Here is a 72089-nt window from a genome sequence, read left to right on the forward strand (position 1 = left end):
TGTGAGCTTTTTAATGCGAGCTTTTTTGGAAATTTATCTAAGTTTGTGAGCTTTTTTAGAGTCCCATAAAAAAAGACCTACTAATCAAAAAATAACAAAGTAATTACTTATCCTGTATCTATGGATTTATCCTAGGAAATACCAAAGCAATTAGCAATTCTAAGGACTAAAAAAGACAAAGCTATTAATCCAAGTAATTTATATTGCAAGTCAGTAATAAATGATATTGTTGAGATATCAAGCTCTATCCCCGACATATCTCCTCGATGACTATCATTTATGTCACCGCCTATGTTAGTTGTACTCGTGGTGTAGTTAGACTACCACGTATGTTTTTGGTTTGGGTTCACATATGAACCACGTATTCTAGGTTTTGACATATAGGGTATTTCCCTCTTCTATTGTATTGTTGTTGTGTGCAAAAGTGAAGAAAGGCTTCACCCTCCAACCTTGTGTCCTCTCTCTTTTGTGTGTTGTGAAGAAAACTGAACTTGAGTCTCCTATCTCTCTCCCTTATTCTTTACATGGTATCAGAGCCTTGTTCGTGGTAAGGAGCTCAAGAAAGCTAGCCAAGTTTGTGGTGTCCTGGTAAGAGGACCAGTGTAGCTTTCCTATTTCGAGTTTGGGAGCAAATCTCTGCAGGTAGCACATCCAGAAGTGCAGGAGTGCACTGCTTCAGATTGAGAGGCCCTTCGCGGTGCGGCGAGAGCGCAGTATATGCTGCGGGTAAGGGCAAAGCCCTCGGCGACTTTATTTTTCTGATTTGAGGCCGTTTCGGGGCCCGTTTTGAAGGCGGAAGTTCTTCGCAGGCACTCAGAAAAAGGCCCTGTTTTTGCTGTGCGACCACCGCGCGGCTAGTCGGTGGAAAGGTGCCATAGAAATTGCATCGTATGCCTATGTGCAGAGATATTGGGAGTTGCAGATTCATGCCTGTTGCCTGTTGATGCAAAATCGTCACGAGGAAGTGACTGTGTGGTGAAATACCACTTTCGTCAGTGTTGCAGATCTGCCCCTGTGAGGCTCTTTGCAGAAGTTTTGCTATTTGCCCTTCTGAGGCATTTGCTGTGTTTACAGGTTGCTGTTGCAATTCGTGATTTGTAAAATGTCTGAGAATCTGTCTACCATTGTCAGTGAGAAGCTTGACAAGAACAACTTCCAAGCAAGGAAGTTCAGGATGACAAACTTCTTTATGGGATAGGGAGTTTGGGATTACATCAGTGGTGAAACTGCAGAACCAGTTTTGGGTGCTGCTCCCACTCCTGCTGAATTGAAGGCCTTTAAAGAATGGCATGAAAAAGCCAAAAAATGCCTGTATTGGCTGTCCGTTAGCATTTCAGATTCTATGATTGTGCATATACAGGATCTAGAGACGCCTAAGGAGGCATGGGATACATTGGTGAAGCTGTATAGCACAAATACCAAAGCACGAAAGATGCAGCTAAAGCAGGAGTTGCACAATGTGCAAAGGAAAAATCTGAATATAAATGAGTATTCCTTGAAGGTGAAAGGTCTTGCAGATTCTCTTGCCTCCATTGGAGCACCTGTTGATGATGAGGACTTAGTGTCCGTGACCTTGAATGGTCTTGGGAAAGATTATGCACAATTTCGGACATCCATTGGAGTCCGTGAAACATTTCCTGATTTTCCGGAACTTATTGCTCTCTTGCTGAGTGAAGAGCAAAGGAATGGTGGTTCAGCCACCTCAACTTCTCAAGAGACTGCTTTCTACTCGAATACAGGTAGAGGCAGGGGTAGAGGAAGAGGCCGTTCTGGTGGCCGTGCAAGAAATCAGAACCAACAGCAACAACAGGAAAACCAGTCCTATGGAGGAGGACGTGGTAGTTCTAGAGGCAGGGGGAGCCAAAGAGGCCGTGGTTCATGGCAAAGGAACCAGCAAGTAAATAGCAGCATAGAATGCTATTATTGTGGAAAGCCTGGACACAAGGAGAATACATGCTATAAAAAGCAGAATGACATCAAAAGTGGAAAGTTGCAGCAAAGCAACTATGCATCATCAAGTGGGCATGGTGACAACAGAAATGAGCACCTTTTTGTGATGCAGCATATGGTTAACTCCATGTCAGGAGATGCTGCAGCTTGCAATGATGTTTGGTATGTTGATTCAGGTGCCTCTAACCACATGACCAGTCATGGTGAGTGGTTTCATGATGTCAGAAATTTGGATAAGCCAGGTTATGTTGAAACAGGTGATGATACTGCGCACCCAATTACGCAGGTTGGTAAAGTGCCATTGGCTATGCAGGATGGCAAAACAAAGTACTTGGCAGATGTACTTCATGTTCCAAAAATCACTAAGAACCTGGTTTCAGTTGGCCAGATGGTTGAGCAAGGTCTGCAGGTTAGATTTAATCCTGATGGATGCTTTGTTGAGGACTTGAAAAATAAATGCCGCTTGGTTGCGAAAGGCAACAAAAATGGAAGAATGTTCACCTTGGATGTTGATATGCCTGAGGTGAAAGCTGCTATGTTTGCGCATGGGAGAGGTGTCATTGCAGATATTGAGATATGGCACAAGCGCATTGGGCACGTGAATATACAAAGGCTGAAATCTATGCAAACGAAAAACATTGTTGCAGGTTTGCCTAAATTCAGAGTTGAGGGAATGCAAAAGGTATGTGAAGCATGCCAAATGGGTAAGCAGGCCAGACATGCATTTCCTAAAAATGCTAAGGTGAGCAGAAGACCTTTGGAAGTGATCCATTTAGATGTTTGGACAACCAAAGCTGCTTCTATTGGTGGATGCCATTATTATGTGACGTTTATTGATGACTACACTAGGAAGGTGTGGATTTATTTTATGAAGCACAAAAGTGAAGTGTTCAGCCATTTCAAGGCTTTTAAGGCCATGGTTGAAAAAGAGAAAGGTGTGCATATTAAAGTGCTAAGATCTGATGGAGGGGGAGAGTACTTTTCAGAAGAATTTTGTGAATATCTGAAAGAACAGGGAATTCAAAGGAAGTACTCATGCAGGTCTACCCCTCAGCAGAATGGGGTTGCAGAAAGGAAGAACAGGCATATTGCAGAAGTAGGACGGGCGATCCTAAATGAGAAAAACATGCCTGATTATTTTTGGGCTGAAGCAGTAGCAACTGCTGTTTATATTATGAACAGAACCCCCACTGCAGCTGTCCATGGCATGACGCCTGAAGAAATGTATACAGGCCAAAAACCAGATATTTCTCACTTGAAGGTATTTGGTTGCATAGCTTATGTTCATGTTCCTGATGAGAAGAGAACAAAGCTGGATCCAAAGGCAGAAAAATGCATCTTTATTGGATATGCTCAGCACCAGAAAGGGTATCGCTGTTATAACCCTTCCACCCGCAAAATGCAAGTGAGCAGAGATGTTGTTTTTGATGAAATGAGCAACTGGTATGCACCAACTGTTATGGTAGGAGATGCAGATGCAGGAAATGGGAATGCTGCAATAAATGCAGAGCAGCAATCTCAAGCCTTGAGTGGACCCAGAGAGTCCTCTACTAGTGGATCTAATGCATGGACAGGGAGATTGAGATCTAGTGAATCGTCACATGGCAGTCCTGATAGTGTTGTGCAAGTATCACATAAGGGAAAAGAAAAAGTGGACCATGCTCCAGTGTTTGATGTGTCTGCTGGTAGCTCTCATGTTGATGGAGAGTCAAGTGGCTCTGAAATGAGCCTTGATGAGGAACTTGGGATTCCTTCTGTTGTTACACCTGGTGCAAGGAAAAGCAGGCATGATTTAAAGACTCCTGCAACTGATCCAGTTGTACGGAGGTCCACTCGTATTAAGTATCCAGTTGACAGGCTGAGATATGATGGGTATACAGCACATCACTATGCTTATATGGTCAAGGTTCTAGAGGAGCCAGAGCCCACATGTTTTGAGGATGCAGCAGGGCATAAAAATTGGGAAACAGCTATGGATGAAGAGATGGCTGCCTTGGATGCAAACCACACTTGGGATTTGATGCCTTTGCCTCATGATAAGAAGGCTATTGGCTGCAAGTGGGTTTACAAAGTAAAGCACAATGCTGATGGGTCTGTTAGCAGGTACAAGGCAAGATTGGTTGCCAAAGGTTTTGCACAGACATATGGAATTGACTATGAGGAAACTTTCAGCCCAGTTGCAAGGATGGCAACCGTGAGAGCAGTAATTGCTATGGCTGCTGCAAAGGGATGGTCTTTGCATCAGATGGATGTGAAAAATGCCTTCTTGCATGGTGACTTGCAGGAAGAGGTTTATATGATGCAGCCAGAAGGTTATGAGGATAAAGCACACCCCGATTTTGTATGCAAGTTGCGCAAAGCCTTGTATGGCTTAAAACAGGCGCCGAGGGCATGGTCAGACAAGATAGGGCAATATCTTGTCACTATTGGATTTCAGATTTCCAATTCAGATTTTTCACTTTATGTGAAAAGGACAAACAGAGGGATTGTGCTTATAGTCATCTATGTTGATGACTTGATTATTACAGGTGATAGTGATGCAGACATTAATGAAGTGAAGCTGCTGTTGAAGCAGAAATTTGAGATGAAGGATTTGGGAGAGCTGCGTTACTTCTTGGGGATTGAGGTTATTAGATCCCCGAGTGGGATATGGCTGTTGCAAAGGCAATACGGTTTGGACATGCTGTCCAAATATGGGATGACAGGCTGTAAGCCTATCTCTATTCCATTGGAGCAGAATGTGAAGCTCAATGCAGAGTCAGGTGAGCTTCTTGAAGATATTACTATGTACAGGCGCATAGTAGGTAGCTTGATTTACATGACTATAACCCGACCAGATTTGAGCTATGCTGTGGGGCTGGTGAGTCAGTTTATGCAGGCACCGAGGAAGCCACATTTGGATGCGGCTAGGCGCATACTGCGGTATGTGAAGTCCACATTGCATTATGGACTGTTTTATGAAGCTGGGTGTGCATTACAGGTACATGGATACACAGATGCTGACTGGGCTGGTAGTGTCTCAGACAGGAGATCTACTAGTTGTTTTATGTTTTCCCTTGGGAGTGGTGCCATCAGTTGGAGCAGCAAGAAGCAGCCAACAGTTGCCTTGTCGAGCACAGAGGCTGAGTACAGGGGTGCAACAATGGCTGCATGTGAGGTAGCTTGGTTACGGAAGCTACTTGCAGATATGGGACAGTCAGTTCATGCAGCAGTTGTCATTCATTGTGACAACATTAGCAGCATCATGCTTGCTAATAACCCAGTTTATCATGCTAGAACGAAGCACATTGAGGTGCATTATCACTTTGTGAGAGAGAAGGTTCTAGCTGGTGAGATTGATCTTGTCTATGTCAGCACTGAGGAGCAGGTGGCTGATATCTTTACGAAGGCATTGGGTACCGAGAAGCTTCGCAGATTTAGGAGCTTGCTTGGTGTACGTGAGATGGATTCGAGCTTGAGGGGGAGTGTTGAGATATCAAGCTCTATCCCCGACATATCTCCTGGATGACTATCATTTATGTCACCGCCTATGTTAGTTGTACTCGTGGTGTAGTTAGACTACCACGTATGTTTTTGGTTTGGGTTCACATATGAACCATGTATTCTAGGTTTTGACATATAGGGTATTTCCCTCTTCTATTGTATTGTTGTTGTGTGCAAAAGTGAAGAAAGGCTTCACCCTCCAACCTTGTGTCCTCTCTCTTTTGTGTGTTGTGAAGAAAGCTGAACTTGAGTCTCCTATCTCTCTCCCTTATTCTTTACAGATATCATATATAAAAATGAGCCATCACAATACCAGCAAATATGTATTATGCATTCAAGTCTATGGATTGTTGCTAAGGCCACAAAGGTTTAATGAAACTTCAAGTAAGCATATGCCAATTTTCATGTAGTTCTATTATTTGAAAAGGCCAAAGCAATTACTAAAATGTTCCACATTAAGAACATTGTGTTGACTCAACACAGCAAATTTTGAGCAAAAAAAAGTGTCACATCAAAAAGTGGGCTATCATAACACCAACCAAGTTTATATTTTGCATTCAGGTCTATGGATTGATCCTAGGTCGACTAAGCACTGATGAAACATCCATAGTGGAAAGGGTTGGTTGATGAATAAGCATGTGTTGATTTGGATCCAATCCCAATACACGGATGAAGATGTAATAGATATGTTTGCATGCCAGGTAAGGTTTTTGACCCAACTCTCTTTTTTGAAAATCTGGACATGTACACATGGGTTCAGTCTTGATGTGCACATCATAAGACATCCGAGCCTTGTCAGACCCTGTTGTTCTCAAATGGAAAATACTATGATGAAGAAGCTCCACTGTCATTTCTCCCATGACAACAGCATGCATAGATTGAGCACTAGCTATTCTTTTTGCAGCCTCCTTAGATATGCCATGCCTCCATTTTGTGGTTCTTACCAATGTGTGTTGAGCTAAATTCCTTGGTATGGATGCCGACCCTCCATGTGCATCACAAAAATTAGTTGGCATCGGTGCTGATCCTTGAGGTACATTTGGTGTCCTCCAATTTACATGGGGTTGATCCACTATTTGCAGTCTAAAACCAGCCTTGATGAGATTGCCTATCTCCTCACTTGTGATGTTTGTTTCCACATCTACCTTCCACACAGATGGACGTTCAAGAACATGCATGATATTATGATCTAGGTGCCATGTATGAGTTATATCATCATTACAAAACCACATCCATTGTGCTTTTGGTCCTCCTACCCCTGGGGATGCTGCCGTTCAGAGTAGAAACAGGGTGCCACCACTCCTTGTGAACTGCTTTGTATATATCGATTACACTTAACCTTTCCATCTATGAATCCAAGACACTTCACTTTAGAGTTTTTGGAGGTCCTTCGAATTGCCCAAAAGGTACGGTGGATAGGCACCTCAACAATAGAGAGGCCACTAGGAAGGCCTCCTTGTCTCATAGGTGGAGCCGTTGGGGCTTGTTCTCTTGTGGGCATGGTCTCATTCTGAGCTCCTTCAGCTTCCCCTACATTGCCATGTTTTTCCCATGATGTTTTTGTAGACTCCCCTTGAACTCCACCTTGCTCCATTGTGGAAGCCTCAACATCCACTGGTTGGGTATTACCTTGCGATTCTATTGAATGTCAATCTCCACCTTCTGTCTCGAACCTAATTTTTCTCGGCCGCCCTCTTTGCTTACGATCTCTGGTCTCCATCACATACCCTGGCTTGTGTGAGGTGTTTTCTAAATGTATACTTGATGACTTGCTTCTCTTTCTCTGGACTGTTACCTTATCCCCATGTAATGGTCTTGGTTCTTCATACATTGGTGTCCCTGCAACTGTTTCATGCACCATTTGTGCAACTTGTGTTGGTGAAGGTGTACTCCTTGAGGCCACTCTTTGCATCAAGGCTTCCAAGTTAGGACCATCCCCAACATGCCTTCCAATCATATATGCATATTGTTTGGCACTTTGTAATAGGGCATTTGCCATGTCCGAGACGCAACAATCATATAATTGTATCTTTGTCTTAAACCCTTCTCCTGCTAGCCAACTACCATGCATGCTTTCAGCTAGATTTGACCTTGGAGTGTGTGCCTCCTCCAAGGAACTCTTTGTTACCTGTGGTAAAAAGGGAGGTAATTAGATTGGCTTATTACATTTATTTAGCTTACTACATTTATCTACAAAATACATACCGCGCTCATGAGATTCCCCCAATGGGCGATCCGCACATCCCACCAACTAAACCATATGTCCATTGAAGGAATGTCGGCCACACGGACGTGTCCTGCATGCCACCACTTCCGAATGAGCTTTGCTTGGTTGGTAGCTTCTTGCTTTGTCTTACATAATCTCCAAATTCTCACACATGGTGATATGCTCGTTCCTCATATCCTCTTTGATGAATTTCCTTGTGTGCTTATGCAAGCTTTGTTCCCAATGGAAGAGACATGAGCGCTCTCTCCCAACAATTATGTTGTTTGGACCCCCATTGAAAATAGTTCTCACAGCTATCCAATTTGCTCCAGCTTCATCAGACATGAAACCATGAAAATCTGCAGGGGGATACCCACATTCTTTCATTGTGGCATTCAACATCTCCCAAAATAGGATTTGGCTTGCAGCATCTTCATCTTTCATCTCACATGTGGCGATGGTCATTAATTCTTGCACACTGGTAGACAAAGCCAACATTATTAAATATTATAGCACAACTCTCTTGATGATAGCAACATGGATACATAAGGATGGAGGGAAGTTATACCTAGGATCATAAACATGACATGCCATTGTGCTCCACCCAATCACTCGATGGGTGTGATCAAATTGTACCCATGAATTCCTCAAATCACCATTTCCTCCTCTTCTCATGCGATTAACAAGATCCACACCAGATGCTAGACCATTGGTTGACATTTTAAAAACAAAACATTTTTCATCTGGCAAGCCTTGCCCTGGAAAACGACTTCCATGGAAGAATGAATACATAGACCTTTTCTTTAGTAAAAGAAGGCTGTCATAACCTTCCCCAACAGGTAACCTTGCCTTCTTCTCTTGTGCAACAATCCGTTTGAACTTGTAACATCAGAAGTCAACTATTTAGAAGGTCTTTATACCATTCTAAAGTTAAGTAAATTAAAAATCACTTAGCTACAAACAAACATACCGTTGATTCTCAACTAGTGGTACCAATTGCTCAAGAAAGTTGGTCAACTCTAGATCTCCCACACTTGCCCCTTCATTATTGTCTCCTCTCATCAATGATGAATTCAAGAGCTCCTTGGCAACACTCATTTGAGCTTTGCGTGGTCCAGCATTTTTATCCACCTTCAAAACATCTGCAACAAGCTTCTTTGTTTTCTCTATCATTGCCTTAGATGTTCCTGGCTGTACGGGGTGCTGATGTTCACCAACATGGACCATCAATCTAGTCATTGTTTCATCAAATGGCATTACATAATATACTATGCAATTACAAGTATCAATGCAATAAGCAGGCTTACGACAATAGTGACAAACAATCTTGTTCCTCTCCTCTTCAGTCAAGAGTCCAAGAGCAATCTTCTTTTGTAGGTAGCCTCTAAAAAAGGATGTGTTAAACTTCTTATTGTTTGCAAAATAAGGGCAAGTAATTCTATGGCATTCTAATGAGCCAACACAGTAGCTAAGCCTTACTGTACATGAGATAGCCATGTTGGTGGTTGATGGTTTAGTCCATATGTGGCCATCAAATTTTTGCTCCATGCCATTCATGCCATTGATGTTTCCAAAAGTTGGAGGAAATTCCAATAGCATACTTCCATTATATACCCTTGGTAATTCAGTGACTTGCTTCCTTTGCTTTATATTTGTAATCCGCTTTTTGAGTATATTGGCTTGCTTGTTCTCCATGATCCAAGGTATGATGCTTTTGCTAATCTGACATTCATCTTTTGAATGGTCCTCATTTGAGCCTTCAAGGTCAATGTGTGAAGTCTGCATCATCTCAATGTCAACATCAGTCCTCAACTTATAAGAATTGTGGTACATACCAGGCTTCTCAATGGGATTTAACTCTTCAAGATCCACGTAAGGAGATGGTTGAGAGGTTTTCTTTCCTTCTTTGCCAAACTCTTCGGAGTAAACTCTACTAGCAACACAACGTGATGATGAACCAGGCTCTTCAAGATCACTAATAGTACTTGCTGCCATGATTGTATTGTGGATGAGAGCATACCTTTTTGTCAAGGAGGCATCCAGTACGTAATGCTCTTGACCATCAATATCCCACTCAGATGAAAACTTTACCTTCATTGTTGCTTCACCTTCAATGACTGCCTTAAGGCAGATGAGCTTGTGCGTATGGGGAAGAAGGCTTTGAAGGAAATGTTTACTAACAATCCTTCTTCCATCCTTGAGCGGGATAGAGTGTGATAGATTCACTCCTTCAATAAGCCATTCAATAGAAGCCTCTTCTGTAGCCATTTTGGATGACACAACAAAAGGTACCAAAGACAGAGGGAGCTCAGAGAATATAGACAATCTTGAGAGCAAAGGGATGGTAATCCAACATGGCATTGAGAGCAGAGGGATGATAACCCAACACGGATCATGAAAATAAGAAGGGATGAAAGAGAGAAATGCAGTGTGATGCAAAGCTAGAAGGCAACCAAAGAGACTTAGAAAGTAATGGTGGGAGAGAATGAAGAGGAGAAAATGACAAGAGAGTAGTATCAGGATGCGTGGTCACGAGAAAGCAGAGTGCAAATATTGAAAATGGATAGAGAATGGGTAGAGGATTGTGAAACAGGTGGTGTTTGATCTAATTCCAATGTCGATGATGCCCTGACACCACAATGAGAAGTAGCCATGTGGCCATCATTACAACCCATTGAGCTGGAATGATGGTGAGAAAGGTGGCGGCCGAGATTCTTTCACAAACTTGGATTATGCCAGGATGCCACAATCTTAAGCCTTAAAAGCCACATGCTATTATAGGGATGATTAATGATTAGAGAGAGATGAAGGAGAGACTCCTTCAAAACAACGTGGGCTACAACGTGGGCTATCTAGCAGGAAGACAGTGGGTACATCATCGATGCACGCTGGCCGATCGCACACTAATGATGCTTTGGAGACATCCTTGCTTGCGATGGTATCGAGGGATGAGCCACCGTTTTGTTTCATCATTGATAGCTTCAAGCCACAAAGAGAACAAAGAAACTAATTGCATTGTCGAATGGGTCTCTCACCTAGGATGATAGTAATTTCGGTAGATCAACTCCGCCATTTGGTTCTTGCTTTGCACTGATCTTCCCCTCTAACTTAAATAAAATATCCTGTTGAATACGGCCCGATTAACCGAGTCTATGATGAGTAGAAAATGTAGGTGATTGCGAACCAAGGTACCCAAATCAATTTAACGATGAAGGGCAATTCAGTGATATGATGAGTATAATACGCAAGCACTACGGGATAAGGTCGACCTCTCTCCTCCCTCCTTCGTCCCCTCTCTCGGCTCTTTCCTCCCTCCTTCCACTCTCCTCCCTCCTTCCACTCTCGGCTCTCTCCTCCCTCTTTCCACTCTCGGCTCTCTCCTATCTCCTTCCACCTATCCTCCTATCTCCTCCCTCTTTCCACTCTCCTCCCTCCTTTGTCCCCTATCTTGGCTCCCTCCTCCCTCCTTCGTCCCCCTATCTTGGCTCCCTCCTCCCTCCTCCCTCTTTCTACTCTCCTCCCTCCTTCGTCCCCTATCGAAGGGTCTCTACGGCATGTAGGAAGTGTTCGTCGAGATGCTAGTTCGTAGACGTAGAGGGAAATTGGAAACCGTCAGATCGTCGTTGCATGATAGAGCGTTTTGTTAAATGTCTATACGATGTTTTCTGATGACACAGTGAATGTGATTGTTCAAAAGCGAAAGGGTAATAGTTATCTGGAGACGCATCAGTGATTGTAGCGAAGATTCGGAACGAGGCATCTTGAGAAGGGTACAATATTTGGTATTTTAGTCTGTAACTGTAATTTTATGTCCGCTTTTGTGCTGCAAAGAAATCTTTCGTTTTTCGGACTGTGAAGGTTTTAGAAGGGTGATAGGGGTGTAGCTGTTAGAATGTAGACAAACTTCTCAAAGCTTCCACGATCCAAGCGATGGGATGAAGACGGGCCTGCTGTTGTTTGCATTACAAACCGAAAAAAGGGGGGGCTCAGCAGCCCCCCAGAGTCTGCGCTAGCAGCTCTATGAAACCGAAAAAAGGGGGGGGCTCAGCAGCCCCCCAGAGTCTGCGCTAGCGCAGACTCTGGGGGGCTGCTGAGCCCCCCCCTTTTTTCGGTTTCATAGAGCTTTCAGCCCCCTTTTTTCGGTTTCATAGAGCTTTCAGAAGCCTAGCGCAGACTCTGGGGGGCTACTGAGCCCCCCCTTTTTTCTGATCTCATAGAGTTTGAAAGCCCATGAAACCGAAAAAAGGGGGGGGCTCAGCAGCCCCCCAGAGTCTGCGCTAGCGCAGACTCTGCTATGTTGTTATCAACCTGTAAAGTTTTCTCTTTTGCTAAAGTGAGATGAGAAGAGCTTGGTTTTGCTTGCTGTGCAGTTTTGGGCTTTGGTGCCTACCTTTGCAACCAGGCAAAGGGATGTTCCTTACCATGCTTTCAATTGGAGGATTTGTTTTCATCATTGACTTTGGGATCGTTATCTTTTTCTCCTCATTTTGCAGGCTTCAACTTTAAAGTAAGTTAAAAACACCAAGTCTCCCATGGCGATGTGTAATCTCTCTGGGAGAGGTGTGAAGTTTTAGAGGAAGGTAAGGAATGACATCGATGATCCACACAGAAACTAGATATTTCATTCACTTCATACTGTTGCTGGAGCCGTAAAGAGAGGAGACGATTCTTAAAAACTACCATTCGTTGGAGGTTCGGAGATCGTGTTTCTCAGGATCGTACTCAACTACCAGAGCACTTCCGTTTGGCTTAGAGTGAAAAGGGCATTGATATGAACTACAAAGCGATGGTAGGTACCGTGACAACCTTGAGATTTTGAGCACATTGGCTGCAAAGTAAAGTTCATCATTTACAGCATCGTTCTACGCTCATGAAATGAACAAAGCTAGAAGGAAGCCACATCTAAGTGTGGAAGAATGAAGCTTAGATGATTGGAAAAATGATATAGAAGGTGCTTTGCTAATCTGCAAAGAGGCAGCCAAGTGTGGAGTCGTGGAAACGGAAATAGAATGATGCGAAAGTTTGAGGGGAGCATCTAACATAGTGCTAGCCACATATCCATTTGAATGCCTTCCTGAGGTCTCATTCTCACGCATTAGCACTTACACTTTGTATGAAGGGATGGGAGATTGTGAGAACCATTAACTTTAAGGGATCGAAATGAGCATCAAGTGAACATTGTATTCTACAACTTTGTGTACGCAACAGAAGGAAATAGCAACTTTGTGTATGCTCTAGGATGGCCCAGCCCCTGAAATCATATGTTAGAAGCAAGGAGAAAAGGTGGACATTGGATCAGTGCTGACCAAGTAATGTGGACACGAGGTGAATCAAGAATTCCGGGGAGTTGGAAAAAGTGTTCGCAATTCCTGTGGAGTCCCCAAAATCCAAAAACTCTAGCCCTATTCCTGGACGAGGAGGTTCTTTCTGAGTTGCATCTTTGAATTCAGACCACGATCAGGAACCGCAGGGATGCCCCACCTTTGATTCTGCTCTTGGATCACAAAACAAGTACAATTTACAAAACTAGCTTAGAACTGCAGGGTGAAATGTATATTCCTCATGGAAAAATGATGTCGCAATAAAATTTTATGGGTAGACTCTTAGATCGTCACACTCGGCGTGTTGTGCTTTAGAAGTCTAGCCTAGCGCAGACTCTGGGGGGCTGCTGAGCCCCCCCTTTTTCCGGTTTCATAGAGCTTTCAGAAGCTCTATGAAACCGAAAAAAGGGGGCTGAAAGCTCTATGAAACCGAAAAAAGGGGGGGGCTGCTGAGCCCCCCCCTTTTTTCTGATCTCATAGAGTTCTGAAAGCCCATGAAACCAAAAAAAGGGGGGGCCTGCTGAGCCCCCCCCTTTTTTTCGGTCTCATGGGCGAGTTTGGGGCTGCTGAAAGCTGAGCCCCCCCCTTTTTTTCGGTCTCATGGGCGAGTTTGGGGCTGCTGAAAGCTGAGCCCCCCCCTTTTTCTCGGTCTCATGGAGTTTGGGGTTGCTGAAACTTGCTTTGTTATCTAACGACTATTTTGCTTTGTTATTTTGCAGTTTTCATACTTACGACTATGCTAGATATTTTGTGAGTGCTTGCACACGTATATTAGGCCTTGAGGGAACTCACTCGGGAGTTGAGGATCATCCTCTAGGGAAGCTCACGCGAGTAGCAACGGTACTGTACTTCTACATTTTAATGATGTTATTTACTCATATTCTTTGGATATTGCTTTCTTTAAACTTTTGGGGTTGCTTAACTTTAGAGTTTCTATCTACTTAGAATTCACTGGAAAATTGAAATATGAGGGGTATGAGGTCTGTTGCACTAGATGGGCCATACTTTCTGCAGCAGTGGTGACGATGCATGGAATCTAAGTCTCAGGATGAGCTCCCATTTGATAGACATGCCTGCTCAACAGCTGCAAAAAAGGGGGACCTTTGGGAGGAGGTTTATGTGCAGAAGCCCCAAGATTTTGTTGTTTCTGGACAAGCACAAGGTTTCCAAGCTCTTTGTTGGCTGGAGCAAGCACCTTGTGCAGGGTATTAGAAGATAAACCAGTTTTTCTTGTCCAAGGGCTTTGTGATAACTCCCATTGAGCCTAATTTGTATATTATGAAAAGGGGAAAGATTTGATTGTGCTATTTTATTATGCTGATGATATCATACGTACTAGGAGTAAGGAAAGATAATTTCGGATGAGAGATCATACTTGCGAGTGATAATGTGAATGATATCGTACTTACAAGCAAGAATATGAGGACTTAAGATGAACCTTCTAAAACACTGGACATGATTGTTTTGGCTTGTTAAACTCTCTCTTGGCATTGAATTTTGGCAAACATCACATATTGTTGCATGTAACAAACAAAGTATGCACATGGTTTTTTGCAGAAATTCATGATGTAGTTTAGCAAGCTGATAGCAGCTACTTCATGTCTACTAGGTACTCCTGTGAGATGCTTTTGTGAACGCCACACTGGCTTTTTACTATATAACACACACTCTTTGTATTTCTCTAGCTGGTGGATACAAGCTCCTTCTAGGTAATGGTGTTGAGGCGGCCAGACATGATTAGAAAGGAGTAGAAGGCAGAGTACTGGCTGTCCAGGACCACACGAGATAAAAGTGTGATAGCCATATCTTTTTAGGAGAGCTCTTTCCCAACGTGAAGTATATCTTGATGGAGGCCCTACATTTTATTAATGTGTTCCCGCATAGATGACAAGGTAGCGGGATCGGAAAAACGGAGCTGGATCTTTACAGAAACACGCTTCATGGGGGTCACTCGGGGACAATGAGTTTAGTTGGAGCTTTTCCGCTTCCTATTATTGAATTAGGATTAGCATTCATTTAAAGATATTGGTATCGAGAACTTCTTTCAAGGAATTGATATGTATCTCAATTGTCTTAAGGGTTTGCATTGCAATGTATCAAGGGTTACAAATTTCACTATCTTAAGGATTTGAATCATTTGTATATGCTTATGGATTTTATATTCTACTATCTTAAGGATTTGAAACATTTTGTATATACAGGTTTCATAGTAGTGAGCATTTTTATCCTGACAAGATGGCACCAAGGCGAAAGAAATCAACTACAAGAGGTAATTCTAAAACTTTTTGGTACTGATAACCTTGGCATATCTATGATGGACATGAGCAATATATAACTCATCCTTGTTGGTTGTGATATGTATTCAAAGGAACTAAAACTTATGCATTGCGATCAGGACCATCAAGAAGATCTGTGAGTGAGGAGTGTACGTCTCGTACTCCACAAAATGATATAAATAACCCACACATGGAGACACTTGCAGAAACTGAGGCTACTATCACTCGAGAAGAGTCATCGTCTCATCCCGTGATTAGTCTTGAGCAACAGGAGGTGCAAGAAGAGCCTCGAGGCCAAGGAGAGCAAGAGAGTGCAGAAAAGACAAAAGAAAAAGCTCCAACACATGTAAGAGTACTTGGGAAGGAGATTCAAATTGGACTTTTGCAAGATGTCCTTGATCAGTTTCGGATGCAAAGAAGAATTGAACCCCCTCTCTGATTCCTCTCTGTAGATTGGTTGTTAATGAGGCTATTCGAACATCAACGTCTGAGATTACTGTTTTGAGAGATAGTTTTGATTCTAGAGGCTATGCTATAAATAGTGCACCTTTTCTAGTATCCTTGCAACGGCCAGGAAGTGATCAATTTTTCTATGTTACGGCACTTGATCGTCAAGAATGGGGACCTATTTGGAATCAAATAAGTGAGGACTTCGACAACCAGCTAAGTAATGAGTGGCAAGACTTGAAGGGGAAGAAGTTCCTTGTTTGGGATGGAAATCATAGGTTGAAGGCATGGTTTTCTCAGATCAAAGACGGTACTCTTTTGATAAATCTATCATGCATAAGGAAATGTTCTATTATAGTTTGCATTGCACATGATTATGTCATGCTTACTTGTGGAATTGATATGTTGTAGCTTATTCAATAATGCCAACTCGCCATATCCAAGTGAGATGCCAATTCATAGAGGTGCAGAAATCTCAAGAGGGAGAGCTACTTCTTGCCTTAAAATCAACCAATGAGTAAGATAACTTTTTATAATACTTTTATGTATAGCTAGTTTAACTTCTTCTCTTTAGAAACTAAGTCTATTGGTATTTATGTCTTTAACTTCTCCTCTTTAGAAAGTAATCCCCATGTGAATATATGTTGGTATTGCAGACTTGTTCGAGTGCATGTAGAGCATTCATATGGGCACGAAGTCTTCCTCTTTCAAAAATTTGGCATGGCAGATAAATCCTCACTTCTTGAGTTATTGAGTGAAGAGGATAAGAGATGGGTGGAAGTGGAGATGGCAATAGAAAGGAAGAATAGTAACCCATGGTACACAGCACCAGCTATTGTCTTGGCACAACTTGTTTGGAAGGTATCTGCGCGAACTATAAATATCCCTTTGCTCTATGAAAGGTGTCCCAAAAAGGATAATGTTTTGATTTCTTGTTTTCATGGAAGGTTGATTTTTCACGTGCAATCAAGAAAGCTACTCAAAATCTAAATCAATCGAAGATGGAGTTTGGAGGAGTATACTAATAAATTTATTAAGGCTATTAAGAATGTGGAAGTCATCTTTCATGATCGAGCATACAATGTTTTGATTTCTTGTTTTCATGGAAGGATGATTTTTCACGTGCGATCAAGAAAGCTACTCAAAATCTTGATCAGAGTCTGGAGGAGTATACTAATAAATTTAGTAAGGCTATTAAGAATGTGGAAGTCATCTTTCGTGATCGAGCATACAAGATGGTACCTGTTGCCAATCCCGCAAATGGTGATGGCTTCTTCGAGCTTCTATTTAGTTATGATTGGAATCAAAAGGGTGCCACGACTAAGGACAAAGTGCATATATTAGCCTCATCACGTCTCAATCCTAATAGGTAATGTCAATTAATGTTTTTGCACAATTACTCCATAGTGATGCTAATATTTTTTTCCTTTGCCATGATATTAATAGGAAAAAAGAGCTTCTACAACAATTGATGATGGCACGTGGAAATGATCCAGTTGCATCTGCTAAGTATGGGGATGCTCAAAAGTTTCGACTACATGTGAAAAAGGAAACATATTGGCAATACTTGTTTGAGCGAGGGATTTCCATCATCAACAATTTGCGAAGCCATGATTTGGAATTGCCCGATGGGTTTGAGACATTTGCTCGAGAGCAAAGACGACTTCACCTCCAAGAAGCCTTCCCTATGCTTTGGAAGGATATGAAGTCTACTCTTGAAGCAGATAAGCAGCCAAAAATGTAGGAGTCATCCTTACGTTTGGTGTATAGGTGGTACAATAGCAACCCTCTCCTTTCTCTTACGATTAATAAACTGTTTTACTGATATGTCTACATTCTTTCATACATTATAGGTGGATACGGTCTTTGCATGATACCAATTCATCTGCAAGGATGCCATATGAGGTCATGGCATGGACAAACATGCAGAAAGAGGGAAGCATGTATCCCTTATCTTGGAAAGATAAGGGCATAACGATTTGGGAGATTAATGTGTGTCCTTGGTGGTTAGATTACCCACTGGGAAAAGTACATCCCACTGAGAAAAATAGACTAGGTAATACTCCAAAGTTCCTATTCCATAGGCATATAGACCAATGTCTATATATGCGGGTATCTACCATATACTTAAGTTTGCAACATTTGCTGCTCAGTCTTTGAGAAGAACATGGAAGACAATATGGATGAGGATGAATTGGATGCAGAGAACCGTTATGTGGATATCACATTACGACCTAGATCAACGGATGGAGAGTCAGCTATCAAGAAAAGACCTGTGAGACCTCTACTCCTCATACTTATGTAATAGTTAACAACTAACACTAACGAAAATATAGTATAACCTAGAGTCTTGTCCTTTGTAATTCTTACAAGCAGGTTCTATCGGAGAATATAGAGTCCTCTAAGACTCGAGAGCTGAGAACAAAGCAACGACTCAATTTTCATGCTTCAAGAACCAGTTCCATTAATCAACAACCGAGTTTATCTAGTGAGTATCACTCCTCTCTTTCTTGGTTATGATTTTTTGATTTTGCAGCCAAACTGAAGCTTTCAAGCTAGGATTTGATGCAGATGTAAAGTTGTTTGCATATATGGATGTAATTACAGAGGATATCATTCAATTGTCGAATGCACCAAAGCTGTAAGTGTTTCTTTTTTTAAGAAATGTGTACATTTAAGAATCTATTTTGGAATATAAGTCATTGATCTAGGGAGATTGAATTGTACATTGTAGGGTTGATGAATTTTTAAGAAAAGTGAAAGCACCAGGTCTGCTGTCACACAATGGTAATTCTTGTGTCGAGGTGGTTCGCTTGGTTTGGGCAGATTTTCCCACAAGTTTGGCAGTGGAACTCATAAGTAGTACTACATGCCCAGAGTGGAATAGATTCTCCCTCAAGCTCTCTGCAAGGGTGGCAAAGTTTGCCAATGACTTTGTAGCAGACCAGGGGTGGTACGTGACTTGCTCTCTCCCAAAACATTGGGGCTATATATTTGCACATGCGAAGAAGGCCGAGTTCGAGCTCCATCGATCATATACAGTGCTTCTTGACTTTGGTTATTTACGTGATGATGGAGAGGAGGTACATTAAATCACCTAAATGTTTGTTTATATTGGTCTAATAAGCATGATTTGCTTGTATCTAACTTGAGGTGCCATCATCCATTAGGTTCGCAATCTACAAATGGGTATCTTCTGGCATGGAAAATCTGACCTCCCACACATGGATCGACAAGCAGGTGCAAATGTCTCTAATAAGCTTTTTTCAGCAAAGACATCAGTGCTACACGAGTGTGACCGTAAACATGTCGCAAAAAGGACACAAGTTGCATCAACTTACTTACGAGGAGGGGCAGAAAGATCAGATTACTTGCATGAGTAAGATCCTATACAAGCACAGATTGAATTTATGGGGTATAATTGAAGTTCTTTCAAGGAAAACAAATATGGATTGTCAAACATCCTCTGATCCCTTTTAGTGCTTCTTGTAGGTGGATACTCAGAACATTCACAGACCCTGGTGATTGCATCATCGATGTCTTTGCAGGTTGCTTTGGGATGGCAAGGCTTTGTGAAGAGTTAGGTCGCCATTGTCTTTCCATAGAGAATGACAATGTTGTTGCTGACATGTGTCTGCGATCAATCAGTACAGAATAGCATTTCCATAAACTATGTAGTATTGACAGTAATACTTGTGATCATCACTTTTGATGTTCTTGTTGAGGTTATCATGTAACACATACTATGTCCTTGCTCATGGTGGTTGTATGGCACAAGAGTGTCTTTATTGCTCTATGCTTTTTTCTCTTTTTTGGATCCATAGTCAGAGGTTACTGTGTGGGGAATGTCGATCCATAGTCAGAGGTTACTGTGTGGGGAATGCCCTTGTCAATATGTATGCCCATTCCGTGAACCTAGATGATGCAAGGGCAGTGTTTGCAGAGATGCCACAATGGGTTCTGGTCTCCTAAGTGCGATGATTGCTGGTTGTGCTCAGAATGGGCATGGCAAGACATCCCTGCAATTGTTCAGGTGCACAGAGAATTTTATGAACTGACCTATTGGGATGTAGTGTCATGGGGTGCTTTGATTGTAGGATGCACTGAACATGTGCATGCTGTTCTTGCTCTAGCTTTTTGGGAAAATGCAACATAGTGGCATGAAGCTAGATTCTATTGTAGAGATTGTTTTTCCAAGTTTCACATCCTTGAAACTTTTGCAGCGTTCCTATATGTCAAAACCTACCCTAACTTCATTTCAGCTTGAGTAAAAAGTCCATAACTTGGGTATATACTATAGCTTTTACTTTCTGGACATGTCCACCCGACTGTATGTCAAAACCTCTTTTAATTTCATTTTAGCTTGAGTAAACAATCCATAACTTGGGTATAGACTCAATATATTTTTGAATCATTGTCTGGCTACTGAAAGCACTAATCATTGCTAGGGAGTGTTTAATCTCATTTCATGAATGTCCTACCTATGAGTCTGTATTTGTTCCTGCTTTCATATCACACATTTTTTGGAAGGAATGTTGATTTTCCATTGTGGCAATGTAATGATTTACAAGTGCCACAACCAATGTTTCATTGTCCTGGTTACTGAAAGCACTGCAGCCTCAATATTGTTGAGAACTATTTAATCTCATTTCATTAATGTCTTGCATTTTAGATAAGCTTGGTTGAGCTATAGAACAATATGAAGCCTATGTGTTTAAATTAGATTTTTTGGCTTTTTTGGTAGCGTTGGCAGCGAACAGCCATTGCTGGTGTACATGTTTGTACCCTTTTTTTTTACCTGAAGTAGTTGCTCAGCATAACAGATGTAATTAACCATCAGGTTTTTTATTGGCAATCTATTTGCCCTAGTACTACGAAACCACAAGGGCATTAGGTTTTTCAGAGATTATGAGTACACATGCACTTGTACGGTTAATACTTTCAAGCAATTAGATTGGATTAAGTGTTTGTGGATGCTTATGCTTGTATGACATCCCTAGAAGAGGGTCATGTGACCCATGCTACTATTGCTGGCAATGATGGGAGTCAGATGGGGAATGCCCTCGTCCATATGTATTGCAAGTGTGGGAACCTAAATGATGCAAGGGTAGTGTTCACAGAGATGTCCCAGTGGAATGTGGTCTCCTGGAGTGACATAAGTGCTGGTTGTGCTCAGAATGGGCATGGCAAGGCAGCCCTGCAACAGTTCAGTGGAATGCAGGTGAAAAAAAGTCCCTTGACCTCTTTATTTGTTGATAGTGCACTATGTGGATGGGACTTCTCTTCATGTTGGTTTTCGATTTCTCCTCATCTCCTCCCAATCTAAGCCATGATACCTTCATTTTGATTTCAAAGAAAGGTTTTTCCAAATTCCATGCACACATTATTGTACACACATAGTATTGCATGAGGATCCTTCCATTACTTCATAAGCCTTACTTTATGAAGTTGTCATGTCAGGTTCATTCATATCCATAAGCAAGGCCCTCTCTCTCTAGGTGACATCAGTAGATGTCGGCCTCTAACACCCCCTCTCAACTCCTGGATGGAATAGAGATGCTAGCAAGATGAGTGAATGAAAAGCTCACAATATTCATGAAAATTGAAAAAAAGCTCGTCACAAAAAGCTCACAAAAAAATCACACCCGTCCAAAAGCCATTGGAGTGACACCTTTAGACAAAACATGCTTGCATTGCTCCCAACCAAGAGTCGAATGAGAAGGACTCATTCACCATATCAACAAAATCCCCTCGGGACATGTGACTTACTGTTGAAGACTACACATTTTTGGCATCATTGTTGCTGGGAAGCCAGATACGCTTTTGCACACGTGTTATTTTGTTATCTACCCATTGCCCACACTCACCAAATTAACTAGAAGTGTTGGTTTTTTGTGAATAGGAGAAGTGTTTTGGAAAGGAAAGGTGAAAAGAATGTTTAGGATAATTTTTTGAAGATTTTTTGAAAAGGAAAGGTGAAAAGAGTGGTTAGGACTATTTTTTGAAGATTTTTTGATGCCTTTGTTGTTTTGATGTAAGATTGAAAAACAAGTTAGACATTGCTAAGGACTATATGTAAACAAATCACATGAAAACCTCAGCCAAAATGAAGAATCTAAGCATTTTCAAAGTGGTTTTTAGAGTCTTTTTTGCACATTCCTTCAAAATCCATTTCATGTTGTTGCTTTTTGTTTTTTTTCTATTTGTATAGCTAGAGTAGCTAGCATAGAACACTTAGATCCCTAAAAGTTCTGCACAAAAATAATTAAAATTCAAAAAATTAAGGGATTTTGGTCAACAAAATCATACAGAACTAGGTCATAGCGTTAGGGCTAAAGCGATGACTTATAGAGTTAGAGTTAATGTAGTGACCCATTGTGTTAGGGTATAACACCACCAACCACCTCATCAAACTACCAATTGGCATTTATGAACATTTAATTTTGTCAGTCAGCTACACTGCCGCATTAAGAAAAGTCAACATCCATTGTAATAACCATAACCTAGCAACCCGTTGCGTTAAGCATAAAGCAACGACCCACTATGTTGAGCCTAAAGCATCTACCATTGCATTAGTGTTATAGTAGTGACCTGTTGCATTAAAGTTCATGCAATGACCCATCACATGATAAAGTAACAATCCATATAGCAGCAACTCGTTGCATTGAACCTAAAGCATCGATCCAATGCATTGGCATTATTGCAATGACTCATTGCATTAAAGTGAATGTAGTGAACCCTTAATTCAATGCCCCTTGGAGATAAGTGTAATTTAGTGCCTGAAAATTGGGACCCCAAACTCTAAGAAATGATGAAATTTGCATGTAGATTGCATGGAAATAAACCCCATTTTGCAACAAAAGTCACAAGGGAAAGCCACAAGGGGCTACTGCCCCTTGACCCTGCATCGAGGCAGAATCAATCTAGACTTGGGGCCTCAACTACACCAACCAACACATGCACTTGAGATAAAAAGAATCCTAGGAGATGACCGTGAGACTAAGGATAGTGCCTCAAATACCATTTTTTCAACCTCCATACCTAGTTTACATCCTTAAAGTCAACAAGATCAAAAATCAATTCTTACTCTCCTTGAATGAACCACCACAAGGTGACATATCTAGATCAAAAGAGTCCATGAGCTAGGACAGAGACATGGGAGAACCCTTTAATGTAAGAGACTCACTAACTCCAAACTTAAATGATCCCACTTTGCTACCCCTTCTACAACAGCTAGGCTAAGAGAGACTTTTCCAACATGATGAGTAGGATTGGATTAGTCAAACTGGATTATATGGTAAACCCATTTGCCAAACAAAACAGTGAGCCAATGGAACCTCCGGTGTCAATGCAACCCCAATAGTTTTGGAACCAATACTCAGGGAACCAAGTCCCACTATATCTACTAGCAATCTGCCACTGCTATATCCATTATTTGATCATACGAGTGAATTTGGATCTAGAATCCCATGAGAATCCCAAGTGCTCGAACAAACTAAACAAAGGAGTTTCTTGAAAGGTCCACATTTAAGACCCCCTACCTCCAAAGTTTTGTCATTTCCTACCTAGCTATAAAACATGGGAGATGATCCTTACCCAACAATCATCCCTTATAGGCCTATGCATTGGGTAATATATACCACTCCGTAGAGAACCTGTAGTCTAACCTATTGGCCCTAATCGACCCCAAGTCACAATCCAAATGCATAGTGGGTCAGGGTCCTCAAATCCTACATTAGTATGGACAAATCGAGGACAAATCTAAGGAACCCTCCACTAGGACCACCAATGTATGGAGCAGGATCCATTTATCTATAGTCGAGGACAACCGAGCCAAGCTAATACCTCGATCGAGGTCCTAGACTTTTTTTCACCGAACCAAGCCTATACCTTGATCGAGGTCTCATGGCATGCCACCTATACCTCGATCGAGGTATCGTGGCAAGCCAGCTATACCTCGATCGAGGTATTGTGGCAAGTCCACATACCTCGATCGAGGTATCATGGATAGATGACTTCGATCATGTCAAATACCTCGATTGAGGTATGTGCCATCCGACAAGGCAGATGACATACCTCGATCAAGGTACTGTGGCAAGTCCAAAAACCTCGATCCTGGTATGCTGGACTGATGACTTGGCTACATGTCTAATACCATGATCGAGGTATGTGGCATCCGGCTGGCAGCTGACATACCTCGATTAAGGTATCGTGGTAGGTCCATACCTCGATCGAGGTAGATGGACTGATGTGTATGGGGTATGTCGAATACCTCGATCGAGGTATCAAGGTATGATGGAGCGATGTGTATGTGGCATGTCCAATACCTCAATCGAGGTACCGTGGCATGTTTATACCTCGATCAAGGTATGATGGATCGATATGTATGTGGCATGTGAAATACCTCGATCGAGGTAGTGAAACCCTAAATTTTCGTATATAAAGAGAGGGACCCCCCTCATTCTTCATACCTCGATCGAGCTCCTCCTCATCAAAATTGACAGATTTGCAGGAGCTCGATGGAATTGCGACAGCGATGGAGAACGACCGATAGACAACGACGGAGATGGACGGAGCGGGAGATTCCACGTAAGGTTTTTTGAATGTAGCTTTTTTTTTTGCAAAAATTTATTGAAATTTTAGTTTATAAGAATATCTAATTTAATTATAAAATATTTCTAAATTTCAATACATTTTAAAAAAAATTTTAATTATTTTTTGAATTACGTAATTTTTTATTTAAAATGTGAAAATGTATATATTTTGTTTTTTAAAATCATCTATTAAAAAAAAAGAGATTAAAGTTATTTTTCAAATTAATGCTATTTTTATTTAAATAAAAAAATGTTTAAATTTTATTTTTAAATATCATCTTTTAAAAAAAAGAAAATAAGAGTTTAAGGTAGCTTTTATGTTATTTAAGTTAGTGAAGTTTTTATTTAAATGTCAAAAAGTATATATTTTGTTTTTTAAAATCATCTATTTAAAAAAAAAGAGATTGAAGTAGTTTGCATGTTATTTTTTGAATTACTGAAGTTTTGAATTAAATATAATGTTTAAATTTTGTTTTTAGAAATCATCTATTAAAAAAAAGAAAATAAGAGTTTAAAGTAGCTTTTATATTATTTTAGTCTATAGGAATATCTAATTAAATTATAAAATATTTCAAAATTTCAAATGCATTTTAAAGTTTTTTTAAATTATTTTTTTTAATTACGTAATTTTTTATTTAAAATGTGAAAATGTATATATTTTATTTTTTAAAATCATCTATTTAAAAAATGAGAGATTAAAGTAGTTTTTAGGTTATTTTTCAAATTAGTGCTATTTTTATTTAAATAAAAAAACGTTTAAATTTTAGTTTTAAAAATCATCTTTTAAAAAAAAAGAAAACAAGAGTTTAAGGTAGCTTTTATGTTATTTAAGTTAGTGAAGCTTTTATTTAAATGTCAAAAAGTATATATATGTTTTTTTTAAATCATCTATTAAAAAAAAAGAGATTAAAGTAGTTTGCATGTTATTTTTCAAATTACTCAAGTTTTGAATTAAATATAACGTTTAAATTTTGTTTTTAGAAATCATATATTAAAAAAAAGAAAATAAAAGTTTAAAGTCACTTTTATATTATTTTAGTTTATAAAAATATCGAATTTAATTATAAAATATTTCAAAATTTCAAATGCATTTTAAAGTTTTTTAAAATTATTTTTTTAATTACGTAATTTTTATTTAAAATGTGAAAATGTATATATTTTGTTTTTTAAAATCATCTATTAAAAAAAAGAGAGATTAAAGTTATTTTTCAAATTAGTGCTATTTTAAATAAGAAAACGTTTAAATTTTAGTTTTAAAAATCATCATTTAAAAAAAAAGAAAATAAGAGTTTAAGGTAGCTTTTATGTTATTTAAGTTAGTGAAGTTTTTATTTAAATGTCAAAAAGTATATATTTTGTTTTTTAAAATCATCTATTAAAAAAAAAAGAGATTGAAGTAGTTTGCATGTTATTTTTTGAATTACTGAAGTTTTGAATTAAATATAATGTTTAAATTTTGTTTTTAGAAATCATCTATTAAAAAAAAGAAAATAAGAGTTTAAAGTAGCTTTTATATTATTTTAGTTTATAGGAATATCTAATTTAATTATAAAATATTTCAAAATTTCAAATGCATTTTAAAGTTTTTTAAATTATTTTTTTAAATTACGTAATTTTTTATTTAAAATGTGAAAATGTATATATTTTGTTTTTTTATCATCGATTTAAAAAAAGAGAGATTAAAGTAATTTTTATGTTATTTTTTAAATTAGTGCTATTTTTATTTAAATAAAAAAATGTTTAAATTTTAGTTTTAAAAATAATCTTTTAAAAAAAAGAAAATAAGAGTTTAAGGTAGCTTTTATGTTATTTAAGTTAGTGAAGTTTTTATTTAAATATCAAAAAGTATATATTTTGTTTTTTAAAATCATCTATTAAAAAAAAAAAGAGATTAAAGTAGTTTGCATGTTATTTTTTAAATTACTGAAGTTTTGAATTAAATATAATATTTAAATTTTGTTTTTAGAAATCATCTATTAAAAAAAAGAAATTATGACGGTGTGCGTTTATCTATCTTTATGTGGAATATTATAGATTATATTATTGGTTAAGAGTTGTTTCATAATTTAGGTAGAGTAAGTAGGCTGAGTTAACAAGCTAGAGCAAGATGATCTAGTTAAGGCCTAGTCAAAAAGTTATTTAGGGCTAGCTATTCTCAACTAGCTAGGAGCCATTCATCCCAACCAATCATTCAACAGATGCTCCAAGTCAAACAGTATAACCAGGGTTATCTCAATGACCATAACCTATCTCTATCCTATAAATTTTGTCATTTCCTATATATTCTATACATTTCAAGATGCTATTCTACTTTAGTTTGGCATATGTTTAGAGGTGCAATTGGACTTCCACTTGCAATTATTGAGAGGTGCATTTGTCCACCTTCATGTGGAATATTCTACGATGTAGGTCTTGCCTTGGGTTATATCTTTCAAGTTGGCATCTATTCTTTGTAGTCCATTTTAGTGTATTGTACATAACATTTTCTTTCTATCACTCAGTATCTTTACATCTCTCTTCGAAAAATACCTCTACTACATACTTTGACATGCTAATAGAGCCCATGGTAGTCTAGAGCCTCAAAAAATGGAGGGAGCATCTAGAACAAAAGCTATTTGCTATTAATTATAGCAAGGGTGGGTAGTATAGACAAGGAGAATGAGCTTGAAGAAACTGACTTTTTAAAGTAAATAACTTGTAAATAATTGTAAATACGAATTGAATTTGCAACATAGCACTATTGTAGGCATAGCCACACATTTGGCCCATCTACCGGTAGGTGCATAGGATGATCCCCAACGACATCCTACCTCATCAAGGAGTACGTAAATAGTTTTCATTACATAAATAGTTTATTAGTCATTTTGAATAGAATATTATTTTCATTAGCCAAATAGAATATTAATTTCCATGTGCTTTTTTTGTGCATGCGCTAGCCACCGCGCAGAGGCTGGCCTATCTAATCCGGCTTTGCCTGAGGGCACACAGCAGACAGTTGGCAGTAGGTCATATAGGAGCCAACAAGTCAGAGGATGACTAGAGGATCATATGTGGAGTTATTAGATTCTGATTTACGATGATTGCTTACGCTTCACACATATCTTGTTTAGGGATGCACTTCTGCACGATGATGATGATGATGTACACATTCATTTTGGTGCTTTCATGATATTGTTCTTACTTTTATGATGTGTGAGCATTTTGGTACTTTCATGATGTTCTTCTTACTTTTTTTATCTCAATTTATAGTTTGTTCAAATCTAACATAAACATTTAAAATTAGGAGTATGATTTTGAATTTCAAATATCTCAATTCACACATCTAATACATAAGGTATTTTAAAAATAATGCCATGTGAAGTAATTGTAAACATTAAGCATTGAAAAAGTGTTCAAGTATAAGGTCTCTCTCTCTCTCTCTCTCTCTCTCTCTCTCTCTCTCTCTCTCTCGTGCTATGAACTTTATCATTTTGAATATCATATTGAATTTCGTATATATCAATGCTTGCAATTATTACACTAAACCTAAGAGCTGTGCGAAGTTTCATCCCCACATGCATATTTAAAATTAGGAGTATGATTTTGAATTTCATATATCTCAATTCACACATTAATACATAAGGTATTTTAAAAATAATGTCGTGTGTCATAATTGTAAACATTAAGCATTGAAAAGGTGTTCAAGTATAAGGTCTCTCTCTCTCTCTCTCTCTCTCTCTCTCTCTCTCTCTCTCTCTCTCTCTCTCTCTCTCTCTCTCTCTCTATCTATCTATCTATCTCTCTCTTTCTAGAGCTCTCTCGTGCTATGAATTTTATCATTTTGAATATTATATTGAATTTTGTATATATCAATGCTTGCCATTTTTCATACGTAGTCACTAGTAGGGATTATAGCTTCCACGTGGCACATACGAAATCAGTTGGAGATCAAATCTTGCATGGATGTATGCATTATACCTTCCACGTGGCGCATACCAAATCAATTGGAGACCAAATCTTGCATGGATATATGTCTAAGGTAGCCTAAGAGCCATGCAAAGTTTAATCCCCAATAGATAAGTGTTTGCATATACTTCACCATGTATGTCATTTTTTATATCCGCTCGTTTGAGCAATTTTGTATCACCCTTTTCGAAAGGGTAATTTTGTAATAAACAATGTTGTATATGTTCGACATGTATATGCTTTTGTTGCTCGATCATTTCATTTGAGCGATTTTGTATCACCCTTTTCACAAGGGAAATTTTATAATAAAAAACTTTTTTTTGTAATTATTAAAAAAAAACATTAGTGGGGCAAAACAGGGCTTGCTATGGCCCTGTTTAGCCCCACTAATGCTTTTTTTTTAGTTTTGTTAATCGTCACTATATAGCAACGTTTACTAGTGTCACTATATAGCGATGAGTATCAGTGTCGCTATATAGCGACATTTATCAGCGTCACTATATAGCGACGCTTTATAGCAACTGTTCTTTTCTGACGCTTTTAACGACTTTAATAACAACGTTTGCACCCGTTTAAAAAAAAAATTAATGTAAAAAACGTCGATATTTTCATCGAAAAAGGGCCTATGCCTTGTAGTGATTGTAAGGTGGTCAGATGTGAGTTACAAGATCAAATCCTCCCCTGGGTGCTTACATGGCTACTCTCAGGTGGTCAGGTCTGATTTACAAACGTGTGGGATGAAGGTGTCAAGGTTGTTGCTTCTCAATGCTTGATGTCGATGGCGTTCTCTTCTTTGCTTGACATAGCTTGGTGCATGATGCTTTATTCTTCCTATTCTTTTAATGCTTTATGTGTGGATTCCATGTTCTGTGTTATGGTTACTCATGCACTTATGCTTTTGGCATGCTAATTTGTGCATACATGCGTGTTCAGTTGTTGCAAAGGTCTTACCATGAGATTCGTTTTGCTTCAATGGCAGTGTATAATTGCATACAATGATTCAGACTTAACACGCAGGTAGAGCTCAAAAAGGCAATCACTTTTGGATTTTGGAGTGTTTACGAATTCCTCCTTGATTGCAAGTTATGCCTTGTCAAAGTTTTTGTGAAGAAGAGGCCTTTGATGATGTGGTACAGGGGGTTCATATGCTACATTCAGGCCTGTGCTTACAAAGGGACTATGCTTGGGTGTCATTGTTGACTGTGCATGTGGTAGTTAACCAAATCCTAAACCTAAACCTAACCATGGTCTAGTGTGGGTTGAGACTTGGTTCTATATGCTACGTGGCAAGCTACTAACCACACCTTGGCTAGTCAAGGTTAGCTAAACGTGGGTTGAGACTTGGGTCTATATGCCATGTGGCGAGCTACTAATTGGCTAGTCAAGGTTAGCTAAACCTAACGAAGGTAAAGCCTTATCTACCACATGGCTTTTCCTAAGGTCTGAGACCTTGGAGAAGCTAATAAACATAGATGGCCCATCATCGTCGTGGGGGGTGTCTGTGGTGTGTTGGTGGTGAGGCGAGTGAAGCTGCAAGAGTCAGTTGGAGGATCCATCAGTGGGGGCATTGTTGTGAAAGAGTCGATGGCCTTTGCTTGCTAGCGTTGTTGTTGTAGGTAGGAGCTGCTATGCTTTTCTGTAAGCCATCGGTTGGAGGAGCCTTCATTGCTGTGACCAGGCAATGTTGCAATCATGTAGGTGTTGCATGAAGCGACCGTTATTTTTCATATCCTCAACAAAGCATCCATGAGGATTAAATCTGACCTGTTAGTGCTACTCAACCATTTGACCAATAGAAACTAGGTTCTTGGTGATATTCGGGACATGAAATACATCAGACAGGTATTTCTTTTTCCCATCCTACATAGACAAAGGAATTTTACCAATCTGCACAATAGGATGTGCAGTATCATCACCAGTCTCCACAAATCCAGGTTTTTTCATTTTCCTTGCATCCTGTATCCATTCTGCATGACCTGTCATGTGGTTTGATGCACTTGAGTCAACATACCACACATCATTGCTTTCTTCTGCACTTGTCACAGAATTGGTCATGTGCTGCACCATAAATAAATGCTCATTTCTATCATCACCCTGTCTACCAGAGGATGCATAATTGCCTTGCTGCAATTTTCCATTCATAATGTCATTCTACTTTTTGTAGCAGTCTTTAGCCATATGGTCAACCCATTTTACCACAATAGTAGCACTCAACATTGCTGTTTGCATTTTAACCTCTCTAGCATCCACCACGACCACAACATTGCTGGTTTTCTTGAGTTTGCTACATATTTTGATTTCTACCACGGCCTCCTCTACCTCTGCCTCTACCTCTTCTAGCATTTGAGTAGAAGACAATTTCTTTTGAAGTTCCTCCTAAAGAAGATGCACCAACATTTCTCTGCTCTTCACAAATTAGAAGAGAAACAACTCCTCAAAATTAGGAAATTTTTCACGGACGGCAATGGATGTCCAGAACTATGCATAATCCTTTCCTAGACCATTCAAGGTCACAGAAATTAGATCATCATCTTCCACTGGTGACCCAATGGAAGCAAGTGCATCTGCAATTTTCTTCACCTTCATGTGGTAGTCATTGATGCTCATATTTTCTCTCTGCACATTGTGCAACTCCTGCTTGAGCTGCATTTTCCTAGCTTGCGTATTTGTGCTGGTACATTTTTACCAAAGTATCCCATGCCTCTTTTGGCGTACTTGCATCCTGAATATGCACAATCATAGAATCCGAAATATTGATAGACAGCCAATACATAACTTTTCTGGCTCTCTCATGCCATCCTTTAAATGCCTGCATTTCCTGTTGATTGGGAACATTAGGAAGAACTGGTTCTTCTTCATTTCCTATAATGAACTCCCAATAGCCTTTTCCCATAAGGAAATTCGTCATTCTAAACTTCCATGCTTGGAAGTTATTCTTGTCAAGCTTTTCAGTGACAATCTATGAAAGAGAATCAGACGCCATTACAGAACACTACAAAATATTCTGTCACTACAAAAAACACAGCTTTTGCCTCACACGGGCAAATCTACAAAACTAACAAAGTGGTATTTGACCACACAGTCACTTCCTAGTGATGATTTTGCATCAACAGGCAATAAGGATGATTCTATAACTCCCAGTATCTCTGCGCACACGCATACGATGCAATTTCTATGACAACTTTTCACTGACCTACAGAGCAGTGGTCGCACACAGCAAAAACAGGGCCTTTTTCTCAGTGCTTGTGGAGAACTTTTGCCTCCAAAACGGGCCTCGAAATGGCCTCGAATCAGAAAAATAAAGTCACCAAGGGCCTCACCCTCTCCCGCAGCATATATTGCCCTCTCGCCACACCGCGAAGGGCATCTCAATCTGAGACAATGCACTCTTGCACTTCTGGCTGTGCTACCTGTAGAGCCTTGCTCCCAAACTTGAAAAAGAAAAGCAACACGGGTCCTCTTACCAGGACACCGTGAACTTAGTTTGCATTCTTAAGCTCCTTACCATGAACCAGGCTCTGATACCATGTGAAGATAGTGGGAGAGAAGGAAGGAAGCTCACTTGCGACTTTCTCACATACACAATGGGGGAATACACACAAAGGTGGAGGCTAAAAACATTATTTCTCTTCTTAGTTGTGAAAGCCAAAAGAACTCTAGTACAAAGAAATAGAAGAACCCTATATGTGGGTCTCAAACCAAACTTAGCTAACTAAGGTGGCATACTAACTAAGCCACGAACTAGAGTACATAAGGATAGTTGTCATCCAGCTATTATTCGTGGCAGTGTACCAACTGCATCTGCAGCTAACAAGTCGGTGACATAAATGCACAACGGTCACCCTGGCATATCACGAGTGGAGCTCGATATCTCAACAATGTATGCTATGTAGTTACAAGGATCCCATTTCCACATTGCTCCCACATTGTGCAATTCAATTCTTACAGCCAACTGCATTTTAATTAGCACGATTGCAAGCACATCTATAGTTGATGATTATAATTTTGAATAAAACATTACAACTCCAAAAGGTTTAGTTCACAAGGCACTAATTGATAGAACGTTGCACAAGGAAATTGAAAGCCAAAAAAAAAAGAGTGTATATCAATTCATAGCTCAAAAAGTGCTTGTACGTACATATAGCATGAAGCCAAGCCACGTCCTATGGCTTCAAGTACAAAAAATAAGGGAGTGTATATATAAGAGAGGCACGAAGCCAAGCCGGTGGCTTCAAGTACAAAAAAAAGTAGCTAGCACTACTTCTACGACTAATCTAAGTTCTCCGCATCCTGGCTCCCTTCTTCACCCCCTCTTCGCCCCTTCTTCGCTCCTTGTTCGCTCCCTTCCTCTTGATCAGCCACTGCAAGGTTCTGTGAATGAGGGACAACATGTATCAATGTATGAAAATTCAAATCTTTACTTACAATATTAACCTTATTTAATTACTTTCAAATACCTGGGGGGCGCTCTAGTAGCCCAAATATATTGCTCCTCAGTAATCAAGCCATCATCATAGAAGTGCCTCCATGTATCTCCTCTATGATGGTGGTGGTGGTATTAGAGTGCTCTCAACGGAAGCAAGAATGGAAGAGGGAGAGAGCCACACAAGTTTTGGTGGGTATAGAACACCCTAATCTTCTTTTTCATTCATTTATATATGTGTTTGATTATTGTACATAACCAGGGTAAAGGCACAGTGACCTTTAACCCCCACAACCTCCCACTTAAAGGACAAAATGAGCATACTATCCAATGCCCATCAATACATGACAATACTCAAATTGCTGACTAGGTAGACTCTTCGTCAGCATATCTTATCATTTGTATGGACCTTGACAAGCTCTATGTGCTTGTCCTCAAGTACCTCCCTGACGAAATGGTACCTCACCTCAATGTGTTTGGTCTTTCCATGAAAGACCGGATTCTGTGCTAGTTGAATAGCACTCATGGAATCACTATGCAATGTCGTGTTGAGATATGGTGCCATGAGCACATAGATTAAAGGACTAAGGTATGGTATAGGAAAGAATTAAGGTAGCCACCCTAGGATGTGGACTACAAGATGTGGAGATGTGGATTGAGGATATCCACAAGGAGAGATGTGGATGAGAGGATCCCACATGGTTTGACTATTCTAAAGGCTCTCTCTATATAAGAAGCCTATTATGTATTGTTGAATGTAGAGATTTCAATAGATCAATTGTTTCCTATCCTATGTCTCTCTCATGGTGTTACGATCCTCCTTGACCCCCTCACTTTGTCATGGTATCAGAGCTTAGGTCTAGCTCTCCTTGATTAGTTGTTAGATTTTAGACTGAGAAAGAGTGATCTTCACTTGAGCTCTTCATTCGGTGCATGCTGTCTTATGAGAGTATTCTTAGAGAGAGAGAGAGAGGTAGACTATCTTCAAAGTCCTATCCTTATTACAAGCCGACGGACCTCTACAGCAGCTACCCATGCCCACCTTCAACTAGCCTCTACAGCCTTCTAAAGCCTAAGCTTAAAAATCCAAGAGGGATAGAAGCCTGTTTCCAGCGTCGATGCAGTTAGGTCGTCTCTGCATCTAAAGGTTGTGAAGCAAAGATCAAAGCTAGCGATGGCGATGACAGAATGGAAACTTGTGTGGAATTGCAGGTGATGAAGGTGGTGATGGCAGATACCTACAGGCGTCTCCAATGAAGCGTCTACAACGTGACTCAGCATCGACTCCTACGAGCAACCAACAACTACGAGCTAGCCTCTGCAGTGACACGGCATAACTACCTACAGCCTCCACTCACACACGAAACAATGCCTTTTAACTTGCTGCTCTAGAAGACTCCCACGACCTTTATCATCTTCCTTATAAAGTGCCACAGTGTATGAATCACCGCCCGCCGTCCTACCTAAAGCCGAGGATCAGCGTGTTGGCTAAGGCCTTGTTCAGTACAAGACGAAGAATCAACTCCTGCTTCTCAAAGATAGCTTTTCCATTTGCGTAGTCGCTGCCAAAACTCGTGCATATGAGAAACCTCCATCGAAGGCTCTACAGCGTAGCCAATGACACTTCAGCGCCTCCATCAAGCAAGGCAAACGGCATCTCATAAAATAAGAAGACCTCAACAAATGAATTGTGAGCAACAGAGATTGGTCAAGCCAGCCGTGTGTTGGAAACCATAGCTAGAGGCTACGGTTTTGGATTCTATCTATTCCACTGCATCCGAAAGGGTCTAAAATCCTTTATTGCAGTCCCCAATCTCTCGTTCGTGATAGTTGTTGACTCCTCAGGATTCTTCATCGACGCGCCTCTGTTTTTCTTCTCCAAAACCTTCATAGCCCAAGGTTGGTTCACACCTTGCCACGTGGCAGATAAGGTGGTAACCTTTAACTTTGGTTAAGTTAACTGTTGGGTCAGTTGAGCCATGATACAGTTTGAGTAACCTTGGGTTAACTAAGCTGGGGTAATAGGCCACCACAATGCCACCTAAGCACAACAACCTTGCTAAGCACAATATGAAATTCTGCATGTGAATCCCTATGCCACATTAGCAAAGGCCATCTCTTCTCCACAAAATCTTTGACTAGGCGTAACTCTCAATCCAGAAAGAATTTGCACACGCTCCTAAAAGGAAAAGTGATCGTCTTTTCGAGCTCTACGCACCTGTCATGTCAGAATCATTGTATGCAATTAGACACTGCCAATATTGAAAGAAATCAATTGGTAAGACCTTTGCAACAATTGGAAAAGCAAAGCATGAATGCAAACATCGATGTAAAAAGCAAGCCGAAAGCACAAGTGCATGAAATGACCATAGCAGAAAGCATGGCATTCACACATAAAGCATCAAGGCATATGGTAGAACAAAGCATCATGCAGGTAGCTACACCAAGCAAAGAAGCAAACGAGTCGTCATCAAGCCATGAGCCAAAAGGTGACATCAATGGAATGTATTGAAAAGCAAAAACCTTGCCAACCTTGCCTATATGTTTTGTAATCAAACCTGACCACCTGAGAGTAGCTATGAAAGCACCCAGGGGAGGTATTGACATGTAGAAACCACACTTGACCACCTTAAGTAGCAATGCATGCACTAAGGGGAGGTGATGGATTTGTAACTCACATCTGACCACCTTGCAGTAGCCAAAGGATCATGGCACCAACGGGAGGTGTTGAGATATGGTGCCATGAGCACAAAGGACTAAGGTATGGTATAGGAAAGAATTAAAGTAGCCACCCTAGGATGTGGACTACAAGATGTGGAGATGTGGATTGAGGATATCCACAAGGAGAGATGTGGATGAGAGGATCCCACATGGTTTGACTATTCTAAAGGCTCTCTCTATATAAGAAGCCTATTATGTATTGTTGAATGTAGAGATTTCAATAGATCAATTGTTTCCTATCCTATGTCTCTCTCATGGTGTTACGATCCTCCTTGACCCCCTCACTTTGTCATGTCGGTACACTTGTATGAATCCCCAAATCTCCCACTAGCCGATCAAGCCATATAGCCTCCTTGCAACCCTCTATGGCTACAACATACTCAGCCTCTGTGGTAGACAAAGCAAGGCACTTCTATGCATGAGACATCCACAACACTGCACCACCTGCAAAGGTGAACACATAACCAGAAGTGGATCTCCTACTATCCACATGCCCTGCATAGTTTGAATCTATGTACCCAAGTACATGCATGTCTTCTCTACTAAAGTAGATGCACATCTCCTTGGTACCCTTCATGTACCTCATGATGCACTTAACTACCTCCCAATGCCTCTTTCCTGGATTAGCCATATACTGGCTAACAACTCCCACTGCAAAGGCAATGTTTGGTCTAGTAGCTATCATAGCATACATAAGACTCCCAACTGCTGATGCATAAGGAACCTTGGCCATCATGGCCCTTTTCTAATCTGATTTGGGACTATCTGTATGACTCATTTTCACATATGGAGGCAATGGAGTACTCACTACCTTCTCCCCCTCCATATCAAAATGCTACAATACTTTTGTAACATACTCCTTTTGTGAAAGCCAAAGGCATTTCCTACTCCGATCACGCATGATGCGCATACCAAGAATATGAACTCTCGGGGGATTCACTCTTCATTAAAGGGGGACGTCACCTGCATGCATGAACTTCAAGAAAACCCCCTATTTAAGATCCATGTAGGATTATAAAACACCCCTATTTAAGCTTATAAGGTACAAGAAAAAGTCTAGTGTGCTCCCCCCCTTTCCTTAAACCTACATCAAGACGGCTATCCTATTTTGTCAAACAACAAGACTATAAGACGGCTATCATATTTTGTCAAACATCCATCTGTCATCCGCACACCCTCCGCACACTTGTTACCATACATGGTTAGCATGGTGATTCTTGATTCAAGCCTAATAATGATGATAACAGCATTTGTTAAAGTTACATCTATCAAAATAGATGTTCTTGATTCATGCCTAATAGTGATGATAAGAGCACTCATTTGTTGGCATTACATCCATTACATGCTAATCACCTACATCGACATGCTAACCAAGGCAACATTATACCATTTTGCATACGTATTGACTGTACATCTACAAAGAGTATACATATCCACCAATGTATTTCCATATGTAAAGCTCTTGAAATACTATCAAGATGTCTTTTCAAGTAAGCCTAGCCTCCTTCCTTGCCCAATACATATTCTCCAAGTATGTTGGAGGAACAGATATGAGGTATGATGATCCTTTTAATGGACAAGGCTATAAGTGGCATAGCCTGGGCATCCCTTAATCCCATCTCCTCTAATCCTCAATGGGAGCAACAGGTGTAGCTAGCCTTATCGAAGCTAGCTGCATATCATATGCATTACCTCCTTACAAAGGTGTAGCAGAAGCAATAACTAGATCTACAAGACAAGCCTCATCACCTCTAACATAGCCCCATATACTCTTGCCAACTAACACATTATTCACCATAAAACTCCACATGGAATACTTGGTTCCATCCAATTTATCCTCCCAGGCCAAAACTTCAAACACGTCTCCCAAATTTAGATTCAGATTTTGATTCTGAACCATCTTAGATGTATGCATAAACTGCCCACTAATTCACATGCTGTGAATGGTATTGCACCAACAAAATCACATTAACCAATGCTTGGCTAAACAATGCACAAACCTTATTGAACTTCCAATGCAGACCTGTACTCGCAAAACATGAACTAATTTGAATGTTTTATTGCCAAATACAGAGGTAAACAACTCCAAATCCTTTCCCATAATTGGTAACAGTCTCAAAACTTGCTCAGAATAGTATAGAGAGCAACTACATTCACTGTTATTGGGGTGAACAAGCTAGAAAGCTGTAGTAGACCCAATATATAGCGTATAAGAATGATTACACACTAACATAAACAAGTTTCTTCACCCTTAAAAAACAAACACTAGAATGAGAAAGCTGAAAAGCATCTTGGATGTTCAATAGCAGCAAATATGAAGTTGCCTGACATGGGCTAGCCTCGAAGATGAAAATGGGGAAGAAAGGAGAGGATTGAAAGGCAGACAAGACTATTCTGTTGGAGCAAAGGGGCAGAGGCGGAACGAAGCCAAAGGGTATAAGATAGGGCAAAAGTACAGGGCATAAGATAGGGCAAAAGTCATGTGCAGGATAGGAAACCCATTTTCCCTCACTTCCCCATTTCCCCCCTCCATTTTTGGGGATAAAATTGGCTCCATTTCACCATGGTTAAGAAAACATAGAGTATGGTCAACCGTGTGAAAAGCCCTCACTCATGGGATAGGCCACATGTGTACACATACTTGGGAGGGCAATTAATTTCTACTTTTGTTGGCAAGCCAACTAACCTAATTACTTTATAACATCTTTTCCAAGCCCAAATCTATCATGGTTTCCTTAGTTATTAGGTTCACTGCCACTGATCCATAGTGTATTAAGGCATTTGTAATGGTGTCCTTCAATGCACATCTTTGCTTTGATAGTTCTAGGGTCATCGTCTCTCATAGATTGTCCCAAGACTTACACATAGTGGTCACATGACTTCCTTCCTATCACAAATTCTGAATGAAGGGTTCTATTAAGAAATTCACTATTCAAATAGCGGTCACACAGTCGCAATATTGAAAAGACACATGTATATTACACTACTATAGACACTAGAATAAAATAGTAAACCTATATTAAAGAGAGAATGATTTAATGATATATTTGTTTTATATTATGAAAGAGTGTTTATATCATGACTTACAAGGTTGGATCTCAAGTTCCTTGACTTGAACCACCCTTGAAACCCATATTCTTGGATCTACAACATTGGGACTACATGTAGCCTTCCATTACTCCATTTTTTATTTAATCCTCTGATAGATAGTCTCTTTGTCTTTGGGTGATTGGGCAATTTTGCAAAGTGTGCAAAGCAAAGTGTACTAGAAAGATAGAGTGAATATTTACAAATGCCAAAAGAGAATAAGGACAACTTAGGAGAACCAGCTTGTGGTCAAAATCAAAGAGTGAAAGAGTGAGAGGGTATAGGTGTGGGTGTGGTGGTGTTCATGTGGCCATGTTATGCTTAATTTGCTTGTAGGCATGCATTACTATGGAACATTTCTTACACCTTTTTCCATAGCCTTTTCTCTTATTTTCTCTAAACATTAGCCCCTTTAATTAGCCATGATTAGTTCTTTGATTACCATAATTAACAATAAGAATCACCATCATTGAAGGAAACCTAGTGTTAGTTTTGGGCTTAGTTCATGAACACCCAGTGACTGGCTTATCAAATGAGTATTTTTGTGTCATTTCTACATCGGGTCTACATCTAGGGTAAAGATTAGTTCCCCCCCCCCCCCTCCCACCCCCCTAACTTAAATTTAAGATTAGCCAAAACATAAAAGGGCCCCCACCCCTAATGTATAAGCTTATGCATCATCTGCAAAAAAACCCCCCTAGTGTACACTCACGTGATATCGTAAGGTTCCCCTTCTGAATCCCCCGAGTATGAACTGCAAGTCCCAAATCCTTCATATCAAAGGCCTCATGCAACTTGGCCTTTAATGCATCTAGCTCATAAGTATTCTTGCTAGCCAATAGCATATCATCCACATATAGTGCCAAGATTATCAGGCTATTGTCCTTAGCCCTTTTAGTGTAGAGGCAGTGATCAATTTCACCCTTCTAAAACCCTGGGACCGAATGAAAGCATCAAACTTTTGATACCATTCTCTAGGCGCTTGCTTAAGACCATAGAGACTCTTCTTCAGCTTGTAAACTAAATGCTCTTTGCCCTTTTCTTCAAAGCCTTCCGACTGCACCATGTAAATTTCCTCATGCAAATCCCCATGCAAGAAAGTTGTCTTGACATCCATCTGCATAAGCTGCATATCCTCTAATGCCACTAGTCCAAGCATGCATCTAAGTGTGGTCATCTTCACAACCGGAGAGAATATCTCATCAAAGTCCACACCCTTCTCTTGCTTGAACCCTTTAGCGACCAAACGGGCCTTGTACCTAGGCAAATCATCACCTGTGACCTTCATTTTGTAGACCCATTTACATGGCAATGCTTTCTTTCCATGTGGCAAAGAAACCAAGTCCCAAGTCTTATTCTTCATAAGTGAACTCATCTCTGAATGCATAGCATACTCCCACTTGCGTTGATCCTCACACATCATAGCCTCTGTAGCAAGAAGGCTCCCTGCAATCAGTAAGCATCACATAGTCTACCCCTGGAACAAACCTATCAGGTGGTGTAGACACTCTAGATGATCTTCTCAAGGGCATTTCAGCTTGCTGTCCCACCTACATATCAGCCACATTTGGCTCATCGTTTCCACCAATAGATGATCCATCATCTACCCTTGATTCTATACCTGTGGGAGTACTTGGTGGTACCATTTCTTGCACATTTGGTGCATGGACAACTTGCTGTCTATCAACATATGCAGGTGGATTCACATCCTGGAAAGTGATTCTCCTCATTTCCACATCCCTCATGGGTGTCTTATGCATCTTCTTCTCATTGAAGACTACATCATGGCTGTGTATGATCTTCTTTGCTTCTGGATCCCAAAGACGATAGCCCATCTCTCCACTTTTACCATAACCTAGAAAGATGCATTTCCTAGATTGAGGACCTAGCTTCTTTCGAAGCTCTTATGGCACATGTGCATATGCCTCACACCCAAATATATGTAAATGAGAGTAAGAGGGCTTCTTGCCACTTCATGTCTCTTCAAGAATACCACCATCCAAACTTTTACTAGGTGATCTATTGATCACATGCACTGCAGTCTTCATTGCCTCAGCCCAAAAACGTCCACCAGAAAGACTTGCATTGGAAAGCATGCATTGCAACCTTTCTTGAATGGTACGGTTCATCTTTTCTGCAAGTGGATTTTGCTCTAGAGTACGAGGGGGTGTGAGCTCCCTCTTAATCCCATGTGTATCACTGAAATGCTGAAAGTCATGAGAGAGATACTCTCCACCATTGTCAGTCCATAGGCATTTAAGCGTTCTACCTGAATGATTCTCAACCAAGGCCAGCCATTTCTGAAATACCTGGAACACATCACTCTTCTGAGCTATAGCATAATCCCACACTTTCCTAGTTGCATCATCAATGAATGTCACATAGTATTCAGCCCCGCCTAATGACCGTGTAGGCATGGGACCACATATGTCTGAATGCACCAAATCAAGCTTTTCAAACTCTTTCTTTCCCCTTCTTTTATGGGCTGATTTAGTCTGCTTCCCATAGAGATAGTGGTCACAAAATTCAAAATCAGAGAAACTAAAATGCGGTACATAACCCAAACGGCATAAGAGTTTCATTCCATTCTGGCTCATGTGCCCCAACTTGCAATGCCACAAAGAAGTGCTTGGCTGCTCGGTTATTGCAACAACATGATCAAATACCCCTGATACATGTAAGGGATACAAAGTCCCACACTTGGCAACCCTGGCCAAAAGCATAGAGCCCTTCTGAATTTTCCAACTCTGAAAGCCAAAAGTGGTATGAAAACCAGCATCATCTAGCTGACCCATTGAAATAAAACTGTTGGTCAACTTAGGCACATGTCTCACATGTTTCAAAATAAATGCAGACCCATTTGCAAAAGAAAACTTTATGTCACCTACTCCCACTATGTCACATGCATAGTCATTTCCAAGATGCACACAACCTGTCTTTCCATTATCATAAGTGGAGAACCATTCCCTATGGGGAGTAACATGGAATGAAGCACTAGAATCCAAAATCCAATCCTAGGAATATGCATCATCTGAAGTGGTAAGCAACTTTGCAGATAAACTAGACATGAAGAGAACGTCATTGTCACTATCATGTCTGACTGGATTGATCTCCTCGATCTTCACTTTTCCTTTGTCCTCCCTTGGACTCTCTTCCTTTTGATTTGCATCCCAATTTGCATTCTTTTTCTTATCCTTTTGCTCTCTTTTCAGCTTGTAGCAATCCTTTTTCATATGGCCCTTCTTGCCATAGTGGTAACACTCAATGTTCTGTGCTTTGGATTTGCTACGAGACTTCCCTCTTTCTTGGGACTTCCCCCTGAACTGTGATCTGCCCCTTTGCACATTTAAGGCTGCATCCTCCTTGTTGCCATCCATAGACTTCCGTCTAATCTCCTCGGCCAACAAGCTACCCACAACATCATCAAATTTCAGTACTCCACCAGGTGCAAAGTTACTGACAACTGTACGGAAGGTATCCCATGAGGATGGCAATGAACATAAGAGAAATATCGCCTTACTCTCCACATCAAAATTCATCTTCTGAGCCTAAAACTAGCTGAAAGTAATATTGAATTCATTCAAGTGAGAAGCAATGGAGACCCCTTCCTTCATTTGCAGCTCAAACAACCTCTTCATGAGGTAAACTTTATTAGAGGCAGTTTCCTTTTCATAAGTGGCACACAGTTTCTTCCACAAATCTTCCGTAGTCTGCTCATTTACTACTGTGAAATAAACTAACTCTACAAGATGAAGTCTAATAGTAGATTTTGCTAATGCATCCAACTCATTCCAATCATCCTCAGACATATTTGCAGGCTTAGCTTCAATCCCTACCAAGGGTTTAATCTGCTTCTTTTGAATAAGCACATCCCTTATTTGTTCTTTCCACAAAGAAAAGTTTGTCCCATCAAACTTTTTAATGCTAAAAAACTCCTTTTTAGACATGGAAGAGGATGCCATGATGCAAATGAAGCAAAAATCCCAAATACAAGAGAGAATCACATCAAATACTAGGTGCACCCAAATGTGTATACCACAATAGAGTGAAATATCACCAAAACTCATGTCTTAAAGCATCTGACTCATGTGCATATACTATGCATCCATATGAGCAAATATGGCCCAAAAGAAAATGCCAACTGCAATGGCAATCCAAAATGCTAATAAGTGCCAAATGACTCAAGCATAAACACCGTCCACTGGTATATGCATTAATAATATCTCATCCAAGAGAGCATAGCACTATCAGTGCATCACCTGCAATGTGTCAAAGCTATCCCTCAGCAAAAATAGCATCCATGTGCAAAGAGTCCATAAAAATAGCATCCCACAAGGCAATTTGGGCCTATCAGCGCATCCAATAAGGATCGCAATGCATCCAAATGGCCTATAAATCATCCACTGCAACCCAATGCACACCACAAATGAGTGGACACTGCTCAAATTGCAACCAAAGTTATCTGCATAAGGTATGCTCAAGAAATCATAGTCCCACGGTAATGACCACTACTGAAAATAGAACCTGAGATGCCTCAAAACATGGGTGCCATTGCATAATCAGACTCAGCAAGAAAATTTGCAAATATCTCTCTCCTGCCGGAACTCCAAAATCCCAACCGATGAGTGAGAAATGGGAGTCAACACTTATCCACTGCCATGTGGCATAAATCTAAGGTTTCAAAACCTTAAAATGAAAAATGCATAACAGAGAGACGAAATCGAATACATAGAGATCTATAACTCTGAAAATCCTCCATCAAATCGCATAAGAACTAATAGGTAGGGGTTTTTGGGCGTCCGGAACACAATGGGACAGATGGTTTTGGAAACCGTGGTCTCAATCACTGGGTCCAACACACGGACTAAAAAACGTTTTTGGAAACATAGCTATTTGTAAACTCCACCAGAGTGCGAATGATGAGCAACATAGAAGTTTTAGGACCTCTTGAGTCCACTAGAACTGACAGATCTGCAAATCGTTACTCCACTTGAGTTCCAACACCCGGGCAGAAAAACGCAGAAACTGACACAGTGAGTCAGAAATCCAATGAAATGATCCCAAATTCAAGAATGAAGGTGTTTCCAAGCTCCTGAAGTGAAGTGGACACCAAAAGCAAGCAATAGTTACCTCTACAACTCAATACGGAGTCTCTGTCATCGAACGAAACAGGGGAAAGCTCAAAAAATGACTTTTTCTTTAAAAACCCTTAACATGCTCTCAAAACCACTTTGCAAAGCCAAAGTGACTTTTCCAAAGGTTCCTCCAAGGTCTCTACACACTCGGATGCAAGTAAAGTCACCCACAAAGCTTCCCATAGAGCTTCTCCTTCCTCCCATAGAGCTGCTGAGCTTCAAGCATTCACGCACGCTCAGCTAGATCACCCAGGCTCTGATACCAGTTGAGAGTGCTCTCAACGGAAGCAAGAACGGAAGAGGGAGAGAGAGAAACAGAGAGCCACATAAGTTTTAGTGGGTGCAGAACACCCTAATCTTCTTTTTCATTCATTTATATATGTGTTTGAGTATTATACATAACCGGGGTAAAGGCACAGTGACCTTTAACCCCCACATGGTAGGCTGTCTCGATAGGAGTAGGAACCTGCCCATGATATCAAGCTGCAAGATGACACAATGGGGTTAGTACAAAGAAACAACCTCCTAATAAACTGCATAAACAATATAATTTGAGATCGATACTTACAAATTGGGCCTCCCATGATTCAACACCCCCTAATCCAAAATGCACGCTTCCATATTGCTCCATTTGGATCCTTCGTGCCTCCACGTGCTACAAACTGGGGTTCGCCTTCACTGCCTTCATTGCTTTCTTCCACTCACGCTTGTGAGTGGTGTGGGGCTGGCCCCTTGGTGGTTGACCTCCCTCGAGCTTGGCAATCTCAACTAGTGCATGCCTCTTAAGCGAAGATCTTTTATTGCCAAGTATCATAACAATCTTTGACTTGGCCCATTTATCTCTGTGGATTGAAGATTGGGGGGATTGGGATACCTAGAGCAAACAACAGCGAGGGTCTCATCAGCTAACTTTTTTGGATGGTCAGCTAACATTTATCTCTAGTTGTTAGCAATTATTATAGAGCGCATGAAGGCCATGATGTCCTTCCCCCATGCATTGATCAAGATGCCTCCTGTCTGAGTGATGTCATAGTAAATCATACCATCACCTTCTGGCACGTCTGCATCATCTGAATCATCCCCGTCCCCACCACTACCCCCCTAAAGTAGGCTGACATGCATCCCCCACCGCTCTCCCTACTACTACACCTACTACCCTGTTGTGTCGAGCTAGTACGCTAACCACTCGTAGCTAGAGAAGCGACTCTAGATTGCACGGGAGTACGCTGGCCACTCACAGCTGGAGAAGTGACTCTCGATGGCATGGGAGTACACTAGCAGCTCTGCGAGGTAGAAAGACCTCCTGACCATAGGGGGAGAGAAGGGGCTCGACTTTGTAGCCGGTTGGTCTATCTCAACTTTGTTGGGGTAATCTCAGTAGGTGTGGGATTGGGATGGTTTAGAGTATGTACTGCCAACTCCTAGGGGGTGTTTGTAGTACCCAGTCATGTATGTGTATAACTCCACAGGAGTGGGAGGGTGCCCCAAAATGTTATATAACTCCCGAAAGATGGCATCTCAAATATCAGGTGAGGCTGAAGAGCTACGTGCCCACATGATGAACTGAAGAAAAGAAAAGAAGAAAATTACCATCGAGCATGCCCTTGTCATGAGATGCAAAAGAAGAAATAGAGTGACAGCTTGACATTGAGCAAGCATTTACAGACTCCTGCATTCTTTGAAATAGTGTGACAGAAGTTTGTATCTGCTTGCTCAATGTGAGGCTATTGAAGCTTCACACGAGAAAAGAGAGGAGATAAGAAGAGGAAAATTACCACAAAAAGAGAAGGAAAGAGAGGATAAAAGAAAGAAGGAAAAAGAGAGAAAAGGTGAGGATAAAAGAGAGAAGGAAAGAGAGGGGAAAAGAGAGGAGGGAAAGAGAGAAAAAGAGAGAAGAGATGAGAAAAGAGATGAAAAGACAAGGAAAGAGAGGAGAAAAGAGAGGAAAATAGAGGAAAAGAGAGGAGAAAAAAGAGAGAAAAAGAGAGGAGATAAGAGAGGAAAATTACCACAAAAAGAGAAGGAAAGAGAGGATAAAAGAGAGAAGGAAAAAGAGAGAAAAGATGAGGATAAAAGAGAGAAAAAGAGAGAAGGAAAGAGAGGAGAAAAGAGAGGAGGGAAAGAGAGAAAAAGAGAGAAGGAAAAAGATGGAAAAAGAGATGAAAAGAGAAGAAAAGAGATGAGAAAAGAGAGGAAAAGAGAGGAAAAGAGAGAGAAAAAGAGAGGAGATAAGAGAGGAAAATTACCACGAAAAGAGAAGAAAAGAGAGGATAAAAGAGAGAAGGAAAAAGATAGAAAAGGTGAGGATAAAAGAGAGAAAAAGAGAGAAGGAAAGAGAGGAGAAAAGAGAGGAGGGAAAGAGAGAAAAAGATAGAAGGAAAGAGATGAGAAAAGAGACGAAAAGAGAAGAAAAGAGAGGAGATAAGAGAGAAAAAGAGAGACGAAAAGAGAAGGAAAGAGAGGAAAATAGAGAGAAGGAAAGAGATGATAAAAGAGACGAAAAGAGAGGAAAAGAGAGGAGAAAAAAGAAAGGAGATAAGAGAGAAAAAGAGAGGAGAAAAGAGAAGGAAAGAGAGGAGGAAGGAGAGAAAAAGAGAACACAATCCCTTATTTCCTCATGAATGCAATCCCTTTCTTCAATCATGCTTTCCCTTTCCATCGTTCATGCAATCCCTTCTTCAATAATGCAATCCCTTTCCATCATTCATGCAATTCCTTTCTTCATTCATGCAATCACTTATTTCCATCATTCAATATGTAATTTTTTTCTTGGAAGTGGAAGTGGAAGGGGAAGGGGAAGGTAAAGAGAAGGGAAAGAAAGGGGAAAGGGAAGAATGCATAAGACTGTTGAAGCGCATCCATAGACGCATCTAATAGCATGTCTATAGGCACGGCTGTTTGTTTTTCCAAAAGACAGACATGTCTGTAGACGCACTATTAGGTGCATCTATAGACGTGCTCCAACAGATGCCTTTTTCTAAAAAATTGAAAAGGACATGCACTCAATCCCAAAAAGAACAACACTAATACAAAAAACATCCGTTCCCTGCATACAACAAAGGACAAATCCAAAGAGAGCAACTTCCAAAGAAGATCAACTGTCAAGAGACTTACCTTGGATAGAGGTATGGAAGCTTCTTGTCCTTCTTCAAAGCTGCTTCTCTTCCTTGTTCACCCTCTGCTTCTCTTTCTTCTTTTTCTTGTTCACCCTCTTCTCTTGTGTACTTGGGGATGATTGTGTAAGCCTAAAGATGAGTGTGGGTGCTTGGAGATAAGTATGGATGCCTGGAGCTATGTCTGTTAATAGGAAAGCAAGACACGCGATGCTAAAAGTATGTGAAGAAAAGCAAGCGCGCTAAAAGTAGGTTCGAAAATCAGCTCACAGTTTGTGCGTGTATCTGCGTGTCTAAAAGTGCATCTATCTACATGTCTATCAATGCATCTAAAGTATGTTTTAGATGCACCTATAGACGTGCTCCTCAACACGGATGTGGTGTTAGATGCTCCATAGAGTTTTGATATTTACAACTCATGCAAGAACAAATTTTTTGGGTTATTTATACATAGGATGTCTTCATCTTCAACAAGTAGCTCCAGTGAGGATGAATCCCTCCATATCCACCATCGTGAAATGTGATTGGAGCAAAAAATCAAATGTTTGTGTGATTGATGTGAAGGAAACATGTATCGTGCATGCAGAATTACACTCAATCACATCTCAAAGTATGGAGAATGGGATGCGACCGTAAACATGTTAAGTGTTAAAGAGTTAAGGTTGATTGAGATACCTATGGGTGTTCATGTGAATGAGTTATGATCCCATTTTAATTTGATACAGGATGCAGTGCCACACCCGCATATGTTGCCCTATGCTCGTCATGAGGAGGCAAAGCGTCGGCGATATGAGGTGGGATCTTTAGGAGGGACTATTATGGATGCAGGGAGTAATGGTGATAGTAGCCCTTTGCCATTACCTCATGAGGCCGTGGAGAAGAAGGTGTTTGATGATATGGTGCGGGATTTATATGTCCATCAATCCTTAGGTAGGGATGATAGCATGGAGCAAGACGATCTTTTTACCGCAGCATCGACTCCACTATTTGAGGGGTGCACATTCTCTATTCTACGTGCCTCCCTTGAGTTACTAAACTTGCAAACCATCTATGGATGGAGCAATGCAAGTTTGAATGCATTACTCAAGTAAGCTTTAAAGTCTATTTTGCAAACATGGTGAATTATGCTAGTGGGTCAATTACTCGAATGCTTTTTCTCATTTATGGTCTTCACATGAAGGCTATTGTGTAAAATGCTTCCAAGGGAGAATAAATTACTAACCTCAAGAGATATGGCAAGGCAACATGTGACCTCTCTTGGAGGATTAGGTTACAAGCACATCCATGCATGCATCAATGATTGTGTTTTGTTTCGTGGACAACATAAGGATGCAAGAGAGTGTCCTACTTGTGGAGAGGCAAGATATAGAGCAGATCTCAAAACTTTGGATGTGCCTCATAAATTTCTGTGACATTTTCCCATAATCCCTCGCATCCAACATATGTTCAAGTGCAAATCCATTGCAGAGCTCATGTCATGGCATTCCTCCCATCAATCAACCAATGGCAAGTGGAGAACTCCTGCAGATACTCCTGCATGGAAGCATTGAAAGCACATGGCCAAGCTTCAAGGAAGAACCTAGGAGCTTGAGACTTGGATTGGGTATGGACAGTGTGAACCCATTTGGTCTCAAAAGCACCTCTTACAGTGTATGGCTAGTGATATTGGTGAATTAAATCTTCCACCCTCTATGGCAATTAAGAAAGGACATGTTATGTTATCCCTTCTAATACCAAGGAAACATAAAGTCAAAAATCCTGATGTTTATTTGGAGCCTTTGATTGACGAGCTAGAGATACTTTGGAGAGGTATCAAGGTGCATGATGTGAGAAGGCCTCTCTCATCACCACGAGACTTCAATTGCAAAGCAATCTTGATGTGGACGATGCATGACTTCCCAGGCTATGGCAAGTGTTCAGGTAGGCATTGCACTTTTAATTATGAGTAGGCAATCAATGTGGCACCCTAAACCCTCCTTCAACTCTTAATTGCATCTATTCTTCGGGCCTCACTACGTCGGGTTACCATGCATGTCCTGTTTATGGTCCTTCACTAGTTGCCTCATGGGCAGATGCATTGAATAAGGTCATCTATGAGAATCACTATTGATTTCTCCCATCTGATCATCCTAGATATGTCACCCCTTGGAATGAAGCCCCCCTAAAGTCACTCACTGCTGGAGATTGGATGAGAATTTAGGACGGATCTACGACTCCTCCACCACTTAGCATATGCGCCGGTAAGAGTTTGTATCTATTGTGTGCTATATTGGTTGGAAATAAAGATTGCCTGCTAACACCAGCTTTTGTTTAGATACTCCATCTTTTATCGTTTACCATATTGGTCCCACCTCAAGATCAATCACCTACTTGATCCCATGCATATATTCAAGAATGCGGCATCTACCATTTGGGAACATTTGAATGGGACACGAGATTCCACAAGCATAAGGGAGGATCTACGGACCATTAGGAGAATGCATGAAGCTTGGCCACAAGAGAGGCCAAATGGGCATGTCTTTTTACCTCGTTCACCGTGGAGGTTATCAAAGCTAGAGATGGTGGCAGTGAAGCGAGCTATCACTACAGTTCCTACTCCCACTGGATGCATGAGGTGTTTGAAGGGGGCCTTCACAAAGAGCAAGAAAAGAGGTGTAAAGCAATTATATGGCTTAAAATCTCATGATTGGCACAAGTTGCTCCAAGTAAGTATTTTATGTGCATAAAATCTTTTTCCTTCCAAATTTTTGAGTGAATTAGAAGCAACTAGTCAACCATTCCTCGTGTGTTCACTTCATACTACCTACTAGCATTCCTCGCAGTGCATCGAAGGATGCGAAGGATTGTATTTACAAGATGGGTGAGCTTGTGAGGTACTTTATAGGATACAAAATATGTATATTGTATTTACAAGATGGACGAGCTTGTGAGGTACTTTACAGGATGCAAGGTGTTCATATTGCTAATATTGCATACTTTTTCCTTTTTAGGTATGTGAGCTCAAAGGAAATAGATCCCACCATGCTTGAGAGTGCCTGAGTTATGTCAATGGACGTGGTTTGTTTAGTGGAGGAGACATTTCCACGTTCTATTCTCACAAGCCAACTACATCTCATAGTGCATTTGGTGGATGAGATTGCTATATGTGATACTATACATGAACGATGGTTGTTCTTCCTCGAGCGCTTCATGAAGACCTTGAAGGGTTTTGTGAGACAAAATGCAAGACCCAAATGTAGCATGGCTGAGAGTTGGTTGGTACAAGAGTCAGTTGTATATATTTTTGAGTTTCTTGTTGATGTGGATAGCTCTCTCCCACAACTATGGAGAGATAATGAAGACCTAAGGATGACCTCTATTATGCCTCAAGGGAAAGGACACAGCAAAGTAATAGACACGGAGTTGCTTAATAATATCAACCTCTATTGCATGCTTAATAGTGATGTGATGAAAAGATGGGTGACAAGATATGAGGATGCAAAAGCAAGAAGACAAGGAGAAAGGGCCCTCTTTCGTACACACCACGGATCTCATGTGCCATACCCTCAGCATCTAAGAGCACTTCCAAAGGATATTCATGTGGATTGGCTACTTGACGAAATGGAGAGAGCAGAGAGAGACGAGGGGATGCATATCACAATGGAAGAATGGGAGTATGCTAGGGGATGCATGAGCAAGGTTGGTATATAGAATGTTATGCATAAGTTAGGAGCTTTCAACAATTTAGATTGCTTATTTAATTGATTTTGTCTTGGTGTAGTGTACTATGTTCAATGCTATATGGTGTGAGGGCAAGCATTTTTGAACACAACGAATTGATGATAAGAGAAACACACAAGATTGCGGTGTCATTGCTAGCTTTGAGGGAGCCAATGGAGCCATGGATGATTATTGTGGCATAAGCCAAGATATTATTAAGCTTGACTTTCGATGCTTCTTTGTGTATGTTTTCGATGTAAAGTGGTTTAAGGACGTGGTGGCCATGCAAGTGGCTTTGTAACTATTGACTCCACAAAGTTTTGGTGGCAAAGTGAGAAGGACACACTAGTACTACCATAATAATGTGGGTTGTCTATCAACCAATATAAGAATAGGTGGTGGCATGTCATACCTATTATGCCACATTCCAAAGTGATGTATAGTACATTTACTAATATGGAGCATATGGAGGATGATCATGGCCATGGAGATAATGATGACCGTGATACGAGAGAGGAGGATGATCATGAGATAGGAGATACAGATATTGAGGCCATCACTTGTGAGGATGAGCTACCATTGGTGATGCTAATTTTGATGAGCACATGAGTAGCACAAGTAGTAGTGGGTTGAATGTATTTGTAGGTCTCAAACTGGTTTGTATTTTGAAGTAGATAGTTTGGCAAGGGTTGATCTCATTGGAGGATGAGATTGAACCATAGCCCATCATTGATATTGGCAAAACTACTTTCCATATTGTCTCATTTTCCTCACCTCACTTAATTTTTGTATACGTGAGTTTGCCAAAAAGCATTGATATTTTTGTTAAAATTATGTGCTTTGGTAATTATGGGCAATGTTTGGAAAGCAGTGATGTACATTTATCAGCCTTCACCAAAATTTCACTTTCTATATTCTTTGTTTTGTGTCTAAATTCACGTCTAAATCACAGTGCACATGCACTAATAAACGCGCTAATAGACACACTATTAGACATGCTATTAGATGTGCTCGTATTTTTGCTATTCTAATAGTGCCTATAGACGTACCCGCTATTTTGCGCATCTATCAAGCACATCTATAGTTTCTTTGTCTTGTTATGAAAGAAACGTGGGCGAATCACAACAAAGGCTCGATATTATGTTATGATGTTAAGTAGTAAAAAGTGGAAATGCATTCTTGAAAGTGTAATTTAAACAACAACATGTAGAGAAAGTGTAGCAAGACATTTTTGAGGCTATTTGTCACACCGGGTATCCGTTGAACATAGTGCAAAGGCCACATTGGAAAGTGTCTGTAGCAAGGGCCAATCTAAGTTTTATGATGTCAAGTTATAATGCTATTTGCAATAGCTACTTGCATGCATATTATGAGAGGATGGAAGAGGACACGCAAGAAGTAGTATATGATGGTATCGAGAGAATAGGCTCTACCGTTCAGCGATGGATGGAAAAACATTTCGAGGAGGCCTTTGATCAATATCATGGTCACAATGTTTGATTGAGGCCCTTTTTCAATCCATCGACACAAGTAGACATGCCAAGACAAGTGTATACATTGTTGAATAGCCAAAGAAAGCAATTGTGGATGTGGGGCCATATAACATTGTCTAGATAATCACTGATAATACAAAGAACTATCAAAAGGCTGCGAAAATTATAAATAAGAAATATTTGACTATTTGGGCATCACCAGGCTCTTGCCAATGTCTTGACCTCATCTTGGAATATTGGCACAAATCTCTCAAGACCCATTGGTTTAGAGCAGTTGTGGATCAGGGTTGAAAAATGATGTTGTACTTTGTTTACCAACGAAAGATTATATGGCATATTTAGAAGCCACCAACCTGCTGAGAATCCATTCATGTTTTTGAAGACTAATGAAACATGTTTTGACACAAACTAGATCATTTGCTAAAGCTACAAGGACTTGTAACCGAGGCACTGTTCAATGTAGAAGCTCACCAATGTATAGCTGAAGCAACTCCACAAAATGCTCATTCTGATTTCGCCAAGATGAAGTAGCTTAGTTCCAATGCCAGCTTTTGGAAGAGATTATCAAATGCAGCTGATGCAATGAAGCCCATATGGTTCACCATCAAAAGGGTAGACATGAAAGGGACAAGCATGGGCAGTGCTTACAAGGCTTGATAGACTGTTGAGTGAAAATTGCTAAGGATGGATGCAAGGACTGATGAGAGTGGCTATAGTGCCAGTCTACACACAATACTACATAAGAGCTTTTGAAAGTGGTGAAATCATGCAGCATGACCACAACAATCTTCACTATGCTAGCCGTAATTCAAATCCTGCATGGTGGGAATAGTGTTCAAAAACACAATTTGGAGCTGATCATGTAGCCTTGGCATGACTTTTTGGGGCGATTCTTTGAAGATAGAGCTGACTATGCTACTACTATCAGGGAATTATCCACATTTCAAAATAGGGAAGGGATGTTTGCATATCAAAGAATAAAAAACTTGGCTAAAGATATGCCTACATGGAGATGGTGGGAAGAGTGTGGAGAATAGACACCTCATTTGTAGACCTTAGCCCTAAAAGTTATATCCCAACCTTGTAGCAATTCTTCTAGTGAATGTTTGTACATTCTATCACAAGAAAACTAAAGACAGACAAAGCATAGAAATTAGTGTATGTGTATGCAAACGATGGAGTCTTCGATGACATTAAGGAAGAGGGTAGTGATGGTGATCTGGCAAAATGGGTAAACTATGATCTGCCAGGTCCATTGCATGATGCTCCCATCATTGGGTAAGTGCAAGCTGAAGCAAGTTCTAGTGATGATGAGGATGATGCCAACATGTGATGTATAATGTCATGCCACTTGGAATAGTATTCAAACTTTAAACCATGTTACTTTTTATATACTTCAAGAATATTTTTGTCTTGAAAAAAATAAAATGGCTTGTAACATGAAAGTGCATGTCATGTTACTTTTTACATAGTTCCAAGTGTGTTTCTATCTTGAATTTTTACAAATGGCTTGTAGCCTACAAGTGGTTCTGTAAGTAATGCTAGCTACTGCACTAGTGTGTTTGAAATACCGACAGTTGAGAGTAGAGCATAATGTTGTGAATGATCATGGTGTAGATAGGTGCTTACGAGAGAGAGAGAGAGAGAGAGAGAGAGAGAGAGAGAGAGGGGGGGGGGGGGGAGGGGGGGGAGGGGGGGAACAGGGGAAAAGGCAATATGCCATCCCATGCCTATTTTCATATGTGGATTACCACATTCATAATCATCCAATCATGTCTAGAAGGGCAAGACAATTGTGTGATTTATCTCTCTTGAGGTGTAGCAAGCTTAAAATGATTACTTGTATTTTGCAAGAAAACAAGGATTACTATAGCATGCTGCAAGCTAAATTTATATGCTACAAGCATATATAAAGCTCAATATTTTGTTTTTAAATTTATATTCTATAAGCATATATGAGATTTCAATATTTTGTTTTTCCCCCTACTTAATTGACAATACAGAGTGGCTCCACAACCTCTTGTGAATGCCCAACCCCGATAAAGGACTGTCCAAAATCCATAGATGAAAATTGCAACTTGAACCACTAACGCCGCAGTCAGTAGTATGGCAAGAAGGAATGTCATCATCGGTAATCTATCAAGATAGATTATTGCACTTAGTAAGAATCATTTAATACACCATTGGTAACCAAGTTTCAACACAATTTATTTGAAGATTCACACATTTAAAGAATATTATATAAAATATTTGAAACAAATAATTCTACACTAGGATCTCTAGCTACATAAATAGTTTCCGCACCTATAGTAGATCCTGCCATTGCCTGAAGCTTAGGCAAAATGGAATAAGAAAGATTAGTACACATATCATCTGATCAAGTAGAATATGCAAGATGTCATGCTAGGATAGCTCAATATCATTAAGACACTGAAAGAAGCATGGGATATGTTCACATCTCTCTACGAGTCCAAGAACACTTCCAAGATTCTCACACTAAGAACCAAATCAACCAGAGTTTCCGCAATAGTAGCAATGAAAGCAGTCATGCTTATATACTTTGGATCAAAGACTACAACAATCAGCTTGCATCAATAGGAGAGACTATGAACCCCACAAAAATGGTTCAAGTCATCCTGAATGGACTAGGAGAGGGATACGAGAATCTAGTCTAGAGTATTGCAAATTCTGACACTAGAAGTGCTCCAGTTAGTCTTACTTTTTGAAGAACTCAAGATGCAGGCCATTGAAGTATGCAGAGGTCATTCTAATGATCAGGCATTCATAGCTTCAGATAGAAGCAGACGAAAAGGCAAAGGCAGAGGAAGATCATTTTAGTGAAGTGGTAATCATCAGCATCAACATCATCCTCAGCAACATTAGAATCAGCAAAGAGGAAATCATTCCAATCGAGGAAGATTCCAAGGGCGAGGGAATGCATCCACCAACGTGTCAAACATTTAGTGCAACTACTGTCATAAGTTTGGACACTATGAAATAGATTGCTGCAAGAAGTAGTACGACCAAGGCGGTCAATCCAATAGTAATCGAGGGAATTTCTGCGGAAGAGGAAATCATCGTGGTGGACATTCTAGTCACAATCATTTTGCAAATGAACATGAGAGTATGTTTCTTGTTGCAAATGAGGAAATGCAGCAAACTGGTACAGTGTACCTAGAAATGGATTGCAATCCAAAAGACAATCTAAAAGAGGATTTCAGCTATCAAGTCAACCAAGCAGATGAAGATCCTTGGTATATCAATAGTGGTGCATCATCTCACATGACAAATCATTAGGAATAGTTCACAAAGATGAAACCATTAGAAGGTCAAAAGAATGTCATCTACACAGTAGATAATACAACGAATCCAATTCAAGGGCCAAGTGTTATCCCTATGAACAATTTCACTGGTATGAAAGGATTGGTGAAATGTACTCTACGTTCCAAAGCTCAACAAGAACCTTTTGTCAGTAGGTCAAATGACAATACACAATTATCAAGTCATCTTTGATGGAGATGAATGCACTATCAGAGACAAATCCAGAAAATTTCAGCTCTAGTAGCAAAAGGTGTCAAGGAACAGAATGCTAGCTATAGTACCAAATAAGCATGCCATGTCAACTCAACCGCAACAAATGCCACTATCCGCAAAATGGCACAAGAGATATGGTCATGTCAATTTCAAGTACTTGTTAGATCTCAAGAATCAGAATATGGCAATTGGGATTCCTAAGCTACAGTTTCTTGGAAAAGTTTGCGAAGCATGCTGCTTCAACAAACAAAAGCAAACCAACTTTGGCTAAAGCACCTCGTGAGATCAGACAGAGGAGATGAGTACATGTCTTCAACACTCATGAACTTTTGCAAAAGTCATGGCATTAGAAGACAATTCACTTGTACAGATATTCCTCAACAAAATGCAAGAGCTTAAAGGAAGAATGGTACTTTAGCAAACAATGCTAGAGCAATGCTTAGTGAGAAGTATCTTCTAGATCAGTATTGGGCAGAAGCAATAGCCACTGCAAACTACTTGCTTAATCGGCTTCCAATCGAACTGATTCAGGGTATGACACCTTATGAAGCATTCACTAGACACAAGCCACATATTGCATATCTGCATATTTGGTTGCATAGCATATGCCCACATACATGATTATCATCGTAGGAAATTGGATGCGAAGTCATGCAAATTCATCATGGTTGGCTACAGTGAAGAAAGCAAAGCATACAAGTTGTATGATCCCATCAATCAAAAGGTCATTAACTCCAGAGATGTAATCTTTGATGAGGGATTAGAATGGAAGACCTCAAACACACAGAGATAGACCAGGGAAAAAATTAGGGGCGAATTTTAGACCAAGGGCTAATTTAGAGGCTTTCCCAAGTTGGTTAGGCTAATATTTAGAGGTTTGAATTTGATAAATTAGCCCAAAAATAAAGGTGGGCTAATTTTAAGAGCCTCAAATTTGATAAATTTGCCCTAAAAGTGGTAGCACGGCTAATATTTATAACTCTATATGGGGAAATATTTGCCCATTGACCTACACTATCATAATCTTATTCCCTCCTTATTTTTTACCCTGATATAGATGCATCGATTTCACAGTCATCTACAGAAAATATTGATGAAGAAGAGCAAGAATTGCCAAAAACACCCCAAGTAGAGCCACAGTAGCTCAGACGGTCTACTAGGGAAAGTAGACCACCAAACAGATTGACATATGCTCAAAAAGGAAAAGCAATTCAGGTTGAAACCACCAACGATTCTCTTATGACTACCATCAATGATGGCTATAGAAGAGCCAGTGTACTTCGAAGATGCAGTAGACAAGCCAAAATGGCAAACTAGTATGAATGAAGAAATGGATGCTTTATATAAGAATAATACCTGGGAATTATGCGACCTTCCACCAGGAAAGAAGGCCATAGCAAACAAATGGGTATACAAAGTGAAGTACAATCCAAATGGAAGTATTCAAGGATGCAAAAGGATTTCACAGTAATATGGTCAAGATTATGATGAGACTTATGCTCCAATAGTAAAGATGGATTCTGTATGGTTCTTGATATCACTAGCAACACTCAATAGATGGAATGTGTACCATCTCAATGTCAAGAATGCATTTCTCAATGGTTATCTAGATGAGGAAGTCTACATGCAACAACCAACATGTTATGTAGAACTAGGAAAGGAGAATAAGGTTTGCCATCTTAAGAAAAGACTCTATAGCTTAAAGCAAGCACCCAAAAGTTGGTACAGCAAAATTGACAAGTATTTTTCTGATCTGGGATACATGAAGTCCAATGCAGATCGTACTCTCTACTACAAAGTTCAAGGGGAAGACATTACTATTGTACTTTTGTACATAGATGATCTAATTGTGACAAGAAGCGAGGATACTTCATCCGAAAGCTAAAACAAGACTTATCTGTAGAGTTCGACATGAAAGATCTTGGACTTATGCACTATTGTCTTGATATTGAGTTTTGGAGAGATTCAGATAGCATATTCATGAGTCAGCTCAAGTATGTTGACAGTCTCCTGAAGAAGTTTCATATGATAGATTGCAAGATTGCAGCCACTCCCATGGAACAAAGTTTGAAACTTACTAAAGATTCAAAAAAGCCTACAATCAATGACAGGTACTGCAGGTAGCTCATCGGATCTCAGAAACAAATTACTTTAATGAATAAAAGCCAACAACAATATACTGTGATAATCAATCGACTCAAGCATTGGCCAAGAATCTAGTATATCACTCCAAGACAAAGCACATTAATGTCAAAGAGCACTGCATCAGAGAAAGAGTGTTACTTGGTGACATCACACCGCAGCATTGTGATAGCAAAGAAAATGTTGCACACATCTTTACCAAACCACTCAGTAAAGAGCTTTTCGAGAAACACCAACTAGCTCTTGGTTTGATGTAGAGGAAGGACTTTCCCATTAAAGGGGTGTGATGGAATGTAATGTTCAGTTCTTCTTTGATTCCTCAGAATCATCATCTTGAGGGAAGGCCTACTTCATGATGTTGATCTTGAGGAAAGGTGTTGAGAGTCCATGCTCAACATCATGTGATCATGTGTGCATAGCACCATCATGTGATCATAAGTGCATAGCACTAACCCAATAGAGTGCTATAAAGGAAAGGGTTAGATGTCCTAACCCTAACCCTAAATGGGTTTTTTTTTATATTCTACATTTTCAACTAAATCTAGTGTACAATTAGTCATTTGTGGTGTGCTCTCTAGTTGTGCCCTCTCTCCTCATCTCCACTCTTCTCCTCTCCTCTCTTCATATTTTGTCAGTTTCATCCTCATATTCAATGATATTCTCTTAGGGTTCTAGGGTAACACACTCCCAAAAGGTCACATGTGATGTATTAGAACACCTACTCCATTTTCCCTGCATGCAAGCACTAACAAAACACAAAAATTTCATGCACCTTAAAGTTGTTCCATTTGTTAAAGAATAGCCTAACACACAATGCAACTCACGTGAATTAGGCACGTCTTTACAATGATCCCAATTTTTGCTTCTGTTCACATCACCTTCCTTGATTTCCCAAAACACTCGGGTAACCGATCGAGCCTTTGAGGGGTATGTGGCATCAGCCCCTTCAAACAATGTCTCTCTTAGAAATGACACTACTTCTTTGCACATTGGAGATTTGCACCATTTGGCTTTAGCTGCTCATGAGTGAGATGCCTTTTAAGAATAGCCCCTACACCATCAGGTTCACCCTTTCCATTTCCTAAACCAAAAAAATTATGTGTCCTTTTCATTCCTGTCATTGTACCATATTGAGAAACAAAGTAAAAAGGCCTCTTAGCTTTAAACTCTGTGAGGCTTCTCTATCTGACCAAACCCAATGTTCATTGACCTAAATGTGTTGATGGTTTAGCCATTTATAATGGAATGCTAAACAAAAAGAGTGTCATGCATCTTATCATCAGATATACAAAAGTGTTAGTATTTGTGGACAATGCCTGAAATACACACATAGGTGATATGGACAAAGATTTTAACCTGGTTGGAGTGCCAATGCATGGATTGCTGTTCTTTGAAAGTGTAGTTTTCTACAAAGAAAGAACTCCACCTACATTAAACATATTAGTTTTTTAGTACTCGTTAAACATATTTTCCTTTCCACCTCGTCCATATTACCTACAAGTTGTGCCTCTCCCTACAAACCCAATTTTGTCATCTTCCCTTCCAATATCATGATCTTCATCTTCTTTTGTAGACCCATTGGAATCATGATCATCAACTGGATCTGGCATTGCATGTTGGCATCTCTATATCCACATCTCTATCTTCAAAAACATGTTTAATTCATGGTGCAACTTGGACCACATACCACCATCTTGGATCCGAAATATTTGGATGAAAGACCACCTATATTCAAGATGCAAATCAAATGCCATAAATTATATGAATTTATGCTTAATTAGATATTAACATGTACCAATTCTAGTATACAACTCTTGTAGTTGTATGTACAAGAAAAATAATACCTACCATTGTTCTGTTAGTGGCAAGCATATGCAGACAGGGAACTACCACTATGCTAGTGCCACCAACAAGCACACAAGTAGCTACTAGTGTATCATGCAAATTGAATATCTGGTCTCTACTAACTATTCAACTCCCACATAATTATCACCTAAATTAACTGCCATGTATTGAGTGAAAACAAGTACTCAATCAATGTAGCTAATGAAAGCATCTCCTAAGTTACATTTTTTAATAAGCATTGAATCTTGAGTGCAGCATGTTCCCTCCAATGATGTTTAATCTGGTCACCTTTGGAGATATACAAATAAACCCTTTGGCCACCATAATTCAAAGTTGACTTTGTTTTTAATTACCAACTAAATTGTCTTTCTGAGTTATGGTTGCTCTCGCTTAGTGGCAGCAAGTGGTGCTTCCACTCAAATAATCAATGTAGCTGATGAAAGCATCTCCAAAGTTACATTTTTAATTAGAATTGAATCTTGAGTGCAGCATGTTCCCTCCAATGATGTTTGATCTGGTCACGTTTGGAGATATATAGATAAACCCTTTGGTCACCATACTTCAAAGCTGACTTTGTTCCTGATTATTAATTAAATTATCTTTTTGATTTATGGATGCTCTCTTTCAATGGCAACAAGTGGTAGCTTCCACTCAAATAATTGCCTCGCTTAGTGCTAGCAAGTGGTAGCTTCCACTCAAATATTCAATGTAGCTGATGAAAGCATCACCAAAGTTACAATTTTTAATAAGCATTGAATCTTCAGTGCAGCATGTTCCCTCTAATGATGTTTGTAATAGTCACCTTTGAAGATATATAGATAAACACTTTGGTCACCATACTTCAAATCTAGCTTTGTTCTGGATAATCAACTGAATTGTCTTCCTAAGTTATGGCTGCTCTCGCTTAGTGGCAGAAAGTGGTAGCTAGAACTCAAAAAATTGTCTGCTCTTGGTTAATGGTAGCAAATGGTAGCTTCCACTCAAATAATTGGCCACCTCCCATCGTAATGGTAGGAATGGGTGCCTAATGACAGCTATCATGTCATTTAGTTGTGGATACCATTTGCTACAAGAACAAGAGAACTCATACTTAACACACGTGGTAGCTATTAGTAGTCAATTATTTCATAACAACCACTTATAGAGCTCCTACTTGAGTATTGCTGGTAGCACTTGGTAGCTAAGTGGAACCAATGGATGCCTAATAGCTACCAACTATTCAACTGCCACATAATTATCACCTAAATTAACTACAACATATTGAGTGACGACACCTACTCAATCACTGTAGCTGATTAAAGCATCTCCAAAGTTACATTTTTTCATAAGCATTGAATCTTGAGTGTAGCATGTTTGCCTATGTATGTAACTACTCTTGGAATAAAGATTTACATTGTATGCTTCATTGCCTCCTCATGAATTCACACCAATTTGAATGGGCCTCAATATCACCTACTTTGAGGCCCATGCAAAACCATCATTCCCATCGGATCGATTTCCACATTCAAGCTCCCACTGTTACCTTGGCTTTCACTATGTGTGACACATGAGGGTAAAAAAGGATGCATGAGGGTGTGTTATTCAAACATGTGAATCTTTGATGCATGTGCCACTTTGGATGGGGCTCAATGCCATCTACTTCAAGGACCATGCAAAGTATCATGCCCATTGTATCTCATTTGCATGGTCAAGACCCCATTTTTCCTTGTTTTTCACCATGTGTGACACATGAGGGTCAAAAAAGAAACATCGGGATGTGTTATTCAAACGTACGAGTCTACGATGGGTGTGCCACTTTTCACGAGCCTCAATATCACCTACTTTGAGTCCTGTGAAAAGTATCGTTGCCATCAGATCTCATTGGCATGGTCAAGATCCCATTTTCCCATGTTTTTCATGTGACACATGAGGGACCTCACGGATGATTTTTTGTGTTAGTTTCATTAATATGAGAAACTCTTATATTGGTGTCGAAAGTTTGTATGCCATAATAAAAATAACCATTTGAAACATTCGCCAGGATTTGAAACTTTTATGTGCAAAAATATAAACTTTCGCCAGGATTTACATCTTTTACTTCAAAATTCATAAGAATATTCTATCAATTTTGTGATATGGAAAAACTAGCTCAATAAACTTGCGCCAGGATTTTAAATTAATATATAGGTATAGCTTCGATTAAAACATCCATGATGCGTTATTCGAAAGTGCGAGTCTCCGATGGGTGTGCCACTTTTCACAAGTCTCAATATTACTAACCTTGAGTCATGTGCAAAGTATCATGCCCATCAGATTTCAGTTGGCAGTTAGGATCCCAGTTTTGCTTGTTTTTCTCCATGCATGACACATGAGGGTTTAAATGGACGCATCAGGGTGCATTATTCAAATGTGCGAGTCTCTGATGGATTCTCCACTTTCCATGGGCCTCAATATCACCTAATTTGAGGCTCATACAAAGTATAATGCCCATCTAATCTTATTTACATGGTTAGGATCTTATTTTCCCTTTTTCATCTCCATGCCCGACACACGAGGGTAAAAAAAGATGCATCTAGGTGTGTCATTCGAATGTGCGCATTGTCTATGGATGCAACACTTTGCACAGGCCTCAATATCACCCACTTTTAGTCTTGTGAAAAGTGTTGTGCCCAATGGATCTCATGTGCACAGTCAGGATCCCATTTTCCCTTTCTTTTTACCATGCGTGACACATGAGGGTAAAAAAAAACACATCGAGGTATGTTATTCAAATGTACAAGTCATTGATGGGTGCTCCACTTTGCAGCATGAGCCTGAATATCACCTACTTTGAGCTAGTGCAAAGTATCATGCCCATCGGATCTCATTTGCACAGTTAGGATTCCATTTTTCCTTGTTTTTCACCAAGCATGACACATGGGGGTCAAAAAAGATGCATCAAGGTATGTTATCCAAACGTGTGAGTTTCTTATGGATGAGCCACTTGAATAGGACTCAATATCACCTACTTTGAGGCCCTGGAACAGTATTATGCTCAACAGATGTCATTTGCATGTTCAAGATTCCTTTTTTCCTTATTTTACTCCATGCCTCCTAACACGGATGTTGACATACGGGCTTATGTGATTGATGGGGAAAAGAATCTACAGGCAGCAATTGTAAATGGGTGAAGGAGGGTGACAAAATCTCTATAAAAGGAGCCCTCCTCTCTCTTGTTCATCATCTCTTCCACCATTAAGCCTCATGTTGCTGTAGCTCTAGTCTCCTCAAGCCTCTTCCATGAGCCTTCTCTCCCTCTTGTAGATATTCTCTTATGTAGACTCTTGAGTCCATCTCTCTCTAGCTTATTCTGTCTCTCTATGAGCAGTCTTGGAGCTTCCGCTCCCTCTTGTATTTATAAAGCCTCTTCTTCTCCCTTGTGTTTGTAGTATTTTGAGTGTATTTGAGTGGAGTCTTACTCTCATGGCAATGAAAGTCACTTTTTATCATTTTCTTTGAGTCTTCTTTCCTATGTTATTTTCTCTCTCTATTCAAGTCTTTAAAGTAGTTCTTGTTCGGCCGCTCACTGTGCACACATGGTCCATCCGTTTCCCAAGCCACCATGCAAGCTTCTTCCTCTCTTTTAGGCGAATTCTAATGAAACTTATATCAGCGCGAAGCTCTCTTTAAGGGTCTCCCTCCCATGTAATCAGTTTCTTGCATTGGGTCTAGGACAAGAAGTTATGAGTCTCTGTGTATGACTGTTTATTTTTATGGCAGTTTTTACCCCCTTTCAGTAAACTATCCATATCTCTTCAACCGGTCATCTGTTTTCAACAAAACTTATATCAGTACGAAGGTCACTTCAAGGCACATCCATCTATGTAGTTTAATTTATGATATCAATTTTCTAGTGGAAGTTATAGATCTCTGCGTTTTCTAGCAGTTTGTAGAATGATTTTGAGCCATTTCTAGAGGCTTCTGTGAAGGAGTTGCCATGTTTCCCCGGAATTTACCCATCCAGCCAAATCATCCCCTTTAAGCCCCTAGATATATATTAGTTCATGTCATGTTGAGCCAAAAGATCTTCTTCCAACAACGCATCACTCTTCTCTTTGGCACCGATCGGCTTGGTGAGATAATGGCCTCTGTGGATCCTTTTCTTCTCCCGATGTTGCACTACAACGTCACTTGGGGTGTCACCATATTCATTCTCCTCTAAGGGAAGCAAGGAGAAAGATATGTTGTGGCTTTCTTTGCATGAAAATATTTTCTTCATCTCTCTTTGCAAGTGATAAGGGTCTCTATTACTAAGATTGGGAAGAGGAGGAAGCTAAGAGGTGCGTGAAGTTTCATTACCCCCAACTTCATGTCACAATACCCATCGGATCTCATTTGCATGGTCAACATTCATTTTTTCCTTATTTTTCACCATGCATGACACATGGGGGTCATCTTCCATATGCAGATGTTTTCAGTATTAGATGTGTCTCTGAATATAACAACAATGATGTGTTCACCACCAAGATCATTATTGGATAATCCTCAAATTTTTTGCAATCGAGAAGTATGATCCTGAAGATCTCTTATCTGCCACTAGACACATCGTGTCTTTGAACCTTGCCTCAAACCTGGTCCTGACATGATACAAGACAATACTCGAGAGGACTCATCCAAAGCTAGGGATCATTGTTCTCTCATCAGAGGCTATCACACAAATAATGAAAACACTTTGCCAGTTCTCCATTCGATGCCATGATTGGTGCACACAAGAGAAACTATTTGTCAATATTGGAGCGCGTTGACCATGTCTCTAGTAAATCACAATTTTGCACACCGGAACTAGAAAGGTTAAGACAATCATGATACATATAGGAGAAAATTGGACGATAGTTACCATAACAAATGGCACAATAGAAACCGACCAATTGATGATCGAACGTGGTTGGAGTTTGATGACCTCAAAAAATTTGTCAAACACCGCAAGATTGTGTGCCATGATTTTCCAACTCAGACTTCAAAAATGCAATACATATTGAGCCACAATGGCCTATTGGGTAGGGCGCAACATAATGTCATTAGATATGAAGCACAAAGTCATGGATAAGTCACACACACATTATGCTTAGCATACATGATGATGATGTTGAGCAAGTCGCAAACTAAATAGAAGCACACATCCCATACAAAGAAGATTAGGCTTTACAATTTCCATATCATTTACAATTTCCATATCATTTCTCATAGATGAAGTTGCAAAGACAAAAGCAAATGCATAGATGCACCAAGGCTTGCAAGACCAATCCATGGATTTGTACACGATCCCTCAATGACACTCCTCTGACTATTTGTAAAGATGGCAATGATGGCACACTTGAGAGGAACGTTTGTCCCTACTTAGGCACTTTACACACGGCCAAAGGGTGCCCAAATAGATCCCAACATGTGGGTGCCCAAAAAAGAGTCATGGGTAGTCTAGAATGGGCACACCCCATTGCACACTAGCTAGCTGCCCATCATGGGTTTAAAAAGTTGAGTGCCCACCATGGGCACTGCCTTTACACACTTCCCATGTACTATGAAGTATGTTTGTATGTTTTAAAATTTTTTTTAAATCCCCAATGATCTACGAGACCCTAAAAACATAGGCGATTGGCAGAGTCAAAGGGTGCCCATCACTGGGCATTCAAGATTGGCTGCCCACGGAAGGGCTTAGAGCAAGCAATACATGGAAGCCACGTCGGCCGTCAAGGTGTGGCCATAGGCATTTGGTGTGTAACTCGATGCCTGCCCTAAGCAAAAATATTGGCCTTCGTTTGGTTGAAACGGGTGCCATTTGGTGTGTAACTGGCCTAAGCGAAAATATTGGCCTCTGATCACATTGTAATTTACATATAATGAAAAATAGTTTCATAAGAATCACGAGCACACAATTGAACAACTTGGCTGTAGAGTGATAACAATAACGACATTGAATTCATTCCAAGTTTTAGTGATGACATCTTGTTGTCTCACTTGCAACGTCACCTTATATAAGAAAACACACACATTATTTAATATCTTCAAGATGCACAAAAACCATTCACTCCATGAAGTTACTATATATTGAAGATGAAAGAATTCTAAGAAGTGATGAAGTACAATATCTATTTATTTGAGTGTAATGAAGTCATACTCTGCTTTATCACAAAAACCATTGACTTGATCATGTTATTAATTATCAAGATGAAACAGACATAATTGAGTATGACTCTATGTAAAACTGCTAAAAGAGAGTTCATTCTAACATTCTAAGTGATAAAGTAATGTATGTATTTCTTTGAGTATATTGGACTCTTTTAGCACTTTTTTTGCGGAGTATGACGATGGTTGTTATTTCAACCATTGAGCTGGTCGTTGTTGTAAAGAGTACATTGAGAATGTACGCATTCAACAACACTCAATATGGTTGGAGTAAACCAACCTGACTCTCAATCCAAGGTTCCTATCGAAGAGTCCCCCTCTCTGTGCCCTACTAGCCGGTGCTCTTTGGCTTGAAAAACTCAGTCATCATGCTCTAAGTGGAGCCAGGCTGTGCACCCTAGTCCCATCTATGTGCCTTGAGCAAATGCTCCTTGTGTTGGATGACCTCATGGATGAAAGCCGCTAGGCATATCTGATCTAGGTAGGATAGGAAGATGGATAGGGATCCGAAATCATTCCTAAAGAGGCAATAGTAGCAACCGAAATCTTAGTTGACTCAATCTCCTGATGATAACATAGGGTGCAAATGTGGCCCTCTCTAGGTATGCCCTCGCCCATCCACTCTCAATGCAAAGTCGATGTGATGAGATGTGGAACTACATGATAGATGTCCTCAAGGAGTGGGGGAGGTGAATCTGTGTGTATCCTGGTGGATCAATGAAGACCTCTACTAAAAAGCTCACGGGGTGCCAAACACGTCCTGAATATGTGTAACTATAAGAGATTGTCTAAGATGACCTGATTCACCTCGTGATATGTGAGTAGGACAGAGGGGGCCTCAATGTTGTATTAGGAGGGTAATATGTCTATGTGGAGCCCCAAGCTCTCAAACCATCTGCATGTATGTGCATACCAACACCTTTGGTCACCCTCAGCTGCCAGTGCCATGGTTAAGGATAGGGGTAACCTGTGTCAACCTGTAGTGCAAGAGCCATACTCCCTATTGTAGCAAAGATACATGATAACCTAGAATGTTTCTTCAAGCTATAGTGAGATGCTCCGAACTTAGCTAAGACTATGTGATGTGGGACAAAAGGCTTACTGTGGATCCTCCATGTGAAAGCATGAGAACTTAAAGCCTCTCAACTCGAGCTCAATCTATCTCTGATAGGTGTGGCCCCCAACAAGGGCTACCATACATACCCGATGGGTGGACCAAAGAGTCAAAGAGAAGACTCTTGGCCTAGGGATGGAAGTGAGTGAAAGCATTGTCACTCGAGTCTGTAAGTGCGGCTTAGCCCTGTTCAATTGGGCCTATAGTGCTAGCTGCATCCTGAACGTCGAGCCAAAGAAAAGAACCCTAAGTATGTGTAGGATGCAACCACCTCTACCGGTAACCCATCCAAAGTGAAGTGCTCTCTGTGCATGGCTGCCCGAGATTTATCGAAGATCATGACCATGGTTTTACCGGTCTCGTATTCTAAATGTCATAGAATCTTAGAAACTATAGCAAGTCCTCATCCCTAATGTCGTAAGAGAGTTTCTCAATAGGGCTTAATAATGATCAAAAGATTCTACTCAATATAAATTAACTAAGCTCAATTGAGATTATAAGTATCTTAGGGACTCTGAGACTACATGAATCATGTCCCTTCCACATTATAGTCTTAGGTGACGTGTTTTGCAATGTCTTTTTTTGTCCCCCCTCTAAAAATCTCAATGGAATTTGGAAGGAACTTTACTCTCAGTCTTGGCCAAAATACCTTATTAGATATGAATAATAGAATGATTGCTTGGCATTATCATTTTGTTGATTCATTCAATCTTGTGTTATTCACGTGTGACCTTTGTCAATCTTGTCGCCTTTCAAACAAGTAGTCTGATTTATGTGCCTACTTGTTGTTTAAAGCATCCCAACTCCTTCAACCAAGAGACATTGCCATTTTACATTAAAAACAATAATGTCTATGTTTGAACATCTATTGTATGTACTTGAATAGTAATCATGTGATCTCAAGGAATCTTGCATTTTAGAGCTGTCAAGTTTGGTGCATTTTAAATCTTGATCTTCCATTATTCAAGGTATTTGCTTTTTCCACTTGGTCTTCTTTCATTTATCATGGCTGGGAGGTGTACGAAACACAAAAATTCTCTTCTTTATAGTTAATAACTGGCCCATTATTCTCCATGCAATCGCATAGGCAACTTTGAACACATCATAACATTGTAGAGTAGTCCTACCCTATGACAATAGACGTCAAGAATTAGGGTTGCTAATATAGAAACAAGACATCATGACATCATGGTTTGTTCAAATGGGTGTTTCTCATGATCGTAGCAGATGTAACCCAACATAAACAGATTGTGGGAATGGGAAAGATGAGCTCCTTTGAAAAGTGTGCACGTGCGCGCGCGCGCACACACGCACATTAACGAACTCACAAATGAACAAGAGAGATGGATGGTAAAATTCTTCACAAGCATAACATAAAAGGATAAGACTACATACTAAATGGGAAAGACCATATTTTGGTCCTCACGAGACAGTAATCTCTCTCTCTCTCTCTCTCAAACCTAAATGGCTGACAGCAGATTCCATGTGCACAATGTACTCAAGGAATAGAAGCTTGGACACTAATTTATAAAGCAAAACCCATAATTAGTGTGGCAATACTCAAAGCTAGTCAATGAACATGTTTGAACTCCTATCCCTATCTTCTATATTGATTTACACTAAAAGCATGCAACTACAATATTAAGGCTAGCATTTGCAGTGCATTGATGCTGCGAATAGTACAATCTTTTGGAGATGCCCATAAGCTAATGTTCAAACCTCTATTATGTACGATCTGATTTATAACATCAAAAAAGAGAGTCTGACCGAGTGGATCTGCAAGCCTCGCCTCGAGATCCTTGAAAAGCTTGACGATTGACTGTCCAGGTTTGACAACTAGTTGTCTATTGCAGCGGTCCATCAAGATTAGATCCCAGATTTGAAGTCTTGCTGATTCGAAGCTGTTCCCTTGTTACTTGACGTCCAGGAGATTGCCGCCCAGCCTTGCAAAGATATCATCTACTATTTTGGGATTGCCACCAATCAAGATTTTGATCCTGAGAAGTGTGGACCAGCGTCTTTTGTTTGCTATCCATCTGTTTGAGGCTTCAAAGTTGCTGCCCATTCTCTAGAAACTATTCTTCAGCTTTTGGTGGCTCCAAATTTGCTTGAGATGATTGTCTTTCTTGATTTGATGCTTGGGAATTGATCAGAGGATTGTCAGGACAGGATTGCTTTGCCAAGATTTGGCTAGTCTATAGAAATCTAAGTGGAGCGTGACTTGGAAGTGATTACATCAATCAATCATAGATTGTGTGAATAAATTCCAGCTCGATAATCCGAGTAGAGAGATTCTGACTTGAAAGTCACAATCATTGATTTTTATTGTTCTGTTCTCATAGGCAACTTTGAAGCTCCTTTGGAGTCTGAGAAAGGACATCAACTAGAAGACGGCAAGAAGAAAGATGCGAGGTGGACGATAGACTCTATGACATTCAAGCATCTTTGATCAGAGTCCAGAGCTTTGAGTTTTTGGAAGAAGAGGCCAGCGACATAGACATAGACATAGACATGAGTGGGCTCACTCTCGGTGTTGATAGTGCTCACGAAAGTATCTCTCGAAAACCTTCTCAATGCTTTGATCTTTGTTAGTGTTGGTCTTTTTATGACATTATATGTGATCTTTTTGTCAGGTTTCCGTTCAGCAGTCCCTGTCTTCGAGCCATCTGAGGAGGACTCCTCTTGGGAAGTAGACATGGGTGCAGTTTCCCTCGATGATGATGAAGCAAAGGCTAAGCACCATGCTGTACGATAAATTAAAAATCTTCAAGGGGATGCAGAGACTGGGACGTATCTTATGCATGTTCCCTTACTCTTGTGTTACATATTTCGCAACATGATTTGCATGACTTTTTCATTGATTTTGGTCGAAAAGTTGTCTCGATAATGCTTTCTCACCTGTGAGAAAGCTTGAGGGTAATGCAGCCCAGCTGAAATAGCTGCAGCTTGTAGCTATAGGTTAGAAATTCTTGACTATGAAGTATGCAAAGACCAGATGCTTAGTTACGGCAGTTGCTTTGCACTAAGCCCAACTATAGTCATGACAACTGCTCATTGTGTATCGAAGGATAGCTACACAGATTACTATACTATAACTAATGCACTCCCCTCCACCAATCACATTTTTGAAAATCCAAAAAGCAAGAAAGCCACATTACAAAAGATTGGTCCCACCATTGTGGGTGAAAGCATAATGCTAGATCCTATAAATGATACTCCATACTCTGCGTATGGAGATGCCATGGATGCTGCTGCACTAGGAATCAATAATGCATATGGAAGAAGGCGGCATAAAGGACCCATCTTCTGCAAAGTAGAACAATTCCTCCACAAAGGGCTATTGACAGGTTTCGCTGAGGCGGATCCATTGCAGTGGGACTGGTTTCGTTCCCAAGTATGTTCTAGTTGTGTCGTCCATGCATTTTCACTTAATATGGAAGAACATGAAAACATGTGGTCTCTTAGCATGCTCAAAAAGGCATGGAGGGATGGAAAGATCTTCATTTCTCCCCATCTAGAACATACATGGAGTTCTGTTGGAAGAGGGGTATGAAAGGCAAGAACTCTCTGAAGAGGAGGATTTCAAGTTGGTGAAGGAGAACCTTGATAGGATTTGCAAGATGACAATGACAGATAGATTGATAGGATTTGCAACAGCAACTAGAGGCTCAATGATAAGACAAAACAGCAAAACCAGATGGGAATGGCTGAGCGACAATCAAGAAGATCAAATCAGAAGGGCTCTGAACAAGAGTGCCAGAATTTTGCACATGAGCCATCCTTCCATCTCAACGGTCAAACCACCAAAGCGGAGGCCAAGAGTGCAATCCTAACTCCTCTTAAGCAAAAGCCTCCACTTGCTGTTGCAAATCCTATCAAGCTATCTGTCATCGTCATCTTGCAAATCCTATCAAGGTTCCTGTCTATCAGGGATCGTCATCTTTCTGTAAAGGCTTAGCCTTTCTCCTTCATCAGCTTGATAGGAGCGGTTGAAGGCCCATACTAGCCTTCATGTCTTAAAATGTTAGAGGAGCTTATGCCCAGTGGAAGCAAGATGCCGTAAAAAAGCTGACGAAGAGAAACAGACCATACGTCATGTCTTTGCACGAGCTAAAGTCTAGCTCGCAAAGTATTGAAGGCCTCCGAGCCACAAACTATGCCCTCCTCAGTAACTGTCCGATTAATGGCGGGGGGAACAATCCTCTTAGTGAACGAAGCACTCACAGTAGGTGACATCAAGAAGGACCCGTTAGGAGAATTTATTGCAGCAGAAATTTCATGCCAAGATGCAAGCTTTACTGTGGTCTCAGTGTACGATCCAAAAAACACCAACACAAAGGATTGACCTCTGGGATAGACTCAGGCATGCAACAGAAGATAAGAATGCCATTTTTTAAGGGGACTCGAATAATACAGTGAATGTGCAGGATAGATCCCATGAGGGATCAAAAATGCCCTACTAGGAGAGAGTAGCATGGAGACTTTTTGAGTCAAGTTGTGAACTAGTGGAATGAACCGAATTTGACAGGATGGAAGAGCTGAAGTGCTTCACCTGGCACAACAGACATTTGGACACATCTTGGAGGGTAGCCCGCCTAGATAGAGTTTACTTTAGCAGAATGGGAACGTGGATTAGGCCCATCATACAGGGCGAGATTTTGAGGGAAGAGATTGGCTCAGATCACTCCCCTTGGGTGGTCTATTTTGATTTGCAAGGAATGGGGTAAGAAAGGAAGGGGCCATTACCCTTCAAGCTAAACATGTCTATGATAGGAAGAGGAGACTTTGATATAGGTATAGCATAAGCATGGACTAGAGAAGCAAGCAAGACTACGACACCGGATCAGAAATGGCAAAACTGTATAAACGCAGTAACAGCTTATGCCAAGGAATCTGGAAGACAAAGGGTGAGAAACATCAGGGACTCGGAAAGGCTGGCAATAGGGGCCAGAGTGGCCTTGTGAAATGCCGTTCAAGAAAATCCCAAAGACAGCATCCTAACAACTCTACTAAGTGAAGTAGAACAGTTCCTGAGACATCAGGAACATGAAAAACTCATGGCAGCAAAGGTCCAATCTCGACTGGTATGACTTGAAGACGGGGATAAGCAAAATGCCTTCTTTTTCAGAGCAATAAGGGAGAAAAAGCAGAGGGAATTCATCACAGTAATCAAAGAGTATAGTGGGAGATTGATCATAGGAGATAGGCAAATTGCCAAGGCATTTGCAGATCATTTGGGACGCATTGCAGGCTCAACCCCCAACCGTGCTTCGAACTATGAAAATAGAATGAATGAGTACTTAAGACAGATGCCAAGAAGGGTAATGCTACACGAACAACAAATGCTGCAAAGACCCATGTCAGAGGATGAGATCAAATTCGTGGTAATGCAAATGCCCAAAGATAAGTCACCAGGCCAT

This window comes from Dipteris shenzhenensis, chromosome 2, assembly GCF_047967505.1.
Source record: "Dipteris shenzhenensis isolate YYH24624 ecotype China chromosome 2, Dip_SZ_1.0, whole genome shotgun sequence".
NCBI lineage: Eukaryota > Viridiplantae > Streptophyta > Polypodiopsida > Gleicheniales > Dipteridaceae > Dipteris > Dipteris shenzhenensis.